The following is a 72,089-nucleotide window of genomic DNA, read 5'->3' as shown; positions in this document are numbered from 1 at the left end:
AGATACATTTAGACATGATCAGTATACACACAATGGCAAAACTTAATAACTTCGCAGATAAAAACGAAAAAAGCTGGAACGCTGAACCAATTCAAAATTTTTGGTGTCCGTGCTTTCGTGTGGAATTGGTTTGGCGTTCCAGCTTTTTTCAGTATACACACAAATTACAAAAGACATGTTTTTACAGTGGTATGCAGCACATCAACAGTTACAGTGGAGAGAACAAACAAAAAAATATTTAAAAATAAAGGTACTTAATAGATTTGTGGTGTACAGCAGAAATTTGGAACATAGGTAGAATACATACATAGTATACAGGTACTATACATTGTAGATTAGCCAGTATTTGTGAGAATAGTTTTCAATCTTAATCAAGTACTCTAGGTTTAGTATGTGTACCTTATCCGCTTTCACTAGCCTGGTATGGTATGATTGCTGATTCAGTCATTGTGCCCACGGATAAAGAAAGTCTCTGCCACCCTGATCTTCAGGGTTCTTCACTACCAGACACACATGTTGAAATATAAGGAGTCACTCCTGTCTCAGTTAAAAGACATGGAAGAAGACATATCAGGCATAACCCTGAAAGTTTCAATGGTTGGATTATGCAGTATTTATTCACAAGTAGTACAGCATTCTATCAAATGTGGTTGTGATACTGTTGGTATATCTTGTAGGGCAGTAGCTTTGGGGTTGGTGATAAGGCATGCCTGGCTGAGGACTACTCCTCATCACCAGACCACATTAAAGCTGAACTCCTCAATGCTCCATTTGAGAAGGATTTGTTTTTTGGACTGTCTGTAGAACAGATGTTAAAAAAGTGTAGTAAAAGGGCAAGACTGTGCAGCCAGTAAAACAACTGTTTCTCTACCATACCCCATGTGTAACAGGAGCTCTTCTACAAAAATTCTGTTCTCTCCCCATAGGCAGGGTAAAGTAAACATCTTAAAATGTGAAGAAACAACTGCAAGTAAAAATGGCAAAACCAAAATGCCCTTAGGGTCAAGATCCTAAGAGAGAAAAGCTGTGACTCAGTAGTGATCTTCCATCTTCAAACCTTGAAAACCCTACTGCAACCCACCATTTCTTTAACCTGTTTGATTCCCCATTAGTCCAAAAGTGGGAGGCCAGCTGAGCTTTTTGTAAAGTGAAAAATCACAAAAAACATCTGGTTGCTGTAAATCCGAGAGTGCTAACTACATTTTATAATGAAACTAAAATTCTCAGGATACTTCAGTGCCCAGAGAGTAAAGACTCTTAATGACTCCATTATTACAAGGCTTCTTGTTGCAAGAGGCCATAGAAGGCATACAAAAGCCAGAGGAAGGTAATGGGTTTTACTCAAGATTTTCCCGCTTTAAAGAAATGACAGTCCTTGAAGGCCATTCATAGAGCTATCAAAGACAAACAAGTTCTTTAGGGATTCGGAGTTCAGAATGTTAACCCTGCAAGCTGTCCTGCCTCCCCTCCTTTTGTAAGTCTTCTTGATCACACTGGATTTGAAGGATGCTTGTCTCCACAAATCCATAGCTAAAGCCAAAGTGGACAGGCAGTATCTCAGGTTTGAACCATGGGGATCCCAGTTCCAATTTACCTCTTTGCCCTTTGGTTTATCTTTTGCAGCCAGGGTATTTGCAGTTTGCATGGCTTCAGTAACTGTCTATTCCAGAACCCAAAGTGATTTTTATCTATCCTTACCTGAACAGCAAGCAGCAACTTTGGAAGTCCTGCAGTGTACCCTTTTATGCTTCAAGTCGCTAGGACTCTGTCTGAACCTTCAAAAATCCCAACTGCTTGCCAGGCCACAGACCTTGTGCCTGAGAGATGTGACTGGACATTGAGTCCGAAAAACTTTTGACCCAGGAAAAAGTGAAAGTTAGTACTTCAGCTACTGCATATAACAGCTAGGCAATTTTAAAAGGCTCTTGAATACATGGCCTCTAGCCAGGCTACATAAGAGGAAGTGCCAGTCTTGACTAAAAAACATGATGTCAGGACTCAGAAGCACATCCTCTGAACACCCTTAACTCCCTTGTACATGCTATCAAAAAAGTCTCTTGATAGACACAAGTGACTAAAACCTGGGAGTTCTTTTTAGATTTGTGATCAAACACTCAGAACTCAGGAACTACAGACTTATCAGACACAGCCCTGGAGGACTGAGGGCAAAGGGAACTTGGGCCATACCTCTTAACTGTACAGATTTTACTAGAATGTCCAGATTTAGGCCCACTTTTTATAAAATTGTGGTTTTCAGGCAAATTAATGATAAATCATTAAAGACTGACGTTAGAAAATATTGATAGACATTTGAGTTTCAGACTTCACATCTTTCAGAAAATTCATGCTAATGCAAAACCTGTTATTCTATCAACTGTCTAAGTTTGTAATAGCAGTATTTAAAAATTGTCCATAATGTGGGCCTTTGTCCCACTTTTATTTATAGCTTTGTCCAGATTTCTTGCTCTTAGAGGCTGAGAGGTATGCGTTTGGTCAGGTTGGAGAGAAAAAAAAAAGACACATGAATGTGATGGGGAAATGATGGATGTAATCCTGGCTATCAAGGCTCAGCAAACATTTGAGAACTTGGAATTTTACATGTGATTCTAGGCAACACCACCATGATGAAGTACATTAGCAAACAAGGGGGATCACATTCTTACCCCCTGTGCACACTAGCTAGGAAAACATGGTTTCTAGCCCAGGGGTAGCCATGATTACTCTCGAGGCATCCTATATCCATTCTGAGAACCACATGCTGCAAATCATCTAAGTAAGGTAAAAGCAGACTTTCACAAATAGATGTTAGACAGAGATGTGTTTCTGTACCTGGCCCATGGGTTGGATGTACCAAAAACATAGCTCTATGCTTCCCTAGAAAACAAACAACTACAAAAGAATTGTGTAATGACACCTCTTCCTGGTGCTTGAGCAGTAGATACCTTCTGCATCAGCTGGGCGTGATCTGTTTCTTTATGACTTTCTCCCAAGTCCCTGTTCTCACCAGGATAGTCAAAGTAGTCAAAGTAAACTTTATTGTCGTACAGATCAACAAAGAGGAAAAAGTGCATATCCCTGCACGAAATTTCGATATTCAGGCTTGTACCATATGAACAGCAGTTTGCAGAAGGTAGATTAAATTAATAAAAAAATTAAATTAAATTTAAATAAAAATAAAAAATAAGATGCAAAAAAGTAAATAAAGTAAAATAAATCTGAAAGTTCTATTTACATCAGAAACACAACAAATACAATAGCAGGAATAGACTCAGTAGAAATATAAAGCTATGCAAAAACAGTACTATAGTAAATAAGATAGGCACACATGTAAATTTACTAACCATATATATATATATATATATATATATATATATATATATATATATATATATATACCATAAACTTACAGTTCACAAGTTTTCCTAGTGCAGAGAGACACATGAAGTGAGCTGTTTAGAGAGTTTATGTAAACAACACAAATGTCACAAGATGGGTTGCCAATTGGCTCACTGACAGAACCCACACTGTAAAAGTTGCAGACTCCAAATCTGACCTCAAAGCAGTGACAAGTGGAGTACCACAGGGTTCCGTCCTGGGACCTCTCCTGTTTGGTATCTACTTCTCTGAAGTACAGGCTAACACAGAAGGCCTCTGGCTAATGAAGTTCGCAGATGACTGCAAACTAGGAGCCATAGTCAAGTCCCCAAATGATGTGGACATCCTACAGAAGGGCCTGACTGAGACAGATGCCTGGTGTCAGAGCCATGGCCTCAAGCTCAATGCCAAAAAGTGCAGTGTCATCCCCTTTGGTAAAAACTCTGTACCCATGAACTACCACATAGGCAACAATCTACTTAACACCGAATGCGTGATAAGAGACCTTGGGACCCAGGTGGACAGTAGTCTCTCCTTTGATAGTCACATCGCCACAGTAGTCAGGAAGTCCTTCTACATGGCACACCTCATCATAAAAGGGATCTCATGCAGGAAAAAAGAGGTCATTGTTCCCCTCTACTCGTCACTCATTAGACCCATTATAGAGTACAACACCCCTTTTGGAATTTACCTCACAAGACATCTGCAGCAGCTGTAAAGGCCACAGAAGTACCTCACAAAGGGGATTACTGGCCTCAAACAAATGCCCTACACTGACCGCCTCAAAAAACTCCAGCTTTACTCCGTAGCATATTGCCTACTCCGAGGTGATCTCTGCCTAACATATAAAGCTATGTCAAACCCAGAGTTGTTCGACATGCTACACCTAAAGAAATCCCAATCCCTCCAAGCTACATGCTCTAGGGACCTAAACCTTGTCACCACAATAAACAGGACACGCTGGAGGGATAGATTCCTGTCCCAGAGACTTTCTATAGTCTGGAGCAAGCTACCCATCTATGTCAAGCAAAGTTCTTCATTAGCACTCTTCAAGAAAAATCTTGATGAGTGGATGGGAAATAGGAAATGCACCTCGGGGATCACTTCTGTCTCTCTGCTGGACAGTGGCACAGGAAAATAACTTTCTTGGGTGGCGTAAGCTATGGAACCTTGCTGGCTAGGCTTACTTAGGCCCTTGGGCCGATAGCCTAGTACCTACCTATGAACAATAACATATTGCACACAAGTGTTTTACCCATGTAGCACTTTAGGCTACGAGTTTGTTATTCAGCAGTCTAATAGTGTGTGGGAAGAAGCTGTTATAGAATCTGGATGCCCTGCATCTAATGCTTCTGTAGAGCTTCCTTGTTGGCAGTAGTTTGAACAGTCCATGAGCCGAATGGTGTGTATCCCTCAATAGTTTTTAGAGTCTGCCATAGCATTTGTTTGAATATATGTCCTGTAGGGATTAAAGGTTGGAGCCAATGATTTTTGTGGCCAGTTTAACAATCTTATCCAGTGCCTTCCGATTAGTTTGAGAGCAATTTCCATACCAGACAATGATGTTGCTTGTCAGTACACTCTCTTTCGTGGCTCTGTAGAAGGTGAGTAGGACCTGTGGAGGGAGGTTAGCTCTACGAAGTCTCCTAAGGAAGTGGAGGCATTGTTTGGCTCTCTTTATAAGGTAGGAAGTGTTACCTAGTAGGGTGGTAATACAAAAGATAACTGAAGGCAGGCCAACAATACTGATAGCTCCATGTTTGGCCGAAGCAGCACTGGTGGACCCTCCTAATAAGTATGGTAAAGGCAGAGCTTTTAGTGCTGCCTCAGCATGTGAACCTCTCGACATAGAACAATGGGTCTCTTATATATCCCAGCCTGAAGGAAGGCTGACCGCACAAATTGGCTCTCATTCCCTTCAGGCGCATGTTTGTGGAGAATGTGGTTTCTGTCTTAATGAAGGGTAGGAAACCTAATACAAGAAAATTATGCCCAGCAAAATATAAAAGATATTTTCCCTTTGGTGCCAAAGGAGGAGTCAGGAACCAACCTGGTTCCCCAATTTCCTTGGTCCCATTTTTTTTTCATAAGGACAGTGTCCCACTTTATCCTTGAGTCAGGCCATTCATCTCCCTGCTTTTATCCTACATCTCAAAAACAAAAGAAAATGAGTTTTGCATTCCCTGGATATGCATAGGAAGATGAAGTGTTATCTCAACAAAACCTAAGGAAAAATGAAAACAACCCAATTTTTTGTGCCTAGGGTGGTAACAAGAGCAGACCTATTTATAAGTAGTTTCTAAATAAATGGCTGATTGCATCTCCTTTTGATGTTCATTCAGTGACAGGATTATCTCTGGGTAAGTGAGGTCACATTTTTCAACAGTCACTGCAGCCCCCTCTACCTTTTTAAAAAGGATCAGCACTCATTCACTTTTGAAAGCAGCTTATACTGTCATCAACTTTTACTTTTTAAAAGCACTACAACTTGGATATTTCTCAAAGTCATTAATGGAGTTTTCTGTGGTGATTTTACAAGGCCTTTTGAAACTTAGTCTTTCTCAGGTCCAACCACAGCAAGGTTTGTAAGCTTTAGGAATCTTCCCAAAAAGTTAAGATACCACAACAGTAAATGATGTGATGCAATGTTGTGTTAGGAACTTACTGTAATTGTGGATGTTTCAGTATGTCTACTGTTGCAGGAATATTTTCCTCCCTCCACCCCTCTTTCCTTTCTTAGGTTCCCTTCTGGGTTGGAGTGATTACACACATTTTAGTCCTTAACCTCTATCTCTTCCTACCTCACAAGACGTCTCCCTCCCCAGGCTAGCATAGCGTCTGGAGAGGTAGCTTAGTAGGTCCATTCTGACTAAACATCCTACTCAAGTGTCCACTTCATTGAAAAAGGAACTTTTTGTGATCTGGTCGCAGACCATACTACTAGTGTGACCAAGAGCAAGATAAAACTAAAGATGGCAAGGCTGGATGCCCATCTTACACAATTGGCATGCTGATGACCAAGTGGGAGGTCATCCACCTGGCCGGGAGGAGGAATGGTGTAAAGCTCTGAAAATCAGACTGGACAGCAGATTCTTCTACAGCACTCACCCCAAAAAGTCATCAGTACTGCAATACTGGACATAACTGAAGATCTAAAATTACACTAGGTTCAAAATCAACCCATACTGTGCTGAAATAGTTAGAATGACTCATTTTCTAGTCAAAGAAGACATTAATTTCATTACCAGCCTTTTGTCTAGGATTCTTCATATATTCTTGTGTTTCAGAACCCTTTATCAAAACAAACAAAAATATTTGTAAGACAGTATGTATAACAGCTGATATACAATAGCTGTTTAAAATCCCTGTACATATTAAACTTAAAAAGGAAGGCTGTACCTTATGTAGTAAAGTGCTAGGTTTGGATGTAACAGCTTTAAAAGTCTATACATATGGACATACTAAAATGTCCTGTAAGAAAAGTTTACTAATTTTTTTAACTTTAATGTTTAAAACTGCGTTTTTGCAAGGGTTTGTGCTGTGCATCTGCTGATGAGGAGGATTTGCCCTGATTTCCGCCACTGCCCCCACCCCCATCCCAGAGAATCATGCACTTGTCCAGTAAACAAATCTAGTATATTGTTCTTCAGTAATTAAGAATACATGATATCTTTACTTCAAGACAGTGAAAGAAGTCTGTTAAACATGATAGGCAATAATGCTTACTCAATTTTTATTTTCTAATAAAAGTATTGTACAGTGTTTCAAGTTGTTTGCTGCTTTTTTTCTTTTTATTTTGTTTGGTTTTACTGTAGCCAGTTTGACAAATTTTTGTTTGTTTTAAATATTAGATGTGTTTGGGACACATCCCTCAAAGCTGGTGTTGCAGTGAGATACAGCCTTGCAAAAAAGTAATAAATAAATATTTTTTTATTGGAATACTTATATAACTTTGAATGTTATGTTGATAGCTGATTCTTGGAAATGAGTAAAACCACATATAGCTAGTCTTTTGCTTATGTATAGGTTCACTTGTTTTGAACTCAGTGAACTTGTAATAGGTGCATATATGTAGATCCTTTATGGCTGTTTGACTCATCTGAGATCACTATTACAAACTAACAATGGTTAAGGTCTTTACTTCACAAATACAAGGTACAGGGTTTGATTCTGACCTTATTATTAACTAGGCTTGTGAAAAGTATCTTAGTGTATGTTAAGAGCTGCATTTTATCTAAACTGAAGACTCTTTCCCCTTTCACTGCCCCCCCCCATTTTTCTCTTCCTACTGTACTCCTAGGTCAGTTACTTAAAACTACTTTCTCTTGGAAAACGTTTACCTATGTACCTGCAGCCCATACTTCAGTTGTTTTTCCTTGTAGAAGTGGTGGTCCTTTTCACCACACTGTACTAGATTAGTAGCATACGATTTGTAGTTATTAGGAAGATACTGCACAACACTGACCTGGAATTGACTTAGTTTGGTTTTCCTGTTTTTTTTTAGCAGCTGGCCTAGTCCAGTTTTTCTGACTCACAACCTTGTATTACTTTGTGTCTACCCCTTCCCCCACCATGAACCTGCACAACTCCCTCCCACTCCTACTTAACTACAGAGGTATCTTCCTTTTACTGTTCTGTCCTGACCAGCCCTATAGATAGGTTCTGCAGTCTCGAGGACTGGTGTAGCCCCACTCTGTTTGCCTCGTTATGCTCGGCTCACTTTGCTCCCCTATCCTGCCCCCATGTTCCACCTGCCCCCAATACCTCTACATTTATTCTAACCCCAGATCACCTGACCACACCCTCCTCCAATCAAAGACCTCTCATACACACCCCTATCAAATTTCTACCTTAAAAAGGTACATAGTATCTACTTGCCATGCATTCACACTTACACCCATACTTAACCCCAAAACCACTAAGACCCAACCACTACTTCCTCATAAAATACCATTGATTTTAGGATTTCTCTTCCTAACCCTCACATACCTAACAAACATCACAACATTATATACAAACACATCACTAGAATATACATCATTCCACATAACACTTTCTCAAACAAATATACACTCACACATTTTCTTTCCTATCTCTTCTACATTATTTAAAGACAACTTAATTTTACACATTCATAAGTCTCACATAACACCATCTTAGGCTAGAAAAACATCATTTAGATCCAATATAGACATAGTGCACACAATTAAACACATACTGTTTATCACTAAACGTCTACTTATATCTGGAGACATACACCCAAACCCTGGACCACAAAACTCTCTACTCTCTGCTAGCCAAATCTCTGACCTATTGATTCTGAATGTCAACATCAGAAGTATCTCTAACAAACTTTCTGACCTACATGCATTTATAAGCTCACTACTCCCATGACATACTTACCATTACCGAGACGTGGCTAAAACCTAGTACCCAAAATGAAGAAATTCTCCCACCAGGATATACTATCCTAAGACTGGATAGAGTGGGCAAAAAGGGAAGTGGAGTTGCTATCCTCTACAAAAATGCAATCACCATCAAACCTCTACAACCCCCACACCTAAATTTCAAAATGCTGAAACTTTAGGTTCAACCCTAAGCATAAATGACACAAAAACTATCATCATTCTCTGCTGTTATATTCCCCCAGGTAATAACTCTGCCATCACTGAAGAAATGTTACAATGGGCCACAGATAATCTCCCTCAAGAAACCATCTTACTAGGTGACCTGAACACTGATTGGTCAGCCTGTACCTCTAACAACCCCACTAACCATATTAATCTTTACAGTTTTACCCAACTTGTCCAAGAACCCACTAGAATCGGCAAAAAAACCCCACAAACAGTCTATTCTAGATTAGACACTAGTTAACTGCCCCAACTATCAGACAGGATGCCTTCCTGATGGTCTTAGTGACCATTTCCCCACCTTCCTCCTGCAGAAACATACCAACATAGCCAAACCCATTGTTTTTAGACAAGTCAGAGACGATCGTAAACTAAATATACAAGAACTAAACAGTATTCTCATGAATATCCTTGATAGACTTGCACCAATTAGGAAAATAAGAGCCAAGTCAAACTGTACACCATGGCTAACTAGGGAAACTAGAGCCCTTCTAAAGTCAAGGGATAAGGCTTGGAGAATTTGGAAGAAATACAATACTAGCCTAGCCAAACAAAGTTACCTACAACTTAGAAATCAAGCCAAGAGACAAACTAAACTCGATAGACAAAGTGACTTCCTCAATATCCAAAACAAACATTCATAAGATCCCCAAACGTTTTGGCATGCCATTAACTCACTCGTAAAACCAGGCAAGACTGCCGCTCCCACTCATAACTCCACAAATGACAACAAGGACATTGCCTCTCAATTCAATCACCACTTCACAGAATCCATCTTAACACTATCCTCCCAAATATCCAAAAACAGCCCTACATATAACCCAACCAAATGCCCTGACAACATCCCATTCTTTACGCTGTCACCCGTTCCCACCTCAACAGTTAAAAAACACCTCCTGTAACTGAAACTTACCACCCTTGCCGCTGACAGTGTACCAGCCAACTTCCTAAAAATAGCTGCTGAATCCTTATCCTACCCTATTTCTATTGTTATCAATCGCTCCATACAAGAAGCATATGTCCCACAGCTATGGAATGTATCATACATTATTCCACTACATAAAGGCGGAAACTATTATGAATACTCAAATTATCGCCCCATTGCCATTCTATCCCCCTTATCTAAAATACTAGAAAAATGTATACATTCTCAGGTAACACAATTCCTAAACTCACACCATCTCATCTCCCCCACACAGCATGGCTTCCGGCAACACCATAGCACAACCACCACTCTGCTCTCTTTCACCAATCTGATCAACCAACATAGAAATAATAATAACTTTGTATCTGCAATATTTCTAGACATCTCCAAAGCATTTGACTGACATCCCTATCCTTTGCCCCTTCCGCTATAGCCTGGTTTAAAAGCTATCTGTCAAATAGGCAACAATCTGTCCAATGGCAAAGTGTACTATCCCCCTTACTCCCAACTACCATAGGTGTACCACAAGGCTCCATATTAGGCCCACTTCTTTTCTCCATATTTACCAATAATCTCCATACCACCACACAGCATGCTTCACTTATACAATACGCTGACGATTCAGCTCTTATCTGTTAGCTCCATCACTTCCCACCCTGTAACAACTCACCCAGGAATCCTTTAGCTCTGTGGAAAGTTGGATCACTCAGATCCAACTTATCCTAAACCCTAATAAAACCAAATTACTACTTCTCACCCCCAACAAAACCATTTCCACCCCTCTATCCTTCACTATCTCCTCCAAAAATGGCACTATTATCTCTCCCTCTGACCATACCAAAGTCCTAGGCCTTGAAATTTATAAAAATCTACACTTCGACGTCCACATTTCACAAACCATCAAAAAAGTCCGTAAAAATGGGAACACTGTATAGGCACAAGAAATCCCTCTCGAAACAAGCGTGGATTACCCTAGCCCAAACTCACTTCTTGTCTACCCTAATGTATGCTGCTTCAGTTCTTGCCCAGCTTAGAAAACATGACCTTCCCAGACTCGAATCATATTATAATAAAATTGCCAAGTTTGCAAACAACTTCACCTTTAGAACCCATCATTGCCAGGCTCTAAGGGAATTGCAATGGCTGGAACTTCCCCAGCTACTAACCTATCACCAATTAGTCATTGCCTACAATGTGGTAACACATCCAGAAAAAAACCCTGCACTAGGCCAGCTTCTCACCCACTATAATACAAATCATCCTCTCTGATCTTCTGACAAAACCCCTCCTCTGTATCTCAAGTGCTAACAATACTGCAGGAAAAGCACTGTTCTCCCACTCAATAGCTAGAACCTGGAATAATCTCCCTCCTGCTTTGATTTCTGCCCCTACCTCTTCTCACTTTAAAAACTCGCTTAGAACACACTTAAAGAATAAGTGGCTATGCCCATGTATTACATAAGTCATCAAATTATTCCACTTATATAGCTCACTTCCTAATATACCTACTGTAGTATATATTACAGTCTAGGTCTTCTCCTAATGCTGATTGAATTTGTATACTTATTCTCTTATTAACCATGTGTAACAATTTTTTTTGTATATATAGGTCTTGTTATGTCTTCTGTATACTGTATTTCACCATATTGTTTGAAAATTCTTTGTATACTGTATTTTAACATATTGTGTAAAATTTTACTTACTGTGGAGCTTTTCTCCCCAGGTCTCCGCTGAAAATGGACCAGTGTCCAGTCGGACCATCCCAGTTAACAAATGTCATTATCTTCTTTCGGCTGTTCCCGTTAGGGGTCGCCACAGCGGATCACCTGTTTCCATTTCTTCCTGTCCTCTGCATCTTGCTCTGTCACACCAACCACCTGCATGTCCTCTCTTCCTTATCTTAGGCCTTCCTCTTTTCCTGTTACCTGGTAGCTTCATCCTTAGCATCTTTTTCCCTATATACTCAGCATCCCTCCTCAGCACATGTCCAAACCAACGTAATCTTGCCTCTCTGGCTTTGTCTCCAAACCTTCCAACCTGGGCTGACCCTCTAATATACTTATTCCTAATCATGTCCAACCTCGTCATACCCTTTGCAAATCTTAACATCTTTAACTCTGCCACATCCAGCTCAAACTCCTACCTTTCTGTCTATGCCACTGTCTCCAACCCATATAACATAGCTGGTCTCACTACCCTCTTGTAGACCTTCCCTTTCACTCTTACAGGTACTCATCTGTCACAAATCACTCCTGACACTCTTCTCCACCCACTCCATCTTGCCTGTACTCTCTTCTTCACCTCTCTTCCACACTCACCATTACTCTGAACTATTGACCCCAAGTATTTAAACTCATCCACCTTCGCCACCTCCACTTCTTGCATCCTCACCATTCCTCTATCCTCCCTCTCATTCACACACATATATTCTGTCTTAGTCCTGCTGACCTTCATTCCTCTTCTCTCTAGAGCATATCTCCATCTCTCCAGGGTCGTCTCCACCTGTTCCCTACTTTCACTACAGATCACAATGTCATCTGCAAACGTCATAGTCCACGGGGACTCCTGTCTAATCTCGTCTGTCAACCTGTCCATCACCATTGCAAATAAGAAAGGGCTCAGAGCTGATCCTTGATGTAACCCCACCTCCACCTTAAACACATCCGTCACTCCTACCGCAGACCTCACCGCTGTCACACTACCCTTGTACATATCCTGTACCACTCTTACATACTTCTCTGACACTCCTGACTTCCTCATACAATACCACAACTCCTCTCTAGGCACCCTGTCATATGCTTTCTCTAAGTCTACAAAAACACAATGCAAATCCATCTGACATTCTCTGTACTTCTCCATCAACACTCTCAGAGCAAACATCGCATCTGTAGTGCTCTTTCCCGGCATGAAACCATACTGCTGATCACTAATCATCACATCCCTTCTTAACCTAGCTTCCACTACTCTTTCCCATAACTTCATGCTGTGACTGATCAGTTTAATCCCTCTGAAGTTACTACAGCTCTGCACATCACCCTTATTCTTAAAAATCGGTACCAAAACACTTTTTCTCCATTCCTCAGGCATCCTCTCACTTTCTAAGATTACATTAAACAATCTGGTTAAAAACTCCACTGCCATTTCACCTAAACACCTCCATGCTTCCACAGGTATGTCATCTGGGCCAACAGCCTTTCCATTCTTCATCCTCTTCATAGCTGACCTTACTTCCTCCTTGCTAATCTGTTTCACTTCCTGATTCACTATCACCACATCATCCAGCCTGCTCTCCCTCTCATTCTCTTCATTCATCAAACCCTCAAAGTACTCTGTCCATCTCCTCAACACACTCTCCTCGCTTGTGAGTATGTTTCCCTCATTATCCTTTATCACCTTTACCTGCTGCACATCTTTCCTAGCTCGGTCCCTCTGTCTAGCCAATCGGTACATGTCCTTTTCTCCCTCCTTAGTGTCCAACCTTTCATACAACTCTTCATATGCCTTATCCTTAGCCTTCGCCACCTCTCTCTTTGCCATGCACCTCATCTCCTTATACTCCTGTCTACTTTCTTCATCTCTCTGACAATCCCACTTCTTTGCCAACCTCTTTGCCTGTATACTCTCTTGTACTTCCTCATTCCACCACCATGTCTCCTTGTCATCCTTCCTCTGTCCCGATGTGATACCAAGCACCTTTCTAGCCGTCTCCCTTACTAGCTCTGCTGTAGTTACCCAGCTATTTGGTAACTCTTCACTGCCACCCAGTGCCTGTCTTAACTCATCCCTGAACTCCACCTCGCAATTACCCTTTTTCAATTTCCACCATTTGATCCTTGGTGCTGCCCTCACTCTCCTCCTCCTCTTCTTGATCACCAGCGTCATCCTACAAACCACCATCCTATGCTGCCTAACTACACTTTCTATGGTCACCACTTTACAGTCTCCAATCTCCTTCAGACTGGCCCTTCTACATAAGATATAATCCACCTGTGTGCATCTTCCTCCACTCTTGTATGTCACCCTATGCTCCTCCCTCTTGTTAAAATACTTATTCAAATGTAAAATAATAAATAAATAAACAATTTTCAGGGAATTACTTCATCAGAAACCCCCCATAGGGGGTCACTAACATCCAGCTTACTTTATTAGTCTCACTGCAGACAGTTTCTCTTCATCTTGGAGAAAGAGTAATCATTGACTGGTAGATTAAAACCTTTTTCAATCTTTCTTCACAGTCTCTGAGATTGGGCTATCCACTAAACAATAGCATATTATCACTACACTCTTGCTGATATGTAAATTCAGCAGTTGTGACTCAGGCAACAGACAACTCAAGCTGTGAAGCTTAATCAAATGTGATATGAATTTGGGTGGTCTTCTGAGCATCTGACTGAAAGTGTAAATGTATATATATATATATATATATATATATATATATATATAGTGTGTATAGATATGCGTATGTGTGTATAGATATATCTATATCTATCTGTATATATATATATATATATATATCCATATAACTATCTTGTGTGTATGTATGTATGTATGTGTATATATATATATATATATATATATATATATATATATATATATAGAGAGAGAGAGAGAGAGAAAGATATCTATATATATACGTGCATGTATGTGTGTGTGTGTCTATATGTATATATATATATATATATATATATATATATATATATATATATATATATATATATATATATACACATATATATGGTTCCACTTGAAAACATTGAAAACCCATAACATCTAAAACCCAAAACATCTAAAACTCATAACATCGAATCTCAAAACATTGAAAACTACAAAGCAACTGTAAATAGCATCCCACAGAGATTTTACTCTGTTTATGCAGGGGGGCAAGTCCCCTGCACCCCCCTATGTGGGGGCTCCACCCCCCCTAAATTAAATATACCAACTCCGAGGTCACACTACAGTGAGGGGAAAAGTTAATTTCCTAACCCCACTGTAGTGCGACCTCAGATTTGGTACATTTAATTTACGGGGGGGTTGGGAGGCGGAGCATAAACGTAGTAAACAGTGTGTGGGATGTTATTTATAGTTGCTTTTTAGTTTTCAATGTTTTGAGATTCGATGTTATGAGTTTTAGATGTTTTGGATTTTCGATCATTTGGTCTCGCTGTTTTGAATTTAGATGTTACGAGCTTTCGATCATATGAAGTGGAACCATATATGTGTGTGTGTGTGTGTGTGTGTATGTGTGTATCCAAATAGGACATTGAGGGCCAGGCATTTATAAGCTATCTCTGTCCATAAGGGATCGGTACCAGGCCCTGTGTAAATTTCCTGTTCCCCATCCACTGGTCTAGGTTGTACTTAAACTGGGTAATAGACAAACTCGGCTTCACATGGATGGGAAGCCTGATCCATAGGAGGGTGCAGCCTTTGGGACGTGTGTATATATACACATGTATTCCTTATGTGTGTATACAGATGTAGTTATAGAAGTTGTAAGTGTATACGCAGACACATTCATAAAAGATGTATAAAAATATATACAATATATACATACACACTTTTATATATAGTGCATATACAATTATATTTTCATAAGTGTGAATCTACATAATCCTTAAGCAGATTCAGAGATCTGTGTATTTTGTATATGTATAGTGTGTCTTTGATGTGTGTATTTATGTATGTTTATGAGTAAACGTGTGTGTGTATTATGTGTTATATGTGCAGATACACAGAGATAGAGGTGTTTGCACATAATGCATGACTGTGATTGCAGTCTGCAGTATGTGATAGAACGATTCTAATACTGATGTACATATAGGTACACATGTTCACAAACATGTTCTTACTAGCACATGATTTTGAAACAGTCTGAATTACTGATTTACCCTGATTATTAATTACATTTAGGTGGCACAGTGGCACTTAAGATGTTCTTCGTATTTCAGTATTGCAGTCATCACACTTGGGTTATCTGCCTGCATGTAGCCCTCAGTCGGCCCGAATACCAGAGACTTAGTATTTCTGTATCGGTTGCTGTCGCTCCAGGACTGACGTCAGGTCATCAGGAGTATAAAAACAGGCAGCCGATGCCATTACGTCAGTCTTTCTTACCGAGGAGCCCGAAGCAGAAGCAGGTTGCACGAGTGCCGGTCGGCCACTACCTGAGTTTTCGTTTCCGAATTGAATTATCCTGAAGTCTTCTAAAGCTAAGTACCCCATTGAGGATCCTTTTTTCTTGCTCTAACCGATGTCAGGAAAAGTTAACAATTGCCTTGCTTGTGGAAAGCAAATACCACACCGAGATTTCCATTCATACTGCGTCACCTGTTTAGGCCCAGACCACGACATTCCTCACTGTCAGTTTTCTGCTTTGTTCAACGCCCAAACTATTCGTCGTCGGCCCTTATTGTTGCTAAATACTTTCGCTCTCGATCTCCGTATTCTGAAATGGCTTTGGTAAACCATCCAACTACCGATCTTCCGAAAAAACATAAGGATAAAGACAGAGACAGACTGCACATGTCCAAAACTGCCGACAACGGTTCCGTTAAGCTAGTCACCAGTTCGCTGGTACTCAGTGAGGCGCTTTCACAGCCCCTGATGTCTGCTTTGATGGATTTGCAGGCCGCTACTGAGACCGGTTTGGAGTCCGGTATGCCGCAAGACTGTTCTTTGACTATGGAACCTGTGGATGTCTCTACCTTGGATGGGTCCGAAGCCGCAGTGCAGGCACCAGCTTCAGAGGACGTTCTTCGCATTACCGATACTCGACACAAACCAATGACTTCTTTCACGTCTTCAGTTTTGTCTAAAACTACCGAGTTTCTAAGGCCAAGAGTATGAGCTACACCTACAAAATCGACGACCCAATCTCAAGTACCTGCTACCTTGCCACAATCTCAAATGCTTAAAATGGCAGAAGACCTGATCATGCTGATTAGGGGTAGCCAGTCTTCCCCTGCTAAGAGAAAAAGAGACCTAAAGAGACCTATCCACAGCAGCTTTAACTGACCAAGAGTCCGACTCTGAAGTTTCCGAATATGAAGACATGCCTTTATCTGCTTATGAGTATTCAGATGCAGAGCAATCCATTCCCTATACTTCCCCTCCAGAGGAGTTTTCTTTTGGTGAAACCCTTCATACTTTAAGAGAGCATTTCCACTGGGAATGCCAGGATTATCCTCAGTCCAAAAAGAGACTCATAGAATTTTTAGATTTGCCACAGCATAGACCTTTAGCTATCCCTCCTGTTCTGGATGTTGTGGATGATGTCTTTATGGAATCCAGTCTGACTCCTGATACTTTATCCCCTGCTCGAAGGAAACCAGACAGGTACTACAGAGTCCCTGACACTCACAAATTTCTTTTCAAAAATCCTACTGCTAACCCAGAGGTCATTTCCCAAGGACCTAAAGGTATAAAAGCAACTACAGCTAAGAATCTCACCCCTTCGGACAGGGATCCCAAGCTTTAGACAGATGGGGTAAGAAAGTATACACATCTGCAACTCTAGCTATTAGGGCATTGAATTGCCAGTTTCACATGCTGAAATACCAGCAACATATTATGGAACTTATTAAGCAAAAATTATCTACCTTTACAGACTGTGCAGAAAATAAAGAAGTACAGGAGCTTATGCATTCTGCAAGCCAAATCAGCAAGCGTACCTTGCAATGTGGGTTTGACACCCTAGAAGCATCATGCAGGGCGGCAGTCACTGGTTCTGTACTGAGAAGGCATGCTTGACTTAAGGAACAGACCTTGCCAGACCATGTCAAATCAAAATTACTAGACGCTCCTTTGAATAAGGACAATTTGTTTGGCACCAAAGCAGAAGAGGTTCTAAAAAAGATGGAAGAAAAAGCTAAGTCTATGCAGACAGTCAAAGATTTTTTGCAGGTGCAGCCTCCAAGATTCAGTAGGCATTGCCCCTCGAAACATTGGTCTTTTCCAGCCCCCTCAAGGCCATCTCAGACTAGACCCAGGGGAAATAGACCCCCCCCCAGATTACAGTCTCAGGGTATGCAGAGATCTAAGCAATGGAGTACCTCCACTTCTAAAACAGGGAGTGCTAAGCCACCCCCTTATGGAAAGAATTCACAATGACTTCTCAACTCCACTCCTCACATCTGCCCAATTGCTGTTGCCCCTAGGAAGAAAACTTGCCCACCATACAAAAAACTGGACTTACATCACCAAAGACCGATAGGTCCTCAACATTGTATCCCAGGGGTACAAATTTTACTTTCACACACTGCCAACCCCGAAAGGGTTCCCAGACCTTCCCCCAAACCAGTGCTCTCCATAAGGGCAATTCAGCCTATTCCTGCAGAACAAATAGGTCAAGGGTTTTATTCCAGACTTTTCCTGGTACCCAGAAAAAAGGGCACTTGGCACCCAATCCTAGATTTTTCCATTGTAAATACCTTCTTCCTGGTACCAAAATTCAAAATGCTCACCCTTCAGCAACTTCTTCCAATGCTGTCCAAAGAGGCCTGGTTAGCCACCCTAGACCTAAAAGAAGCCTATCTGCACATCCCTATCAGGGAATATCTACATTTCAGGGCAGGATATGCATTATCAGTTCTCAGCACCTCCTTTTGGCTTATCCACTGCTGCCAGAGTCTTCACAAAATGCCTGGCTCCAGCCATCGCCTATTGCAGACAGAGAAAGATTCAAATATAACCTTACTTGGATGATTGCCTAATTCAGGCAGACAGTCCGGAAAAGCTGTTGCAGCACCTGACATTTGTAAAGAACCTTCTAACCTCCCTGAGGTTCACTATCAACGAAAATAAATTAAATCTAGTCCCCAGTCAAAAGATTGTATTTCTGGGAGCAAGCTTGGACACTGCATACCAGATGGCATTTCTTACTCCAGAAAAAAAAGCCTGTCTAATAGGGTACTTCACTCAAATGGCCACCAGAACCCAGCTATCCGTAAGGAAAACCTGCAGGCTCTAGGTTTCATGGCATCTTACATTCTACTAATTCCATATGCCAAACTGCATATGGGGAAACTTCAGTGGTACTTAAAAAGTCTTTGGTGCCATTATTCTCAGGACCTGGAAACCATCATACCTATCATACCTTGTTTAAGGACAGAGTTTCTTTGGTGGGCAGCAGCATGCAACCAGAACAAGGGGCTTCCCTTTACACAACCCCACGCCACCCAGACCCTAACCACAGACTGGAGCCTAAGTCAAATTCATCTGTACGTCAACCAAAAAGAGATGCTAGCTGTTCAGATCCCTACTCTCACCAGGACCCCTGCTAATAAAAACAGACAACACCACAGTTATGTGGTACATCAACAAGCAGGGGGAACCCACTCTTATCCACTCTGCGGGCTAGCCATGACACTGTGGAACACTGCCTTGGACATGCATATTCATCTGCAAGCTCAATTCCTGCCAGGCAAACAAAATTTTCTGGCAGACGACTTAAGCAGAAATCTCCTAGACCCACACAAGTGGCAATTAGACCCCAGCACTTTCAGCCTGCTAACCCAGAAATGGGGGATCCCAGAGGTGGACCTTTTTGCCGCCCCCTACAATCACCAGATCAGCCAATTCTGCACCAGGACACCTCACAGCAGGCCTGGAAATTGGATGCCCTATCCTTCCAGTGGGAAAACCTCTCAATCTATGTTTTTCCCCCATGCCTCTTCTTACAAGAGTATTACTCAAGATAAGACAGGATAGACCAAGGGCAATCCTGATTGCCCCAGACTGGCCACACCAGCACTGGTACTCACTACTGTGCAGCCTGTCACTGGTGCCACCATGGCACCTACCTCAGATCCCAACCCTCCTCACTCAGCAGGAGGGACAGATTTTGCATCCGCAACTGCAAACCCTGAACCTTGCAGCCTGGCTTATTCCTTGAATTCTCCCCCAGTGACCAGCCTAAGCAAGCAGGTACTGGATGTCATTCTTGAAGCCAGAAGACCCAGTACAAGGAAGTCATACGCTGATAAGTGGAAAAGGTATTGTTCCTGGATTCAATCTAAAGGAGCAGACACAGCACTGCTCTCCTTATCTCTAATCCTGGATTACCTAGCAGATCTACTCCACAGAGACCTTTCCTTCTCTTCCATTAAGATCCATGCCTCTGCCATCTCGACTCATTACAACACTGAGCCACCTCTCTTCTCTCACCCTCTCATCAAACAGTTCCTGAGAGGGGCCAGCAACTTAAGGACACCAAGGAGAGCACCCACCCCTGCTTGGGACCTTAACTTTTTACTGGAAAAACTCATGCTCCCACCCCCTTTGAGCCTGCAGCGTCAGCAGAGTTTAAATTCCTCTCTTGGAAAACAGCCTTGCTTCTAGCCATCACTTCAGCTAGAAGAGTGTGTGAGCTACAAGCAGTTATGGCTGTAGAACCCTTCATTATTTTTCATGCTGACAGGGTCTCCCTCAGAACAAACCCTACTTTTATGCCTAAAGTAGTGTCCAGTGTAGCTCTCAACCAATCTATCCATTTGTCAACCTTCTTTCCTAATCCTCAAAATAAAGGGGAAAGGATCCTGCACTCTTTAGACTAGTCAGACAGCTCAGATTCTACCTTGACAGGACTAAGCCATTCAGGAAATCTGGCCAGTTACTAGTCAGCTTTGCACCAGGGGCATAGGGAAAGGCCATATCTAAACAAACTATTTCCAAATGGATAGCACACTGTATCCTTTTCTGTTACAAACACCATGGGAAACTAACCCCTCAGGGGGTCAGAACGCATTCCACTAGGGCAACTTCTACCTCTACAGCATTCCTCAGGGGAGTCCCTACCAGGGACATTCTGGAAGCTGCTACCTGGAGTTCTGTTCATACCTTCACCAAGCATTACCACCTGCCTATCTTTTCCAAAGCCAGGGTGGGTTTTGGAACAGCAGTCCTGCAGGGCATACTAGCCAGCCCCAACCCTTCTTGACTGCCTCCACCCATTCCTCAGCTTTGTGAATCAACCCGAGTGTGATGACTGCAACAGTGAAACACGAACATAGTACAGTTGTGTACACATCGTAAATGTAGATGTTCAAGTGTATTCACTTTTGCAGTCCTGGTTTTCCACCCTCCAGCCCCCTTGTAGGGCTATTGATGTTTACTTTTTACTAGGTGGTGGTGGGTTTTTTTTCCACCATAACTTAGCTCCCTGTCTGGGGTGCCCCTGACATTTGGGGCAAGAAAAACTGATGTAATGGCGTCGGCTGCATGTTTTATACCCCTGATGACCTGACATCATGGATGAAGCAACAGCATCCGATGCAGAAATCACAAGACTCTGGTATTCAGCTGACTGAGGGCTACCTGCAGGCAGATAACCCAAGTGTGATGACTGCAACAGTGAATAGACTTGAACATCTACATTTATGACAAGTGTACACAACTGTACTTTAGCTCTGGTGGTTTCTCACAGTAATTGGTTCTGTAATTAGTTCTCTCTTGGGGTGACCGCTGTTCAGAGTCTGCATTTCGCCCCTGTGTCCATGTAGATATTCACAGGCCATCCCACTTTCCTGTCACAATCCAAAGACATGCCTGGCATAAATGAATTGATGATCCTCCATACTGTCAGTAGTTGTACATTGTGTGTGTGTGTGTGTGTGTGTGTGCGTTCGTGCGTGCATGCATGCGTGTGTATGTCTATGCAGATCCAACAGTAGAGTGGCATCATATCAAAAGTGATTCTCCTGCCTTGCTTCCCTTGATTGCTGGAATAGGCTTCCCCTCGTCCCTGGGTTGGATAAAGCAGTTAATTAGAAGATGAATTAGTTGATTAGTTAGATTATTATTGAAAGTTGTAATATCTGCATGCTGATCTAGCTGAGGACCAACAAATATTGCATTTCTTTAAGAAGGTATGTTGGATAGCTATTAGGCCAAACATTTTTAAACAGGTATTCTCTGTACAAAAGTTTTACTTTATGATATTAAACTTTAACTAGATGCTTTCTGGCAGTTTTATAGATATGCGGAAATGATTTTGTTTATTTGTATACTGCAGTTTGATCCTGTATTTCTTAGTGTATATAATGAATCAGTTTAGTATTTACTATATTTGTTCTTCCTTTTTTGTTTCTGTTTAAGAAAGGTGCAAGGAGGTGGAATTTAAGTAAGGTAGAAACATTTCATCTGAAGTAGGCAGACTTCATTTGTCTGCAACCTGTGGGTATCGGATCCGACCTCGGATCCGAGCCGGCATTTCAAAAGCTTCGGCTCCGAGCTCCTAGCTCCTCCCTCTACCCATAACCCCTTGCCAATCCCTGACTGACCTCAGATTTCGTTTGCCGCTTTCAAGTTGCGACGGATTCCTAGAGCTCCTAGTACAGATAAGTTTTCTGACAGGAACATTTTTCAAAAACTTTAACTTTTTTAATTTAATTAGTTAGAGGTGTTTGTGTTAGGCTTTCCTCTCTCTATTCTCTTAATTTTTTCTCGGGTTTTGCGTAGTTTGTGTGTGTGTGTGTATTTTAGGCCTGTTAGGGCTTATCATGTCTGAAGCCCATAAGGCAGTATTCTCTAAATGTACCGAGTGTGGCCATAAGCTGTCCCCAGCGGATGGCCACACTCGGTGCGTTAAATGCTTGGGGGTTGAACACCTGTCTTCTGGTTGTACCATTTGTGCAGGGTTCAACCCCCGAGCTTTGAGGGAGCGGAGGTCGAAGCTGGTTCTGGCGGGACTTCTCCTCCAGATACCGCCGCTTCTGCCCCTTCTACACAGCAAACATTTGCTGTGGGCTCTCCTCCACCGGCTGGGACTCAACCTCCCTCTAAGATGCCGGAGGAGAGAGAGTCTTCTAGGGAGCGAGAGAAGAAGGAGAGGCACAGGGAAAGGCACCACAAACGGAGAGCTGAAACTTCTAGTTCGGCTCCTCCATCCAAGCGGGCCTCTCCTGTGCCTTCTAGCTTTCCTCCTCCTCGGCTCCACTCCCCTCGGTTCTCTCCTGGGCCCGAGGAGGAGGAGGCTAGCCCTTCAGCGAGGTCCCCAAGGCGGCTCTCTAGATCCGCTTCGGTGGCCTCGACTAGATCCACCTTTTCTATGAGTGAAGCAGATATGGACCGGATGATGAGGAAATTCATCCAGGCCCAAATGCAAATGGGAGTGCTCCTAGTCCCCATCCGGGAGGGGCTTGACCTTTTTTCGCCCCTTTGGCTCCTTCTCCGACCCACACCATGGGTTCGGAGCTGTCGGCGCCGGGCAGAGTTGGATCCGGGGGTGGGTCGGATCCGATAGGTCGGCGCACCTCGGATCCGTCCCATCCCTTGAGTGCTTGGTGCCGGACCCGACCTCTCGGAGCCGAGGACCGAGCCTCGGATCCGAGGGAGCTGGTGTGTCTTCGGCTCCGTCTAGGTCGGAGCACACCGGTCTCTCGGATCCGACGGTCTCGGCTCTGGCTCCGATCCGTGCGTCGGATCCGAGTGGGGGTCGGCTCTCGGGGTTTAGAGAAGCTGGCTCCCCCTCGGCCTTCGACATAGTGGAAAGGGCACTGTTGAGGACTACCGGACCCCTGTGCCCTGCCACGGCTCCATCCCGCGCTCCCTTGCAGTTGGGCCAGGCCCCCACCAGCTGGTCCCAGGGACAGCCCGCCTCGATGTCCCAAGTAGTTCCCTTGGAACATCCAGCTGCGGAAGAGTACTCCTCGGACAGCCCCGAAGAAGTACCTCGGAAGCGTAAGTGCAAAAGGAGGCACATGGACTCCCGAGTCCGCATCAAGACACAGACTTGGATGAAGGGGAGGGCTCCCCAAGGTCACCCCCTGAAGACGTCTCATTTGGAGACATTATGGAAATATTGAGGATCGGGGGGGGGTCTGCCCCCAAGGCCTCCTCAGACGAGTCTGTGTTCTTGGAGGCATTCGAGGCGGGCCCATCTACCTCTTGGGTGTCCCCTCCTGCCGACCCTCTGGTGGACCTTATATCCATCAGAGCGTGGAAGGATCCGGACACCGTTGAGCCTGTACCCAAGCGTCCTGACCGTATCCTTTCCCCTCCGGCGGACCGCACTCACTGGAGCAAAGGCCCCCCAGTAGATGCCATGATGATGGCTGCAGCCACTAAGAGGGAATTGGCCCAGGAGAGTCCCTCTATGCATCCTCCGGGCAAGGAGTCCCGCTCGATGGATCGCATTGGGAAGCGAGTTTTCAGTTCAGCAACCTTCTCTTTGAGAGCGCTGAACTACATGGCACACGTCATCAGCATGCAGCTGGATCTGATTAAAGAATACGCTGCATCTCCCCCAGAGTCCATGTCGAGTGAGGATAAGCAGGTATACTCCACCCGAATGGCCACTCTTAGATCAGTTTCGAATACATCTATGCGGCTGCTTTCTCATGCTACTGAGGGAGCCGCTAGAGCCAGCGGAGCAGGCCTAGTCATGAGGCGACAGGCCTGGCTCCGCCACTGTGATTTCGCAGAGCCCTTCAAGGCGACCTTCGCAAATGCCCCCTTCGATGGTTCTGCCTTGTTTGGCAAAACTGTTCGCGAAACATTAGTCCAGAGCGAGAAGGACGTGAAGACGCTGTCTGCCGTCGGAGTCCGCTTCTCAGCTCCCCAGAGGTCCTTCTCGAAGAACCAAAAGGGACAGAAGAAGATGTGGTTCCGGAAATCGCAGCAGTCCCAACCTGCTCCGGATAACCAGTCCTTCCGTGGCAGAGGAGGATGGGGAGGTCGCTGCCTAGAGGCAGGGGGCTCCTAGCAACTTTGGGTCCAGAGAACCTTTCTCTGATAGACCCACGCAGCAGCCCTGAAGGGTTGCCCGGCTGTCCGTCTCTGGAGGCAGTCGGGGCGTTTCGAGGCACCTAACTTCTTGGGAGTCCATCACAACAGACCGTTGGGTGCTTCGTGTGATATCCAGAGGTTATACAATTCCCCTATACAAAGTTCCCAGATCTCGCAGCCTCCCAGATGTTCCACCCGACCAAAGGGAGGCAGCAGCTATCGAAATCGAACAGCTGCTAGAAAAAAGAGCTATCCAGTGCGTCCCCCCAGATCAAACCGGGTCAGAGTTTTACTCCAGGTTCTTTTTAGTGCCAAAGAAAATGGGGGACTTAAGACCGATCTTAGATCTTTCCCTGCTGAACCTGTCAGTAACCAAGCAAAAGTTCCAGATGGTCACCCTTCAATCTATACTCCCCCTCTTGAGGGAGAACGACTGGATGTGCTCCATCGACCTCAAGGACGCGTACTACCACATTCGCATGGACAGACGGTCCAGGAGGTTTCTTCGCTTCCGGCTGGGAGCCAGTCATTATCAGTTCAGGGTCCTTCCCTTTGGTCTCACCTCAGCCCCCAGGGTGTTCACCAAGGTTTTAGCTGTTGTAGCGGCCCACCTGAGGCTCCAGGGATTACAGGTCTTTCCGTACCTGGACGACTGGCTCCTAACGGCATCATCAAGGCATCTTCTGTGCCCAGCCAGGGACTACTTCCTTCGTATAGCCCCAAGGCTGGGCATCACTGTCAACTGGGAGAAATCTTTACTGCACCCCACTCAAGTTATAGATTTCATAGGAGGAAGACTAAACACCAGGTCAATGCGAGCCTTCCTCACCCCAGACAGAATTTCCAACCTGAAGCGTCATGTCGCAGCGGTCCTGCAACCATTTCCGACAGCAGCCTCGGTCCTGAGGGCCCTAGGTTCGATGGCGGCAGCTATCCCGCTTCTTATTCATGCGCGCCTACACATGAGGGTTCTTCAATGGACCCTTCAAGTTCAGTGGTCCCCTCTCTGTTCCTCTCTCAACACTCCGATAGCGGTCAGCAAAGCATGCAAGGATTCCCTTCTTTGGTGGCTTCGATCTCCGGAGCCTCTGACAGGGAGACCTTTTTGTGCAGCATTCCCCCGAGCCACAGTGACCACGGACGCTTCTTGCCTCGGGTGGGGGGGGCATTCTGCGGGGAAGGTTGTCCAAGGCACGTGGAACTCCACAGAGACTTCATTGCATATAAACGTCCTGGAAATGAGGGCGGTGCTCCTAGCGTTGCAAGCACTTCACCACGTTCTTCCTTCAGGGACTATTGCGATTCAGACAGACAACATGTCGGTAGTCTGGTACATCAACAAACAGGGAGGAACCAGGTCCTATCCCTTTGTCGAGAGGCCATGAGAGTCTGGGAATGGGCAATTTCCACCAAACGCTTTCTTGTAGCAACGCACATTCCGGGAAAATCCAACATCCTTGCGGACAAACTCAGTCGCACCATTCTTTCCCCTCACGAGTGGTCTCTCAATCCTCAGGTAGTGAAGAAGATTTTTGCCGTTTGGGGGCAACCCTGTTGCGATCTTTTTGCCTCTCCCTCAAACGCCAAATGCGACAATTTCTTCGCTCTGCTTCCCCCACCAGGGGAATTCCCGAGATGCGCTGGTGCATGCTTGGCCTCCCGGTCTCCTTTATGCCTACCCTCCACTCCCTCTAATGCAGAGGCTTCTGCAGAAAGCCAACAGTTTGGGGAGCAGAATGATTTTCATTGCCCCGTTCTGGCCTCGTCAACCCTGGTTCCCCTTTGTATGGTCTCACAAAGTGAATCCACCCTGGATTCTGGATCTCATCTCCCATCCTCTGGGAATTTCGGTCCCCAATCTACGCACCCTGAAATTGACAGCTTGGCTGCTCCAGTTCCATCCTTGATTAGGACTCCCAGTATCTCGTCACCGGTCAAGGCCATTCTAGTGGCAGCTCATAAACCTTCCACTAGGCAGGTTTATCGGAGTAAATGGAAGAGATTCTCTATTTGGGCGGTCCAGAAAAGTTTGGATCCTTTTTCAGCACCTATGTCGGCAGTGCTGGATTTTTTAACAGACCTCTTTCATCAAGGGGCAAGTTCTTCCACGATTAAGGTACAATTGGCAGCCATCTCTCATTATCACATTGGTCATGAGACAGCTCCCCTCATGACGGCGAAATTGTGCAAAACCTTTCTTAAAGGTATTTTTTTGTTGAGGCCTCCAGTCAAAGACATTGTACCACCTTGGGACCTATCTTTAGTTTTGCAAGCTCTTACTGCTCCTCCCTTCGAGCCTGCAGCATCTACAGACCTGAAGTACCTTTCCTGGAAGACTGCCTTCTTAGTAGCTATCACTTCAGCCAGAAGAGTGTCTGAACTTCAGGCTCTATGCTTCAAGCCGCCTTACCTTTCTTTCTTTCCAGATAGGGTGTGCCTCAGGACCAATCCATCTTTTCTTCCAAAGGTCTCTTCAGAATCTAATATCAACCAATCAATCAACTTACCTGTGTTTTTTCCCAAGTACTCAAACAAAGGAGAATACAAACTGCATTCCTTGGATGTTCATAGACAATTACGATTTTATATTCACAGAACAGCTGGTCACAGGCAATTAGATCAGCTGTTCGCCTCCTTTGCTAAATTTGCTTTGGGTAAAGCAGTTTCTAAAGTCACACTATCGAGGTGGATTGCTAATTGTATTCTGCAGGCTTATGACACTTCAGGTAGACCTGCTCCTCAGAGGGTTACGGCTCATTCTACTAGGGCAGTCTCCACGTCAGCCGCCTTTAAGTCCCGTGTGTCATTGGATGATATCTGCGCGGCAGCCACTTGGGCCTCACCTCATACCTTTATTTCTCATTATAAGGTGGATGTTGTTTCCAGAGGAAGAGTATCCTTTGGCTCAGCGTTGCTCCGAAACATCCTTCCATGACGGCCGCCCAAGATTCAGGTAGCTGGGGACTCTGTCCCACAGGTTGCAGACAAATGAAGTCTGCCTACTTCAGATTTAGAAGTTATGTACTCACCATAACGTTCCATCTGAGTAGGTGACTTCATTTGGATGCAACCGTCCCCCCCTCCATCCCCCTGACCTTTATACAGCGAGTATTTTTATGCTTTGTTCAGGTACTGTTGTCAGTATTATATAGGCAAACTCAATCTGAGGTCAGTCAGGGATTGGCAAGGGGTTATGGGTAGAGGGAGGAGCTAGGAGCTCAGAGCCTAAGCTTTTGAAATGCCGGCTCGGATCCGAGGTCGGATCCGATACCCACAGGTTGCATCCAAATGAAGTCACCTACTCAGATGGAACGTTATGGTGAGTACATAACTTCTAATTCCATGGAATTTAATTGCCACATATTTCTTTCTTTTGTTTTTTACTACTCAGTAGTTCATCTTTTATTTGGTAAAATGTTCAGACCTAACTTCAGAATGATGTATTTCATGAAAAATGTGTTCTTGCATTGTAGTCCCATTGTAGTAATCAGATAGTAAGAAACTGGATCTTTTTATCCATTAATATTCTAACTGTAAAGAGAGACTACTGTGCACCTACATTTGTCAGTGGGTGCAAAACAACTGTAATTGCAACATGTTCATTTAAAGCATCCGTATTTGTTACCCTCAGACTTTTTATATATGTCTATCATAGTTTATTTAGGAATACATCAGTTCCTCCAGGTATTTTATTTGGATTTTTTTTCAGTACTTTTTAAATGCCCTGTTTAATAGTAAAAAATGTATGTGTATATCTACATTTATGTCTGTATAAATTTGTGTGTGCGCGTGCGTGTGTGTGTGTGTGTGTAGGGTCTACTTCACCCTGTCAAAGGCTGACAATATCGAAGCTGATATTGTCAGCACCAAAATGTCGAAAGCGAAAGTCATCGCGCGTGTAAACGGAAATCTCCGTAAAGGGAGATTTCCATTTACTGCATGCAATGTAGTGCGATCTCGGAGTTGGTATATTTAAGTCGCTGGGGGTGTGGGGGTGCAGGGGGGGCTTGCCCCCCTGCATAGAGCAGTTTGTGTTGTGTTTGGGTGTTTTTTTTTTTTTTTGTGTGTTCGATTTTCGGGGGTTTCGACGTTTTCATGTCGATTATTACGCTGTCGACAGTTTGAGTTTTCGACAGCATAATATAGACGCGCGTGTGTGTGTGTATATATATAGGTTCATAGGTTCATACTAGGCTATCTGCCCTGGGGCAATTATAAGCCTAGCCCGATTCTGTATGGCTTACGCCACCCCTTGATTTGAGTATACTGTGCCCTTTTTAAGGTTTAGTTTACTGTGCCTCTGTCTAATAGTGAGACAGGAGTAATCCCTGGGACAAACCTACGATCCCCCCATCCACTTATCGAGATTCTTCTTGAAGAGATTCAGTGAGGTGTTCTGCCTCACATGAACTAGAATTCTATTCCAGAGCGAAGGGAGCCTCTGGGTTATGAACCTGTCCCTCCAGCAAGTTCTATTTATTTCTGTGCTGAGGTTCAAGTGTCTCGAGCGTGTGGCTCTAAGGGATTTAAATTTACTGAGGTGGAGCATGTCCATTAATTCTGGATTTGACATAGCTTTGTATGTCAGGCATAGATCGCCTCGAAGTAGGCGGTATGCAACTGAGTAGAGCTGGAGTTTTTTTAACCGAGCAGCATATGGCATCTGTTTGAGACCCTTGATCCTCTTGGTGAGATACTTTTGGGGTCTTTCTAATTGCTGCAGGTGTCGGGTAAGGTACATCCCAAAAGGGGCATTGTATTCTATGATGGACCTGATGAGGGATGAATAAAGGGGCACGATTACCTCTCTTGATCTAGATGTGAAACCCTTCGTGATGAGGTGGGCTATGTAGAAGGTCTTTCTAACCACTTTGGCAATGTGGTTTTCAAAGGAGAGATTGCTATCAACTTGGGTCCCCAGGTCCCTAATAACTTTCTCTGTACTTAATGGGTTTCGCCTATGTGGTAATTTGTGGGCACATTGCTCTTGCCAAAGGGTATGACTATACATATTTTGGCATTTAGCTTTAAACCATGGCGCTGGCACCAGTTATCTGTCTCTGTGAGACCTTTTTGAAGGATGTTTGTGTCGGCTGGAGAGTTGATTATGGCGCCCAGTTTGCAGTCGTCTGCGAACTTGGTGAGCCATAGTCCTCCCACGTTTGCCTGTACCTCGGAAAAGTATATACCGAACAAGAGTGGTCCCAGGACAGAACCCTGTGGGACGCCACTTGTGACCGGTTTCGAGTATGACATGGCTCCAGCAACTCTCACTCTGTGGGTTCTGTCTTTGAGCCAGTTTGCAACCCATCTTGTGACATAGGGGTTTATATTTATATATATGTATATGTATATATATATATATATATATATATATATATGTGTGTGTGTGTGTGTGTGTGTGTGTGTGTGTGTGTGTGTGTGTGTGTGTGTGTTTGTGTCTATACACACACATAGCCGGCTTTAGGCATCAGCAAACCTTGCGGTCGCTGGGGGCCCCTCTTCCTGGGGGGACCACAACCACAGTAAGTTATCTTATCTCGATATTTTGTAACATCTGTCAAACAAATAAAAGCTAATATAGCAACCATGTATACTTAATAAACCAGATGGCAGTAACTCTTATTTATATTGCCTTTAAAATTCAAAGATATCTCTGGTTATATTAACAGTGCTTTATCAAGTAACAGGCTTCACATTTCCATTAAATATTTTACCACTGACAATGCCCCTAGCTTAGTTAAATCCTGCTGGTGGACGTTCTCTCCACTAACTACCATAGCCATCTTTATGTACTATGGTACCTGCCATACCTTTGGCTGCCGGGGGGGCCCAATCATCATTGACTGTGTGGGGACCCCCACAAAATCTGTAGCTGGTTGGGGAAAAATGAGGCGGGAAAAAATGTATTTCCTGATTATACTCTTTAACCTGAACAGGGCTGTGATATGGCCATAATAGGATAAAGCTAACAATGAACATGAGCAAGGTAAGCGTTGGAGAGATCAACAGCCCAGAGTGACTGATCTCAGTGCAAACCTTGGATTTTAAGAAGAGCTGATGCTTCCAATTTTTAGGGGTGGTTTTCCTCTTTCTGGAAGTTTTATAAATACTGGCAGAACACCAGATACTATAACTCTCAAACTTCTTTGCTGAAGAATTCAGCCAGTGCCATAAATAATAGCAGAATAAAGGCTCCAAATCAGAAACACGTCTTAAATATTACTCTAATTCACTTAAAAAGTTAATAGAATAATACCTTTTGCATCAACATGCATTTTTGGACATTAAGTATATACTCTGTCTGGATTTATTGACCATCTAATAATCCTGAATGATTTATCAGCAAATCAAACTTATTATGATGGACAGAGTAAAATTATGAGCAAAATATGTGAAATCAGGGAGGGTGACAGGTATGCATTACTCCTCAGTGAGGTAAATAAAAGTGACTTATCCCCGCTGTTGTTTAATGACTGCTAAACAGCAGTCACTGATCTGGTGTAGCAGTACCAGTATTACAGTGTACTGCTATTTGCTGAAATAAGTACAAAACTGGTATTGTTATGGCTTATGCTTGTGTGTGTGTCTAAAAAAATATCACTGATTTTTATCTGTGCACACATCTAAAGCAATGCCAGGGCATATACATTATTATTCTAGGTATCAATAAAAAAATGCAGATAACAGGTAATTTTATTTCATTTCAATGGTATGGCATAAATTATCTTACAGAACATTCGGACACTTAGATCTTCTAGGAGTCCAGTGGTCCCTGCTCCCCAGACTGTATAAATGGATTCACGGGGCTCCCTTAATCATCCTTGACTGTGTGGGGGCCCCAAAAAAGACATTTCTGATTTGAGAAAAATGTATTAATTGTCTTATTGTACTATTTAACCTGAACAGGGCTGTGATATGACCCTGTTAAGATAAAGCTGATAATGACCTCTGCTCTCAACCACACCCATTCTAAAACCAGCCTTGCTCAGATATATGTGTTTACAGAAAGCTGCTATAGGTTATATGGGGGTGGGGGGCTGGAGATTGTGTGGTCATTACTTCTTTAATTTTCATCACAGTCAAACCTTAGAGATGTGCACAGGATATATAGCTTGTATTGGGGCTGAGGACAGTGTGGTCATTGTTTCTTTTACTTTTCTCACAGACCTCAGAGGTGTACAAAGCTTATTATACCTTGTGTAGGGGCAATATACTGTCTAGGAGCAACAAAGTAAAATACATTACTGTAATCATTTTTTTTCACTCGCTTTCCTGACCTTAATCCTAATTTCTGTTCAAGCCATCATTGATGAAAAAGTTGTGTAAAAAGAAAATAAGCTTTAAAATGCAGTTCAGAGCATATAGAAAGTTACGGCTTACTGAAAAAGTTCAAGAGTAAAATAAAATGCGAGAGAAGGAAGAAAAAAGTAATGTGCATGGTGTGGGGAACCCAAGATGGGAGGAAACATAGGGGAAGAGTGGAGTGTGTGTGTGTGTGTGTGGGGGGGGGGGCTGAAACAGTAGGTCTAGGGCTCCATTTTACCCAAGTCCAGACCTGTACATAGAGTTGTAATGTATCACTGTTGCAACTAAATGCTAGTAACTGTAAATGCCTCTTTGTGAGATAGGCCAACATAGTGTTGTACACAGACGTATTGTAATGTAAGAGCACAGTAGCTACAGATCAGTCTCTGCATACTATTCCTAAAAGTTTGCAGTGTGAACTAAAAGGTTGCTTAGAAGGGTGACAGGGTGATACTTAAAAAGGAAGTGTCTAGGGCCCCCCAACTTGACATTTGCTGGGGGCCCTCAAAATGCTAACACCGGCCCTGGACACACACACATAAAATAATGGTTAGGTTTGTTCATTTTTATTGATTTTTATATTTTTGTTTGATGTTTTTATGTTTAAAATTTTATGTCTTATGTCTATAAAATGTTAGTCTTGAAAGACCGCCATTTGCCAACCAAATCAGCCAGCTGCTAGTCTTATCCTATCTCATTTCCTTTAGAATTCAGCTTGACATACTTGACAGCTACCCAGAGATATTGACTATAAAGTAAATTGTATTTATTGGAATTGAGTACATTTTAAGTTAATTGGATTGTCTAATCCAGTTGCATGTTAGCATCCTTTTTCTAGTAACTGTTAAGTATTTTAATTGTCTTGGGGTGTAAAATCAAAAGTAAAGCATGGTAGCAGCACCACTTGGCCCCCTCCACACTATATTTTGTTATATTTACTTGTAGTGCAGCAATATTTCTGCATAAATAATTTCCAAAAATCATGAAACCCAGGTAGTGTTCCAAAGCAGCAAGCCTTTATTCATCACAGACGAGCGATCCTCAGTAACAACAAAAATTAGAAATATTTTAACAATGTTAAATGTATCAACTTTTATATACTTAGAAGTAGGTGTGGAAAATGTACATATTGTTTAATTTTAAATCGGCCTATTCATAGCAGACTATATAGACAGGGCTGTAAACATGCATTTTAGAACATCAAGTGCCCATCTCCACACACTACTCTTAATTAGATCAAACTAAATCCTAGTTATGGAAAACGCTACCTATTAATTTGCAACCCAAAAGCGTAACATGCATAAAAAGACTTTTAACTAAAATTGCTTTCGGCTGACTAATGCAGTAAAGCCTTCATCAGGTCTGTGACACAAACTAAAATCAAGAAAACCGCATAGCTATCTAACCATAAATATAATCAAACTAAAACACTGTAAATATAAAAATACATCTGTCAAATAATATCTAGACAGTATCCATCCATATGTATTAGTGTGCATAAAAAACTAACTTATTAACAGCTCAGAAAAAATATCAGGGCTTTGCAAAAAAAAACTGTCATGACAGTTTTCATGTTTACAGCCCCAGAAAGATGTTTATACAATGAAAACTAGTAGAAAAAACAAAATAATACAGAAAACAGTGGAAGAAGTAAACTAGTAATGTATAAAAGTGTGCAGGTGTGTGTATGAGTCTCAACCAGTATGGTAAATGGGGGAATTATATCAATAAACGAAGAAAAAGTGACTGTAAAGGTGAATCAATAAAGCCCAATGGACGACTGAAATCCACTCCAAACCAGCTTAATAAGCACACCAATGCAAAACATTAACTCCAAACGAGAACGTTTTCGTTTAGAAAACTTCATCAGTTGTGGGATGATGGTTAAACTAGCAGCTTAAATACCTCCCCTAATTAAAAAAGTATGCTTTCCATTAAGTAATTAAAATTTCCTTTAAAAAACTTAAAAAAAATTCTTTGTATGTAGAAATGACAAGGAATGTTCAAACAGATTCAACGTGCATTTTGTAAATAAAAATAAAATATTCAAACTTTTGTCCCCTAATTCCCAATGTAAATACAGGTATAAATACATTTATAAATTAAAAACCATGTTAAATACAGAGAAAACTGTGAAATGTATAAGACACTAGCTCCCTCTTGTGGTCATTCATATAAAATATCTTATAAAATCATAACAAAATGTGTATAAGAAGACCTAAAAATATCTTAACGTGCAATCTCCATTGAACTTTATACAAAGAATGTTCATCAATAAGTTAAAATAACTGATAAATATGGTAAAAATTACTTAGAGTGTAAATGAAGAAGAAAGCAGGGAAAAAACAACCTAAAACCTCACTTGAATGTACCTAACTTTACAATTTAGTTGATTTAAGTTCATTAATGCCCTTGCTTAAACTTAGATCAGCTAAATTGTAAAGTTAGGTACATTCAAGTGAGGTTTTAGGTTGTTTTTTCCCTGCTTTCTTCTTCATTTACACTAAGTAAGTTTTACCATATTTATCAGTTTTTTTTAACTTATTGATGAACATTCTTTGTACAAAGTTCAGTGGAGATTGCATATTAAGATATTTTTAGGTGGTCTTGTACACATTTTGTTATGAATTTATAAAATATTTTATATGAATGGCCACAAGAGGGAGCTAGTGTCTTATACATTTCACAGTTTTCTCTGTATTTAACATGTTTTTTAATTTATAAATGTATTTATACGTGTATTTACATCAGGAATTAGGGGACAAAAGTTTTAGTCAATGTTATTGTGTAAAATATTTTATTTTTTATTTACATCCCTACTAGACAGAGGCAAGTGTCCCTACTAGACAGAGGCACAGTAAACTAACCTTAAAAGGGCTATCTTCTGTGACCTACTATACAAAGGCACAGTGAACTAATCTAAAAGGGTGGCGAAAGCCAAACACACTCTGGCTAGGCTTATAAATGCCCTAGGGCAGATAGCCTAGTATGAACCTATGAACAAAATGCACGTTGAATCTGTTTTGAACATTCCTTGTCATTTCTACATATAAGGAATGTTTTTAAAGTCTTTTAAAGGAAATTTTAATTAGTTAATGGAAAGCATACTTCTTTAATTAGAGGAGGTATTTAAGCTGCTAGTTTAACCATCATCCCACATCTGATGAAGTTTTCTAAACAAAAACATACTTGTTTGGCGTTAATGTTTTGTATTGGTGTGCTTATTAAACTAGTTTGGAGTGGATTTCAGTCGTCCATTGGGCTTTATTGATTCGCCTTTACAGTCGCTTTTTCTTCATTTACTGGTGTTGTTTGGTGATTACGTGGATTGTTTTCTTTCTTTTTTTAATTGGAATTATATCAATACTACATGGTAATAGTGGCATGAAAAATTGTGTTTTGAATTTACTGTTTAAATCTCTGGTGTGATGCAATAAATCTAATCATAGCAGAATTGAGATTGAAGTAACTAAACCTCTCTATCTATATATCATATATATATATATATATATATATATATATATATATATATATATATATATATATATATATATATATATATATAGTTTTACACATTCTACACATCATTTTTATTATTTACAATATTCTATTACATTAAATATTCCTCAAAAAAATTCCCTAAAAAATGTTACTGATTGTGTGGTAGCTGATGTAAATTCAACACACTCTCAATAGATCAATGGTAGTTAAGTCCTGATTTTCTGAATGAGTTTATTTTCAACTGCCAGCATAATTATTTTTTCTCCAAAACACCACTGACGTCCCCTTCAAGCTCATCACCTCCTTCCTGAAATTTACCACTTCCTTCAGCTTGAGTTAGCGCAGTTCCTTGATATGGCTGTCAGTATTGATAAAGACAGAGGAAAATTAATTAGTAACTTATACAGCAAACCAACACGAGTGAACTACTTACTTCACAGAGATAGTATGCATCCAGTAAAAGCTAAGCACAACATAATAAAATCACAAATTTAACACATATTTGGCCCCTTTTCTCAAAACTATGAATGATCTTGAAAATGATTTCTTAACGAGAGGGTATTACGTATGATCCTAGATCCCATTAGAGATTCTAAAATTAACAATGATCCCCCATGTGGAATAGGTCTTTTGGTAGAATTATGCAACAAGGACACCCTAACCCAAAAGAAGAGACAAGTAAGGACATTTGCATTCTAACTTACATCTGGGATTTCGGTGCAAATAAAGCCATTATTAAGGAGAACTGAGCCATCCTCGCTGACAAGTCAGCAGCTTGTAAGGATTTTAGGAGACCACCGTACATTGGTATATAAAAAGAGCAGAATTGTACGTAGCTATGTGGAAAAGAAAAATAAGGAATACCAGGATGACATGAGCACTAAAATCTGTGGGCAACCTAACTGCACCTTCTGTAAATACTTGATGAAGTGCGACTCATTTGAGTGCCCCTGTCTTAAAAAAGATGGTGAAATCTTCAGCAGGTGGTAACTGTAATACTGAAAAAGTTGTATAGAGGGCCATGTGTAATGACCACCCTGCATTTTATGTGGGTAAGACTATGAATAAACTGAAAAGGAGCATTTCAGATCATTTTTCTGACATTGTACTTAAATGCCAGAGGAACTACTTATCCAAACACTTATTAGAACACCCCAGATGCTCTGGATTTAAATTTATCATTCTGGACGGTGTGGAAATGGATGGGCTTGAAGGGAAGGTCAGTTGTGTGTTGGAGATAAAATAATTATGCTGGCAGTTGAAATTAAATGCATTCAGAAAATGAGGAATTAACTACTATTGCTCTATTAAGAGTTTGTTGAATTTACGTAAGCTGACTCTCAATCTGTAAAGATTTTTTAGGGACTTTTTTGAGGAATATTTTATGTACTAAAAATATACTAAATAATTATGTATAGAATGTGTGTGTGTGTGTGTGTGTGTGTGTGTGTGTGTATATATATATATATATATATATATATATATATATATATATATATATATATATATATATACTTTAAACTCAATTTTGCTTTGATTAGATTTATTGCATCACAGCAGGGGCTTAAACGGTAAATTCAAAACACACATTTTTTCATGCCACTATTACCATACTGGTGGATGCTCATGCATATACCTGCACACTTTTCTACATTACTAATTTACTTCATCCACTTTTTTCTGTATTTTATGTGTGGTTGTTCTACTAGTTTTCATTGTATAAACATATTTTTGGGGCTGTAAACATGAAAACTGTCATAAGTTTTTTTTTTTTTTTTTGTAAAGCACTGACTTTTTTTCTGAGCTGTTCATAACATAGTTTTTTATGTACACTAATACACATGGATGGATATTTGCTAGATATTATTTGATAGATGTATTTTTATATTTTATAGTGTTTAGTTTGATTTTGTTCATGGTTAGATAGCTATGTGTTTTTTCTTGATTTTAGTTCTTGTCACAGACCTGATGAAGGCTTTATTGCATTAGTTAGCCAAAAGTGATTTTAGTTAAGTCTTTTCATGTATATTTTATGCTTTTCTTAATACCTGATCTTGAAATGTGGGTTGCAAATAGGTAGTGTTTTCCTTAACTAGGGTTTAGTTTCATCTAATCAGTAGCAGTGTGTGGGGGTGGGTACTAGCTGTACTAAAATACACTTTTACAGCTGTGTTTATGTTGTTTGCTATGAATAGGCTGGATTAAAATTAAACAATATGTATATTTTCCACAACTACTTTTAAGTATATAAAAGCTGATATGTTTAACATTGTTAAAATATTTCTGATTTTTTGTTACTGAGGATTGCTTGTCTGTGACAAATAAAAGCTTGTTACTTTGGAACACTACCTGGGTTTCATGATTTTTGCAAATTATTGTGACTGTGCTTATCAGTGAAGTTTTAAGACCGGTAGTTTCTTTGTTTTTTATTTTTCCTGAATACTTGTGGTGGTGTGGTTGGAACTAGACAGATTCCTGTGCTTGTTCAGTTTTTATTTCTGCATAAAGAGATGCAATCAACACCATAAATAGACTCATTAAACCTAAGTACACAGGCTGCTTTTAAACTTCACGGTATTTAAAAGGGTGACTGGAGAAAAAGTACATTTCCCGTTTTTGTTGTACTGAATAATAAAGTAATACACTGATTCAAAACCTGTAATTATAGAAAACAGTACCCTGAGCTGTTTTGTATGTCTCATTGTTAGCTCCAGGTTTTTCTGCCACTGTGGTACGGCAGTAGCGTTGTTAACTCGCAGCAAGAGGTTCTCCCGTTCGATTCTCGGCTTGGCTTGGGAGTGCCTTCTGTGTGGAGTCTGCATGTCCTCCCCGCGGTTGGGTAGTGTTCGAAAGACATGCGTGCGTAAATGGGCATGCCTTTGTTGAAGGTTGGGCGACAAGCTGGCACCTCGGCATTTCGTAAAAATCTACTGCCAATCATTAGCGGACCGGAGTTCCACTGTGGTGACCCCTTACTGGGAAAAAGCCGAAAGACAAACAACATACCTTTCCTGGCAAATGGCTGAAATGCTTCCTGTGTTTACGTGATACCCTTTAATAGATCTGAAGCCCAGAGTATCAGCTGACTGACTGCAGGATTAAAAAAAATCAACTTCTCTCTGTCCAAAGTTATCTCTTTTCTTACTTCATAGGTTCATAGGTTCATTTTACTTTTGTCTTTTTGTTTTGTTTGAGTTTTCAACATCCTGTCTCTTAGTTTTTCTTTTTGTGTTACTTTGTCCAGTCTTTTGTAAGTTGTCTGCTCTGGATCTCTCTGTTGTAATTTTCATTAAGGCTGCTTAAAATTCTGATCCAGTATTTCACAGGACTTGTTAAATAACACTTGATCTGTCTATCTTATGCGTATATTACTAAGTTTGCTATTTTTTATTTTATTTTTTTTGTGAGTACTTCACAAGTTATATCAAAGTAGTGATCCTTACTTGACACTGACATTATGTCTAGAAGAGGGTTGTAAACAAATAGAAACAGAATGTTTAAGTGCCAGAGCATATATCCCCTGTGGAACACAAACATCTTGCATAATTGTTTTCTTTCTGTCATGCTACTTCATTTAATTTTTTATATCTCAGTAAGCCATGTTCAAATTTAGCATTATACTTTTTGGAAAAATGTGTTTCTTGTTGGGCATATGGTTTCAGTCTCATTTCTTTCCATGTACTGCAGTTAATCTTAAAATAATGCCACTGTTACCATTAACAGTATCAGAGTAGATTGAGTGTATAGGAACTGAAAGAAAGTGCCAGCTGTGTGACATTGGAGATTTTATTAATTTATTTATTTTTGTCACTGCAGAAAGACAGCAAACACATTCATTCATTCTCCTCCTTTTAACTGTGGGGTTATTGTAGGCTACAGACTGATCGGGTAAGCAAGTTGTTTGTCATCTAGATAATAAATGCAGCATGCTTTCTGTCTGTGCAGTTAACTTGTCCTTCATTCTTCATTGCTGTGGTCCCAGTCCTGTTGTCTGGTCTCTTTAATGAGCTGTTTATTGCCAGTTCTTTAGCCATATATCCTGTTGAGACAGTCTAGCCCTCAGAGGTCTGTAGATGCATTTAATGGTGAAGGGGAGAGGGCAGTTGACAATGTATCTCCTCTGGGCATCACATTTTTTGTGTGTGTGTGTGTACACGCTGAGAATTTTTATTATCTTAACGAAAAGAGAAAAATTATGGTATTTCGATAAAAAGTTCCTTTTTCTTCAGAAGCAGGGTTAGAACTTTAAACAAAAAGGAACAGTTATAAGTCCGTTGACCAAATTTCAAGGAGGCTGAAATCAAAGATAGAACTCCCTTCAGAACATATCAAGACCATTATTTTACAACAGTTCTTGCAAATTACTGTTACCTTCCCCCTCTCCTCCTTTTCAGGTTCACCCCCCACACACACACACACAGGATGAATGCTGGCCACGTTTTCCAGGTATTGAGTAAATGTTAGATGGACAAATGAGTAAGCACGTAGTTTATTTAGTTATATGGTAGAATTTGCATTAAAGTACCTACAAATTTAATTTCTCTGCACCATACACTTTTGATATTTCACTGTGTTTATCAGTTACTGGACAGAAAACTCATTCAAGGGTTTCCATATAAGAGGAAGAAAAACAATAATCTAAGTTCTTACTGGTCTCCTCCCACCCTACCCAAAAATGTGGTGTGTGGAGACAGTCTGTACAAAGAAATTGGGAATATTAAATTTACGTTTTTTTCCTTTTGTATGTTCAGGAACCTGGATGAGTATGCTGCATATGGAAGATTTGTATTTATATGTCTTAGCCTGGAAATAACACACAATGTACCTTAGATTTGTAGTAGTCATTCAGTACCTCTAGTTTGAATACATTCCATCTGACCAGTCAGATGTTTCCATAGTCCTTACTAGATGACTTGCAACACCTAGCGTTTACCCATTTCTGAACCATGGGCATTGTTGTTTATCTTTATCTGGATGACTGCCTCATTCATGCAGATTTTTTTCCCTTCTTCAGAGAACTAGCACCAAAACTTTGCAAACATTCAGTAGTTTATGTTTAAATGTCATTCTAGACTAGTCCAATTTACTTACTAGATTAAAAAAAAAATTTCTGGGTAGTCCAGTTTACTTACCAACTTAAAAAAAAGTTTTTGGGTTATCACTCTAAATCCTGATTTACAAAAAACATTTTTTTGCAGAGAACAATGTGGTGGTCTGCCTTTTTTGTTAGCAAGAATGTTGCCTGTTATTTTAATGGTCCCAAATGTTGGACATCACGCAAGAAAAACACACTGTGTATCTTTGGGATCTGGGCTTAGATCCTCTACATTACACTCTACCTTTTAGTACATTTTGCTCAAGGATTAAAAATAGTATGTTTTTCCAAGTCATTTAATCCTAAGCAAAGTAATTTTCAAGAGTCAGTGATGACTCATTTTCTCTCTCTAGAGGTGTCCCCAGTCTGTTTTTGATGAGCTGAATTGCAATACTTTAAAATAAATGGGGTTATGGCCCTTTCTCAGGTGAAGCTGAGCATTAGCAGAAAAGAAATGGGCACTCTTTTAGCCGGAGTTATTTCAGCTTCGTCTTGTCCAATTCATCACAGACAACACCATAGTTAAATGGCACCTAAATAAACAGGGAAATATTTGATCCTGTCTGATTTGAAAATAGGTTCTTCCCACAAAATGTGCTTTCAAGCATTGTGGTATCTCCATGTGTGGGCATATACTTGTATGTTCTTTTCATATGAATGTGGCGAGCTCCACTATTAACTTTCAGATTCACTCCTCACAAGAGGAAGCCTTACATTTAAATATATTTTTCTAAATCGTTTAAAGGTGACGCTATTAAAAATAAGTTGCTGTTGTCTTATCACAATTACCAGCTTCTTCTGTTTTGCACTCTGCATCCTCACATTGGAGCAGTAGTTACAGGTACAGACTTTAGATTGTAGTCAACATCACTGTATACAATTCCCTATTTTTTCTCATCCAGAAAGTCTTGTTCAAAGAAAAAAAAAAGTGTCCCGAGAGCCAGAACAATCCTGGTTCTTCCATTTACGGTAACTGTCTAGCAGTCATCTTGCCCTTAGCACTAATTCATAATTTTTTGACACAGCAGCAGCAGGGGAGAGAATTACACCCCAACATAAAATCAGTCATATCCATAGCTGTATGAATGCAAAGTTAATTCTTAACTAGCAGCTCATTTAATGAGGAGGTTTTGTCTCTCTCGTAAGAGTCAATACAATAGTACTATTTTGGGAAAATGGTACTTATTTGAGTAAGTCTAGTGATCTGGAATCTTTTTCCCTGTCACTTTCCGCAGCTATTCCATGTTTATTTACTCAGTTTAGTAGTGGTATTTACTATTTCTTTAAGATTCACTTTTGTGCAGGTGTACTTTCATGACAGTTATTCTTCTTATTATATTACTTATTGCAACTAAAAGTTTATCAGAAGCACTTTTTTGTCTTACTCAAATGCCTAAAGTGTGCACTTTAAAGTTAAAAAAAAAAAGTTAATTTGTTACCTTTTACTCCTGGTTCTACTGCTGTTTTGAAATATGTGTCATGCAAAATGGAAAATGAGCAAAATAATGAAAGACGTTGTTTTGGTAGCTTTTATATCAGCTCTACTTCTCAGTTGCTTGCAATGTTTTGTAAAGAACCATATGTTGAATTTTGTAAAAACAGAGCTTGCCCTTTCATGCCTTATGTGGATTCATGCTGCATGTCTTAATCATGCCATTCAATTTCCAGTACTTTTTTAAGTAGCAAAATCCATTTAATTTGTACTTGGAAGACTAAAGACACAAAACAAATTGACTGTCATTTTGTGCCCCTTGATAAAAGGCAGTCGCAGAAGACCATTCAATAAGTAAGCACTTTCTAAGTTATTGGAAAACTGTTATGCTACTTTGGACATGACTGATATAATGATTCTTTGAATGAGGTGGTCAGATTTTGTTGTTCTAGAACAGCTGTTACTTCTGCAGCTTTTTTTCAGAAATGTTTCAAATCACATCTGTGAAGCTTTCTTTCATCTGAGTCTTTCTACACATAAAATGGTCTGTCATTTGAGAGCTAAGGTAGTCTTTGCTATGTGTGTTCAGTATGACATACCCTCCAGCCTTCCTTTTGTGGATTTGTTAAGGGATACTGCTTTATTGTCTTTGAAGTAAAGCTGTGCTAGCCAGCAGTATGAATATACCACAAAGAGGATAATATAATTTTACAAGGTATTAACAATAGTAGTACATTTAATATTAAAGACCCTCCTTGTTGGGTCCCTTTGGTGGATTAATTTTATGGACCAATCAGCATATGGCATCTTTTGTTCACCCCCTAGTTAGCACATTCATGACTTTATGAATCAACTACATAACCACAATCATTCCAAACTTTTACTAGTTCTTTTTTTGCCAAGTACATGGTTCCTGTTTCTGTAGTTGCAAGCACTAATGAAAAGTTCCTGCATTCTCATGCTTATTGTTTTTCCTTTTGTGAAAATTTACAATTCAAGCAAAATGTTAGAGAAGGCTCCTTGTGGGAGCAATAGGAAGGTTCATTGCAGTGTGCACTGGATGGGCTAGAGTTTTCCCTGAGATTGTGCTTGGAAGATTGATTGGGACCAATGTGACCTAGAGGTTGGTATGTTTGGTCTCCAGTCTCTCTCTTATCCAAGGACCAGAGATCTTCCCTGAGTAGTATGAGAGGAGTACTACCCTGATCCACCATTTCTCTATGGGGTTGAGGCTGAACCCCAGCTCTCACCCTGAATGAGTGCATCCTGGGGTGTTCACACCCCTTTTCCTGTCCCCCATTAGGCTTAATTCATTGTTTGCACAGCCTTACTAATGGAAAAAGCTTCTTTAGTCATTCAGTCATAGATTAGGGGTACTCAGAGCTGATGTTTCTTCTCTTAGAGCCACTCCTTTTGCCTATGTAGACTTATTGACCCATTATAAGGATGGACTGTCATGATGAGCCCATACCAGGATCTGTGGCCTAGCACAGGAGAATGGATGGTTATTATTTGATTCTTACAAGAAGAGTTGCTCATGCAGGATTTCATCTATAGAGATTACAATATGCTACCATTACCTTGTCAGGTTGAAGCCAGTACCTGGCCCATTCAAAAAAAAAAAAGGAAAAGTCCTCTTTGGCTTGCTTCCAAGGTCTGTCCAGCCCAACTGCTTTGACCTTCGATTGTTCGGTTGCACTCTAGTGAGTGCTTACTTGATTGAGAAGACATGAGTCGGAGACTCAAAACTTCTTCTCGGGTAACTTCCCTATGACAGATGCGGTGTTCTTCATTTATGAAACAGATGCTTTGGAGTCATTGGCCTCACCCAGCTCCTACGGAGATGAAGCCTCCTTTAAGGAGATTATGTGGCTCTTTTGAGTAGTTACCTGGAACAGGATTGGAGGACATCTTTAGCACTATGATCATCTCTCCTGTGGAGCTATGCTTTGTTGATGTTTTAATTCAAGCTTGGAAGCAACTTTACACTAGTGTCACCAGGATCACCAGACTGGAAAGAGAATTATTTTCTTCGTACCCTAAAGCTGACCTCTTTGGTCACAGGAGTATACCACCCATACCTTGTGCAACTGGTGGTCAGGTTGATCCAAGTGAGGATAATAATAGTAATACCCATTTGTAAACCAGGTAGACCCACTGGACATGCAGTCCCTTTCCAAGGGTGACCTGGCAGCAATATCTGGATGAGTGATTTGCTCAAGGTCACAACGTAGGCAATTGCAGGCTAAAGGAATGAAACTCTATACCACTGGAACTACAGCTCACAGACTTGACCTTCTGTGCAAGCTGACAGATTCGAGCTAGAAGGATGGTAGTGTCCTCATTAATACTGAAGCGTGGGATCACAGGTGTGTGTTTCACATGTAAAGTTTCTGGGGTATCCTGATGGAAGGAGTTTGAGTTTAGAATCATGAAAAATCTCACCCTCACCCTGAAAATTGTCATGGTAGTACAACGCCAAGTGCATAATGAAATGTTATCTCCCACTTGACTGAGTATCAGCCATGTGGGACTATATAGTTAGTTTACTATAAAGTCAAGTAAGTAAGTAGACTAACTCAAACCTGTAGAATATAACAAACTAACATAATTTACATATCAAAGGACAACAGATGCTACCAGTTGTTTTACATTAAGAAGGTTTGTGGTCTGCACTGTAGTGGCAGGACAGGTAGCTTACATCCTTCTAAGTTGGGAACTGCTGATTGAGGGCTCAGTGTCTGTTATTCTAAAAGTGTATTAATTCTGGTTTAAGCACTTGGGCTTCAGGCCAGTTATTTTACATTAAGAGGGTTCGTGGTCTGCACTCTTGTGGGAGGAGAGGCTGGACTCTGCCCTTCTGAGCTGGGAATTTCTGGTTAAAGGCTTATAGTGCCTGCATATTTGAACTGCTTCTTACTGAAATTGGTACACCTTGTTTGCTGTAGCATAGACTAGATCCAGGCCTGCTGAATCTAGCTTTGTTTGTATAACTTGAGCACTAATCCAGGCATTCTTTAAAGTATTCAGTTGTATTTATTACTGCTTGGTAGTAACTTGATTAAAGTGTAGCTATCATTCTAAGTCTTTTGGATTAAGCACTTGGGCTTCAGACCAGTTGTTTTACATTAGGAAGGTTTGTGGCCTGCACTGTGGTGGCAGGACAGGTAGCTTACATCCTTCTAAGTTGGGATCTGCCGATTGAGTGCTCAGTGTCTGTTATTCTAAAAGTGCATTAGTTCTGGTTTAAGCACTTGGGCTTCAGGCCAGTTATTTTACATTAAGAAGGTTCGTGGTCTGCACTCTTGTGGGAGGAGAGGCTGGACTCTGCCCTTCTGAGCTGGGAATTTCTGGTTAAAGGCTTATAGTGCCTACATATTTGAACTGTTTCTTACTGAAATTGGTACACCTTGTTTGCTGTAGCAGAGACTAGATCCAGGCCTGCTGAATCTAGCTTTGTTTGTATGCTTGTTGTTTGTTTGCTTGTTATTTCCCTGAAACGCTAATTCCACCTAAAACGCGGCTTTTCAGTACTTCTGTGGATCCCTAGTGATATCTGCATTGCTTACTGTACTTATTTCCTTGTTTCACTTGAATGAAAGTTACTGTTTATCGTTTTTGCATTTAAGTTACCTGTAGCACATTGCATTTAAGTTACCTGGCACTTGCTCACTAAAGCAATTATATAAGTCAGCACTAAAAAATTAAAAGCACTACACCCTCACAAACTCCCATTGAGTACCTTGTTCCCCATTGGCCCTTTTTTTTCAATTATAAAGGAATTCTCAATACTATTCTAGCATGTCCAAAGGTCAGTTGTCAATCTCCTCTCCGGTCCAGCTGGTGAATCTGGGAATCTTGAGGCAATGTTACAACTGCCTCATGTACACAGACAACCCTCTCCTCCTCCCAACAAATTCCAACACATGTGAGAGATGCAACCATATAGCCAAACTGGAGGCTAAGCTCTCTCAACTCAGTACTGGCGTAACCAGTCAGGAGGAAAAGGAAACCACACTCACTACAATTCCAGTCTCACATAGACCTACCACAACAGCAAACCAAACACATAAACACACAAAAACTTACTCGGAGGCTCTAAATAAAAATCTGCCTAAGCAGCAGAGACCTCCAAAGCAGACACCCAAGCAACCGCTACCCCAAAACAAAATACGTGCAACACATAGCTCACAAAGCCAGTGTGCCGAACAGTCACAGCCCTTAAGGCTAAACAACACACCTGATACACTTGTAATAGGTGACTCTATCGTCAGGCACAATGACGTCCCGCTCACCAGGCTGAACAAGGAGAAGGTCATGGTGAGCTGCCTGTCAGGCGCTAGGATCCGACACATAACACAAGCACTCATGTCGCTCCAAGGCAAGTACAAATATGACTCAGTCATTGTCCATGCTGGTGTGAATGACCTGAGACGTACCTCCCTGGACTACATGAAAAGAGACATAGAGGAGCTCTCTGAGCATGTAGCCCAGGCCGGTATGACCCTGACCTTGAGTAGCATCTTACCCTCACCAAGAATGATGCCACAATATGAAGACAAGATGATCAATTTCAACAACTGGCTTAAGTATTGGTGTCATTCAAAGGGGATCCAATGCCCGTCAGCCTGGGATGACATGCTCGACAAGCCACGATGCTTCACTAGGGACGGCTTGCACCTATCACCCCTGGGCTTTCGGATATTGGCAAAGGCTCTTGCTACCCCCATAGTGCCTTTTTTAGGCAAGGCTCAAAAGACAAACCCACCTCCATAGGTATCACAAGGGATAAGAAACTAAGAGTAGTGCTACTCAACGCCAGAAGTCTAAACCTCAAGATGCATGCACTCGAAACTCTCCTTAGCATGGAGAACATCGATATCTGTGCAGTAACAGAAACCTGGTTCAAGGCTCCCGAGAGCACCCCAGCACAACCAGGTTATACCTCATACCATGCTTTTTGGCCCCAAAACTTGGACCGAACCACAAAAGGAAGGAGAGTATCAATATTCGTCAAAGATACCCACACCTCCAGGTTGGTGGCACAGCACGAAGCATCAGAGACTATCCATGTGCAACTAACAGTGGGTAAAACTGCCTTCCAGTTTATAGCCTGCTACAGACCACCCTCCCAAACCCAGGAACTCCACTCGGCCTTCCTGAGAACACTGGAAAATATGAAGGTCTCTCCAAACACCATTATATTGGGCGACTTCAACTACCCAAACATAGACTGGGAGCATTACTCTAGCTCCAACACCCTAGCCCAAAGGTTCCTAGAATTTATAAACTCAAATGCTATGGAACAACTTGTTACCACTCCCACAAGAGGGGGAAACATACTGGACCTAATCATCACCAACATGGGGACTCTATGCTCCAGACCAGAAGTGTATCCCTCACTGGTAAGATCAGACCATAAACTAATCTCACTGGATATTCACATCCCAACCCCACCCCCTGCCCAGAAAACCACAGTGAAAAACTTCTCTAAAGCAAATTTCACACTCCTCAAAACCGAGGTGGAATCCTTCAAAGCCCCCGGGCCTGTGGAAAATACGGCCCAGACTGCAGAATCCTTTATAAACGCATTCTATGAACACCTTCAGGAATGCATGGATCATGCAATCCCAAATAAAACCAAGACCCAATCCTCCAAAGGCAGACGTCCTGTCTGGTGGACCCCAGTCATAAACAAACTATACAATAGAAGGAGGAAGCTACTACATGACAGAGCAAAATCCCAAAAATGGAAGGCATCTCTGATCAGTATTAGCAAAAACCTATGGGCGCTCATAAAATCGTCTAAGGCCAGCTTCGAGAGAAAAATTGCACAGGACACTAAGGATAATCACAAGGCTTTCTTTAGTTATGTTAGGAACCTGGGTGGGAATTCCCAGATATGCTCAGAATTAGTCCAAAATGACAAAAAATACACCGAACCCACAGACATTGCCAACATCCTAGCTGACAGGTTCAGCGCAAACTTCTCACCCCCCCCACCAAAAGGGCAAATATCTATCCCAGCAGAGTGCTGCCCCCCTGACATCTCAGATGCTCAGGTAAGAGCCGCCCTCTCCAAAGCAAAAACACAGCATCAATGGGACCAGACGGTGTCCTACATGAACTCCAAGAAGAGCTAAACCCAAACCTAAAATTACTGTTCAATCTCAGCCATACTACAGGATATGTACCCAAAGAGTGGCGTACAGCAACGGTGGTCCCTCTCCACAAAGGTGGTGCCTCAACGGATCCTGGAAACTATCGCCCCATAAGCCTGACTAGCTTGGTCTGCAAAGCTATGGAAAGGATCATCATGGACCTTATAAATAAAGATATTGGGGACCTACAGACACTGGATCCTACCCAGTTCGGCTTTGTTAAGGGCAGATCCTGCCTCTTAAACCTGGTCGATTTCTTTGAAACAGTCACCAAGGCCATTGACGAGGGGAAGGTGGTCCACACAGCCTACCTGGACCTCGCAAAAGCCTTCGATACAGTACCCCACTCGGGCATTATAGATAAGCTCAGCAGCTTAAATATAAACCCCTATGTCACTAGATGGGTTGCAAACTTGCTCAAGGACAGAACCCACATGGTTAGAATTGCTGGAGCCATGTCAGACTCCAAACCAGTTACAAGTGGCGTCCCACAAGGCTCAGTCCTGGGACCTCTCTTGTTCGGTATATATTTCTCAGAGGTACAGGCCAACACGGAAGGACTGTGGCTGACCAAGTTCGCAGATGACTGCAAACTGGGCGCTATAATCGATTCTCCAGCCAAAACAAGCATCCTCCAAAAGGGCCTCATAGAAACAGACAACTGGTGCCAGAGCCATGGCCTCAAGCTAAACGCCAAAAAGTGTATAGTCATCCCCTTTGGCAAAAACAAAGTGCCCACAAATTACCACATAAGTGGTAATCCATTAAGTACGGAAGAAGTAATTAGGGACCTGGGGACCCAAGTTGATAGCAATCTCTCATTTGACAACCACGTGGCCAAAGTGGTTAGAAAAAGATTTTATATAGCCCACCTAATCATGAAGGGATTCACATCTAGATCAGGGGAGGTCATCGTGCCTCTTTACTCATCCCTCATTAGGCCCATAATTGAGTACAATGCCCCTTTTGGGATGTACCTTATCAGACACCTGCAGCAACTGGAAAGACCCCAAAAGTACCTCACCAAGAGGATCAAAGGGCTCAAACAGATGCCATATGCTGCCCGGTTAAAGAAACTCCAGATCTACTCAGTGGCATACCGCCTGCTCAGAGGCGATCTGTGCCTGACGTATAAAGCCATGTCCAACCCGGAATTAATGGACATGTTGCACCTCAGAAAATCCAAATCCCATCGATCTACGCGCTCGAGAGACTTGAACCTCAGCACTGAAATAAATAGGACATGCTGGAGGGACAGATTCATAACCTAGAGGCTCCCTTCACTCTGGAATAAAATCCCAGTCCAGGTTAGGCAGAGTCCCTCACTGACTCGCTTCAAGAGGAATCTTGATGAGTGGATGGGGGATTGTAGGTTTACCCCGGATATCACTTCTGTGTCACTGTTAGACAGAGGCACAGTATATTAACCTTGAAAAAGGGCATAACAAAATTAATTTAAAATGGGTGGCGAAAGCCAAACACACTCTGGCTAGGCTTATAAATGCACTAGGGCAGATAGCCTAGTATGAACCTATAAACCTATATAAAGCAAATACATTTTAAGTACTATAAAGTTAATTTAAAACTGGTGATTTTATAGGGAATTACCACACACACACACACACACACACACACACACACACACACACAGAGTATGATGCATTGATGGCACACTTGAATAAAAATGGATGTAAAAATAGAAATTCTTTTCTTACTGATTTTAAACCCATTGTTTTTGCAGAAGGTTGTACCCCCTCAGTTTGGGGTCTGTGTCACCATTTCCCCATTTGCTTACTTGTGCTAACTCAGAGCTTGCATGACCTTACAGGTAAAGAGAGAGTTGGTTTTAACTGAAAATTAAGCATTCCCTCATCTCTAATGTAGTCTTAAAAGTAGTTTTATGTTGTGTTCGTATCCATTCTAGGGTGCCATAGTACATTGTACTGCCAATATCTTCTTATTTATGGTTGTGAGCTTTGACTGTTGTAACTATGGCAGCCTGTAATGGTACAATATATACTCTGTTATCTTGATAAAATAAATAATTTGTAGCCTTACAATCTGAACTGAAAAATGATTAGGTAGAAGTGCCTTCTTTATCACATTATTAACTTTTGTTTTTTCTATATGTAATGTATCTATGCTACTTTGTCATTTATATGAGTTGCCTGCACACTGACCATTTATGAATGAAGCCTTATGAATATTCTGTTGCTAGCCTTAAAGAATGTATTCTTTCTATTGAGCAAATATATGATGTTCTTCATGTTTCACTGTTGCAGTCATCAAATTTGGGTTATCTGCCTGCAGGTAGCCCTCAACCGGTCTGAATACCAGAGTCTTGGGATTTCTGCATTGGATGCTGTCACTTCTTCCATGGCTTCAGGTCATCAGGGGTATAAAACATGCAGCCGACACCATTACATCAGTCTTTCTTGCCGTGCGGTGCCTGAAGCAGAAGCAGTTCGCAATCAAGTGCCGGTCGGCCGACTCCTGAAATTTTCTTTTTTCGAGTTTCAGACCTGAAGTCTTCTAAAAGATAAGTACCCCGTTGGGGATCCTTTTTTCTTGCTCTAACTGATGTCAGAAAAAATTAATAATTGTCTTGCCAGTGGGAAGCAAATACCTCACAGAGATTTTCATTCTTACTGCATCACCTGTTTAGGCCCAGACCACAACGTCCCTCGCTGTCGGTTTTGTGCCTTGTTCAACTTCCGAACTATTTGTCGTCTGGCTATTTTTGTAGCTAAATTCTTTCGCTCTTGATCTCCATACTCTGAAATGTCTTCGGTAAGCTATCCGACTACCTATCTTCCGAAAAAATGAAAGGATAAAGACAGAGACAGACCGCATAGGTCCAAGGTTGCCGACAACGCTACCATTAAGCTAGTCACCAGTCTGCCGGTACTCAGTGAGGTGCTTTCGCAGCCCCTGATACCCGCTTCTACAGATTCACAGGCCTCTACTGAGACCCATTCGGAGTCCAGTATGCCACGAGATGTGTCTTCGACTATGGAACCTGCGGATGTCTGTACTTTGGATGAGTCCGGAGCCGCTGTGCAGGCACCGGCTTCTGAGGGTGTTTTCAGGCCTTCTGATTTTCATATTAAACCAACAACTTCCTTTCAAACCAAAAATACCGAATTTCTCAGGCCTAAAGTTCGCACTACGCCTAGGAAACTAATGACCAAAGCGCATTCTAAGGCTCACATGCCACAAAAACAAATGATTAAAATGGCTGAGGACCTCATTACTTTAACTAGGGAAAGTCAGCCTCCCCCCTCAAAAAGACCCAGAACTGATTTTCCTTCTGATTCTTCTGATCAAGAATCTGATTACGCTGATCCTTCTGATTTCCAAGATATACCCTTCTCTACCTATGAGGATTCTGATGTGGAGGATTTCATTCCCTCTGCTTCCCCTCCAGAGGATTTTTCCTTTGGTGAAACCCTGCACACCCTTAGAGAACATTTCCGCTGGGAGAGGCAGGGCTACTCACTGTCCAAAAAGAGACTCAGGGAATTTTTAAGCTTGCCTCAGCACAGGCCTCTAGCTATCCCTCCTGTTCTGGAAATTGTAGATGATGTCTTCCTGGAATCCAGCCTTACCCCTGATGCCTTGCCTCCAGCTCCCAGGAAACCTGACCGGTACTATAGAGTGCCTGACTCCCACAAATTCCTTTTTAGGAATCCTACTGTGGATCCAGAGACCATTTCCCAGGGACCTAAAGGCATTAAGGCTACAACTGTCAAAAATCCTACTACTTCAGACAGGAATTCCAGGGCATTAGATAGATGGGGAAAAAAGGTATACACCTCTGCTACACTTGCCATTAGGGCTTTAAATTGCCAGTTTCATATGTTAAAGTATCAGCAGCATATTATGGAGCTAATTAAACTAAAAATGTTGTTGATTCCTGATTGTGCAGAACATAAAGATTTGCAAGAGTTAATGCATTCTGCTAACCAAGTTGGTAACCATACTTTGCAATGTGGGTTTGATGCTTTAGAAACATCTTGCAGGGCTGCTGTCATTGGGTCTGTCCTTAGAAGACATGCTTGGCATTAGGAACAAAACTTGCCAGATCATGTCAAAGCAAAATTACTGGCTGCACCATTAAATCAAGAGCGTCTATTTGGTAATACAGAAGAAGTCCTCAAAAGAATGGAGGAGAAAGCTAAAACTATGCAAACTGTTAAGGATTTCTTACAAGTACAGCCACCTAGATTCAGTAGGCATTGGCCTTCAAAAAACTGGTCTTCTCCAGTCCCTTCCAGGCCTTCTCAGTCCAAACCCAAGGGCAGCGGACCACCAAGACGTCAGTCTCAGGCTATGCACAGATCTAAGCAATGGAGTGCTCCCATGTCTAAAACAGGGAGTAATAAGCCTCCATCCTTTGGTAAGATTACACAATGACTTATCCTTAACTCTTCCAAGCCTTGCCCAAGTGCTTGCAACTTTAGGAGGAAAAACCTGCACTGCATGCTAAAAATTGGCAATACATTACCCAAGACAAATGGGTCTTAAACATTGTTTCCCAGTGATACAGATTCCAATTCCACTCACTGCCATCCGTAAGCGGATGGCCAGAACTACCACCAAACCAGTGGGCAAAAAGCAAGTACTTTATCTTCTCAGTATCAAGGCTATTCAACCTGTCCCAGCAAAACAAAGGGGACAAGGTTTTTACCCCAGACTGTTTCTGGTCCCCAGAAAAGAAAACGCTTGGCGTCCTATCCTGGAGCTGTCTATTCTAAACACCTTTTTGGTGGTTCCAAAATTCAGAATGTTAACTTTCCAACAGCTGCTTCCTATGCTAGCCAATGACTGCTGACTAGCAACCCTAGACTTAAAAGACGTTTATCTGCACATTCCCATAAGGGAATCTTGCAGAAAATACCAACGCTTCAGAGCAGGCTTGTATGCAATATCAGTTCTCTGCACTTCTCTTTAGCTTATCTATTGCACCCAGGGTATTCACAAAGTGCCTAGCTCCAGCCATTGCATATTGCAGGCAGAGAGGAATTCAAATTTACCCATACTTGGATGATTGCCTGATTCAGGTGGACAGTCAGGAATTGCTACTTCAGCACCTGGCATTTGTAAAGAGACTTCTCACTTCACTGGGGTACACCATCAACAAAAAGAAATCACAACTGGTACCCAGCCAACAGATTGTATTCCTGGGAGCAAGCCTGAACACAACTTCCCAGATGGCATTCCTCACTCCAGAGAAACAAATTTATTTGACAAACTATTTCAATCTACTGGCCACCAAAACCCAGCTATCTGCAAGAAAAATACTGCAAGCCCTAGGGTTCATGGCCTCTTGCATTCTACTAATTCCATATGCAAGACTGCATATGAGGAAACTTCAGTGGTACCTAAAAAGTCTCTGGTGTCAACATTCTCAGGACCTGGAAACAATGATTCATATCATTCCTTCCCTAAGGACAGAGTTCCTTTGGTGGGCAGAGGCCTGCAACCACAACAAGGGACTCCCTTTCATTCTATCCTCTGCCGCCCATACCCTAACAACAGATGCATCAGACTATGCATGAGGGGCTCACATGGCAGGGCAGTGCATTCAGGGAAAATGGAACCCAAAGTAAATGCACCTGCATATCAATCAAAAAGAAATGATAGCTGTGTAGAATGCTCTGACAGCCTTCAAGAGCCTTATTCTTCCAGGACAACTATTGGTAAAGACAGACAACACCACAGTTATGTGGTACATAAACAAGCAGGGGGGAACCCATTCCTACCCACTCTGCAGACTAGCCATGGCTCTGTGGAACACAGCCTTGAGCAACCAAGTGCACTTACAAGCTCAATTCCTGCCAGGCAAACTAAATTCACTGGCAGACGACTTAAGCAGAAATCTCATGGATCCACACAAGTGGAAACTGGAATCCAAAATATTCAAGCTTTTGAGGAACAGGTGGGGGGCACCAGAGGTGGACCTTTTTGCTTTCCCTCAGAACTATCAATTGAGCAAATATTGCACCAGAACTCCCCACAGCCAAGCTTGGAAAGTGGATGCCCTGTCCTTCACCTGGGAAAGCCTCTCAGTCTATGCCTTTCCCCCTCTGCTACTCCTCTTGAAGGTTCTACTAAAAATCAAACAGGACAAATCAAGGACAATCCTGATTGCGCCAGACTGGTCACGCCAGCACTGGTACCCTCTTTTGTGCAGTATGACAGTGCTACAACCATGGCACCTGCCTCAGGCTCCTTCCCTGCTGTCCCAGCAGGCAGGCCAGATTCTGCACCCTCAACTACAGACCCTGAACCTTGCAGCCTGGCTAATCCCCTGAATTCAACACCAGCAAACCTCAGTAAGCAGGTGCTGGATGTCATTCTTGAGGCAAGGAGGCCTAGTACTAGAAAATCCTAGTCGGAAAAATGGAAAAGATACTCTTCCTGGAGCCATTCTCAGGGAATGGGCACAACTGTGCCCAGCTTACCTCATATACTAGGTTACTTAACATAAATGCTCCTCAGAGGCCTAGCCTTCTCTTCAGTTAAGATCCATGCGTCTGCCATCTCAGCTCATTATAATACTGAGCCACCCCTCTTCTCTCATCCTCTGGTAAAACAGTTCCTGAGAGGAGCCAAAAATTTAAGACCTCCCAGGAGAGCTCCCACTCCAGCCTGGAACCTTAACTTTGTTTTAGAAAAGCTCACACTTCCGCCCTTTGAACCTGCGGCCACAGCAGAGTTAAAATTCCTCTCATGGAAAACAGCTTTACTTCTAGCCATCACTTCAGCAAGAAGAGTGTCTTAAGTTGCAGGCCCTTATGGCAGTGGAACCCTTCATTATCTTCCATTCAGACAGGGTTTCCCTCAGGACTAACCTATCCTTTATGCCCAAGGTGGTGTCTAGTGTGGCTTTAAACCAGTCCATTCATTTGCCAACCTTTTTTCCTAATCCTCAGAATAAAGGGAAAAGGATCCTGCATTCCCTGGACATGCACAGGCAGCTTAGGTTCTATCTGGCCAGGACTAAACCTCTCAGAAAAGCTGACCAGCTGCTAATCAGCTTTGCTGCAGGGGCAGAGAGCAAGGCCATTTCTAAGCAAACCATTTCTAAATGGATAGCACACTGCATCCATTTCTGCTACAAGCACCATGGGAAACCCACCCCACAGGGGATCAGAACTCATTCCACTAGGGCTGCATCTACCTGTACAGCATTTCTCAGGGGAGTCCCTACCAGGGACATCCTGGAAGCTGCAACCTGGAGCTCTGTACACACACTACCACTTGCCTATATTTTCTAAATTCAGAGCTGGATTTGCCACAGCAATCTTACAGGGCCTGATTGCCAGCCCTACCTCCTAACTAGCTCCACCCTTCCTTAGCTTTGGGAATCAACCCAAATGTAATGTCTGCAACAGTGAAATATGAAGAACGTAGTACAGTTGTGTACACCTACCATAAATGTAGATGTTCGAGTGTATTCACTGTTGCAGTCCTGGTTACCCTCCCTCCAGCCCCCTGACTTCTCTTGAATTCTTTCCTATCCTTTTTGGCTGGCATATCTTATATCATTGGTATTTGTTTTTTGCTGGGGGTATTGCATACCATGTAATTGCTTCCTGTTTTGGGGGCACCTGACATCTGGGGCAAGAAAAACTGATGTAATGGCATTGGCTGCATGTTTTATACCCCTGACCTGACGTCATGGAAGAAGCGACAGCATCCAAAGCAGAAATCCCAAGACTCTGGTATTCAGGCCGGCTGAGGGCTACCTGCAGGCAGATAACCCAAATGTGATGACTGCAACAGTGAATACACTCGAACATCTAAATTTTTGGTAAGTGTACACAGCTGTACTTTTCATAGAGTATGAAGTAAGCATTACACAGTCACTGTTTTCGTGTTGATTTTCCATGTAGTCACATTTTTCAGCTGTCAGCTTTTACAGTTCAGTTATAGAGAGCCAGCAAAGTGTGAAACAGTATTTCAAAGTGTATCCTGCAGTTCCTCCTTTCTGTGTGTTATATTGTCATCAGAAGGTGCCCTTTGCTGATGGTCTGGCTGCATTCATCTCCCTCGGGGAGTGACTTGGATAGCTTGCTGTTAGAGTCTCCCTGTAACAGGAGTGTCCCCTTTTGGCAGGGGACTTTGATATCAGAGAAAGGCCCTGTTCCTCACTGGCTGACCTCTTGTTTATTTAAGAATATGATGAGACCCTTTAGGCACTCTAGACTCTAGACACATGGTCAAATGCCCTTTGCTGGTCCTTGCTTTTGGGTTGGTGGATTTGTTGTGTACTCCTGGTCTAATTTCCTCCCTTAGAAGAATGAATGGCTCTCTGGGGTTGAAGGAGACCTGTTTCCTGTAATGATTTATAGGAGAGTTGTCTTCTTTAGGCTATCTGCTGCTATAGTGTGTCATTTATCCTGCTCAAGGTCACACCATAGGCAGTTGCGGGCTGAGGGAATAAAAGCCTATACCATTGGAACTACAGCTCACAGACTTGACCTTCTGTGCCAACTGACAGATTAGAGCTGGAAGGAAGGTAGTGTCCTCATTAACATCAAAGGTTAGGGTCACGGTTGCCAATGAGAACTGGGTGATGGACCGGGCTCCAGCACCCACTATGGGAAGGCACTATTACTTCTCCTCTCCCACTTTTAGTACAGAGCCTTTTCACTAGTCTCATTTACCCAGAGGTCCAGTCCTTTGGCAAGCTGTGGAAGGATTGCTGTACTTTAGCTTTCAGGTCATAGTTTTGCATTCTGGCCTCTGTAAGCTAGGGAAGCTTGACTGGGGTGCCATCATCCTTTGATTTCTTTCAACCCACTATGACTGAGACATAGCAGTGATGTGGAGAGGTTTATTTCTTTCCTCTCCCCTTGTACAGACCCCTTTTTTTAAATGCAGATGAAATGCCTACATTTAAAGGGGCTATCGAAAAACTGAAGGATAAATCACAGAAGATCATAAGACTGAATCTAAACTCCTAAAAGCTCCAAAACACTAAAACCTGAAATCCTGAAATAATACATGAAAGTAATTACAGAATGTGAACCTAACATACCAAATGCAAATAAAACATGTTTTTTTTTTCTTTCTTTCCGTTTTGAGGGGAATCATCAAAAACCAACTAAATGTAGTATAACACATGCACACTAAATGCAAGTTTGAACATTCTGGGGACAGAGAAAACACTAGCTTCATTCAGTAAGAAGCTATTGTTTATTTTTATTTTGATTGTCTTGTTTTCCTCTCTTTTTTCAGTTCTCTGCCCCAAGGATATTCATAAAATGCCTAGCTGCTGTGATTGCCTTCTTCAGGCTCAAAGGCATTCAGATTTTTCCTTATACCGGTGGTCTGTTGCAGGATCTGCAGTTCACCATCTCTCTTCTTCAAAGTCTGGGGTTTACTGTCAATTTCCAAAAGTCTGTCCTAACTCCCTGTCAGGATCATATGCATCTGGGTTGCAGGATTCAGATGGTGCCAATGCTGGCCTCTCTTCCGCCTCCGAAGGTGTTGTCATTGACAGTCTTATTTCATTCTCTTCTTTCCCTGACTGCTATGTCAGCCAGGGAGTTTCTTTGTGCCTAGGATTCATGGCTTCTTCTATTCCAATTCTTCTTTTTGCCAGACTACATATACAGAAGCTGCACTGGTTAACTCAAGTTGATTTGGCTGCAGCATCGTCACTGTCTGACTTTCAGTGTACTGCTCCTTCCTTGTCCCAAGAAGGAATTTGAGTGGTAGATTCAACAGTTTGCTCTCAACTCAGGCCGTCCCTTTCAGCCTCCAGTCCCTTCTCAAGAGTTGCTTATTGATGCCTCAGACATGGGGTGGGGGTCAGGGTCATCTCTTTGTCACCTGAAAGTTCAGGGTCTCTGGCCTCCCCATCAAAAATCAGACCATGTCAACATCAAAGAAATGAGGACTCTGATTCTGGCCCTTCAGTCTTTTCAGCCCATGTTCTCTCTGGCCTCTTGAAGGTGTAGACAGACAACACTTTAGTGATGTGGTATGTCAATAAGCAGGGGGACACAAAGTCTTACCTTCTGTGCAGGATGGCACTTCAGGCTTGGGAAGTGGCTCTCAGTTATCAGTTAATCCTTCAGGAAGTATATATTTCTTCAGAGCACAACGTTGTGGCAGACTCTTTGAGCAGGTCCAAAACACAGGCTCACAAACGGATGCTTCACAGTGACGTGTTTCTGGACATTGTCCAACAGTAGGGTATTCCTCAGGTAGAGCTTTTTGCCTCCCCTCTGAACAAACAGCTTCCTGTCTTCTGTTCCAGAGTCCCATGCCATCTGGTCTGGGAAATGGATGCCCTTTCCTTTCCATGTAAGGGAAGGTATCTTTATGCTTTCCCTCCTCTTCCTCTGCTTCCAAGAGTCCTACAGAAGATTCAGCTGGACTCCCCAAAATCTTGCTAGTGATTCCCTTTTGGCCACATCACCACTGGTTTCCCCCTCTTAATGCATCTGCCCAGGTGCAGTTAACACATGTTACCTCACTGATTGGATCTCCTCACACAGGACAAGGGGTCTCTCATCCATCCCCACTTGTCCACTCTGCAACTGACATTGTGGGTGATAGGGTTTTGATTCCTTTCTGGCACCTCTTTTCTGAGGGCATGCTCAGGGTTTTACAGGAGGCAAGGAAACCCTCAACCAGAAAATCATATATGTTTAAATGGAAGAGATTTTCGGTCTGGTGCCATGCTCGTCAGTGGGGGTCCCTCTGGTCATCTCTGATTTGTGTGAGATGCTCCAGTCTGGCTTGGCCTAGTCTTCTGTGAAGGGCCATTTATCAACCAGTTCCTCTTGTCAGTCCTTGACTCCTCCTTTGACTTCTTATTTTGAGGTCAAACAATTTCTTACAGGAGTCCTGCATATTAGGCCTCCAAGAAAACCTATTCCTCCTCCTTGGGACCTTAATTTTGTTTTGGAAAAATTGACCTGGCCTCTTTTGAACCTGCAGATTCTGCTTCTTTGCAACATTGTACCCGGAAATCTGTTTTGTTGCTGGCTCTTACTTCTGCTCTAAAGGTTTCTGACCTCCAGACCCTTATGGCCATTCCTTCTTTTTTGGTTTTTCACAGAGATAGGGTGTCCCTTCATACTAATTTTTCTTTTATGCCCAAGGTGGTAAATGAATTGTCCTTAAATCAGTTGGTAGAACTCCCTTTTTTCCTTTTTCCTTAGTCTGCTACTGAGATGGTCCTGCATACATTGGATTTGCACAGGCAGCTCAGCCATTATTTGGATAAAACTAGGACTGTTTGTAAGTCCAGTGAGCTTTTTGTTTCCTTTTTATCCCAGGTCTTTGGGTTTGGCTGTATCTAAGCAGTCCATCTCCTCCTGGATATCTAAGGCAATGTATTTTTGTTATTCTTTTCATGGCAAGTCTCCAACTGCCTGTGTTAGAGCTCATTCTACTAGGGATGTTGCCTCTTCTTGTGCCTTCTTCAAGAAGTTGGGCACCAATTCCATCCTTGAAGCTGCTACTTGATCTTCAGTGCATTCCTTTACTATGCATTATAAGTTGGATATGGTTTCTAAGGCCCAAGCATGATGTCCTTCAAGGATGCATCTGCAGTCCTAACAAATGGGTTGTCCTGTCGTCAGGCAGCCCTTCGGTCGGCCGGATTCCAAAGTCTGGGTCTGGCCTCGGCTGGTGTCGCACTTCACCCGACGTCATCTCTGCTGGTCTTCGGGTATAAAGGCATCAGCCGACGCCATTTTCCTCAGTCTTTCTTGCCGCGTGGCACCCGAAGCAGAAGCTGTTCGCAAGTGCCGGTCGGTCAGATCCAGAGATTACTACTACCGAATACTACTTCAAGACTTCTAAAAGCTAAGTACCCGTTGGGGCTCTTCCTTGCCTCAGCCGATGTCAGAAAAAGTAAATAACTGTTTAACTTGTGGGAAACAAATACCTCATAAAGATTTCCACTCTTACTGCTTACCTTGTTTAGGCCCAGACCACGGCGTTGCAGCCTGTTTAGCCTGTGCTTCCTTCAACCGGCGACGCTTAGGCGTCGGTCGGAGTTTGCTGAAAAGTTTTTCGGCTCAGATTTTGCGTACATTATGCCGTCGGATCCTCCGACTTCTCAAATTGTTAAAACGCAAAGAAAAAGACCGACACTCGCGGTCCGCGGTTTCGGCCGAAACCACGGTTAAGCAAACCGCGGGTGTCTCGGCTTCGGCAGAAACCGAGCAAACTGGTCAATCTTCAGCCGAATCCATGACTACTACCGAGGCTCCTGCTACCCTAGTTGAATCGGCCTCTGAAGTTTTGCCTACTAATGTGGTTCCTATAGAATTATCAGACACCATCCCTTTGGATGTCTCTACCCCAGCACGTGGTGCTGCTAGGCCTCCTGCAGCCATGTCTATTAAGGCCTTTGCCAGGGCTAAAGCAGCCAAAACTGCTAAATCAGTGCCTGTTAAGCCCCCTTCACACAGGCCCAGTTCCAGTTCTCAAATGCTTACTCTGGCAGAGGATCTCATCTCTTTAATTAGGGGATCCCAATCTCACCCAGACAGGGCCTCTCAGCCTCCAGAAAAGACACCTAGAGCAGAGCCCCCAGAGCCAGTGTCCTTAGATGATTCTTCTGATGACTCAGACATTACAGACCATCCAGAGGCTCCTTTTTCTACTTATGAAGATTCCGATGCTGAAGAATCTATTCCATCTGCCTCTCCACCAGAGGAATTTTCCTTTGGGGAAACCTTACATGCCATGAGAGAGCAATTCCAATGGCAGGGACAAGATTTCTCAGATTCAAGAAAAAGGCTTAGGACCTTTCTACACTTACCGCAACATAGGCCCTTAGCTATACCTCCAGTTCTGCCTGTTGTGGATGATGCATTTAATGATGTTTGCACTGCTCCTGATACTTTACCTCCAGCCCCTGCCAAACCAGATAGGTTTTACAGGGTACCGGACACTCATCACCACCTATACAAGGCCCCACTTGCAGATCCTGAGACTATCTCCCAGGGGCCTAAGGCAGTAGCTTCGACCTCAGCAAAGAACCCTCTCCCTTCTGAAAGGGAATCCAGGTCCTTAGAGAGATGGGGTAAAAAAGTTTACACCTCGGCTACTCTCTCAGCTAGAGCTTTGAACTGTCAGTTTCATATGATCCAATACCAAGAGTTTATGCTTGATCAGTTAACTAAGAAACTGTCCTCTGATGACTCCTTAGACAAGAAATATGTTTTAGAAATGGTGAATAGCATTCAGCAGGTTAGTAACCATTCTTTAAAATGTGGCTATGATGCACTGGAGGCTTCATTTAGATCAGCCATCACTGGCACAGTTATAAGAAGGCATGCATGGTTGAAAGAACAGGTCTTGCCGGATCATGTTAAAGCAAAGCTGTTAGATGCTCCTATGGATAAGGCCAGTCTATTTGGTTCTCCTGCTCAGCAAGTAATGAAGAAAATGGAAGAGAAGGCAAAATCTGTACAAACAGTTAAGGATTTCTTACAGGTTCAGCCCCAAGGTTTAGCAGGAACTGGCCTTCCAAAATTGGTCCTTTCCAGACTCCTCTAAATCTCAGAGAGGCAGGAATAGACGTTCCAGAGGCAGAAATCAATCCAGAGGAGGTGCCTACAGAGGACGCCAGTGGCAAGGCAATAACCAGCGAGGCACAGACACAACCACTGCCACTGCAACAGGACAATCACAGTGACTTGGCTCTGACACCGCCTACCAGGGAACAAATAGCAGCACCCTTAGGCGGAAAGTTAGCCTTATTTTCAAAAAATTGGCACTATATCACAAAAGACAAGTGGATTTTGCAGACCATAGACTAAGGCTACAGGTTTCACTTCCACACCTTACCAGTAAAAAGAGGAATGCCAAACCTACCTCCAAATCATAAAACAGAAGCTCTAAAGCAGATAGCTCAATTAGCAAAGATGAGAGCTGTGGAAAGAGTACCACCAACAGAACAGGGCAAAGGATTCTACTCCAGACTCTTCCTAGTACCAAGAAAAGAGAAAAGTTGGAGACCTATTCTCGACCTGTCCGCCTTAAACACATTCATCATTGTCCCAAAATTCAAAATGCTGACCCTACAGCAACTTCTTCCCATGCTGGGCAAGGAGTGTTGGCTGGTAACTCTAGATCTCAAGGAGGCATACCTGCACGTCCCCATACGACCAAATTGCAGAAGATACCTCAGATTTCTTGCAGGATCAGAGCATTATCAATTCTCAGCATTGCCCTTTGGCTTATCTACTGTGCCCAGAGTATTCACAAAATGCCTGGCATCAGTAATCGCTCATTGCAGGCTACAGGGAATCCAAATGTATCCATACCTGGACGACTGCCTGATACAAGCGGACAACAAAAGCAAGCTGACAAAAGACTTACAAAGAGTCATTTGCTTACTACAAGCCCTGGGATACACAGTCAATTTAAAAAAGTCAAGACTGATACCATCCCAAACAAGAACATTCTTGGGTGCGGAATTGGACACAGTAAAACAGATGGCATTCCTAACTGCAGAAAAACAAGAACAACTCCCTCTTTACTTCTTGGCATTAACAAAGCAGAACAAACTAACAGCAAGGAAAGTACTGCAGGCCTTGGGTTTCATGGCATCATGCATAATCCTGGTCCCCCATGCCAGACTGCATATGAGAAAGCTACAGTGGTACCTAAAGAATTTATGGTCTCAATACAGGCACAGCTTAGAAACCGAAATCCCACTAATCCCATGCCTGAAACAAGAGTTCCTATGGTGGGCTCAAGCATGCCAGTCAAACCCAGGCTTGCCCTTCCACAACTTTCAAGCAAGCCAAACCATCATAACGGACGCCTCAGACCTAGGTTGGGGGGCACACATGCTGGACAAATGCATACAAGGATTATGGACTCCAGACCAGCTGCACCTGCACATAAATCAAAAAGAAATGCTGGCAGTAAAACTAGCAATCCAGAATTTCAGACCATTCCTCAAAGAAGGCCATTTAATGATAAGGACAGACAACACCACAGTCATGTGGTACATCAACAAACAGGGAGGCACTCATTCATACCCCTATGCAGAATGACTCTGGACCTTTGGAATATGGCTCTGAGCTACAACATCCAGTTACAGGCAATATTTGTACCGGGAAAAGAAAACATCCTAGCAGACATGTTAAGCAGAACTACCTCGGATGCTCACGAATGGATGCTACACCCGGACATCTTCAAGGCCATCACAAAGAAATGGGGAATGCCACAAATAGACCTATTCGCATCCCCACTCAATCACCAGCTCAAGAAATTCTGCACAAGGACATACCACCCACTTGCATGGAAGGTGGACTCTCTATCTTTCAGTTGGAAAGGCCTGACAGCATATGCATTTCCACCTCTTCCTTTGATGCACAAGGTACTACTGAAAATCAAAGAGGAACGTCCAAGGATAATTCTGATAGCTCCAAATTGGCCAAGACAACACTGGTATCCATTGCTGAGGAGAATGTCTTGGGGGAGAACGTGGACACTACCCCTGATGCCTTTGATGTTAACTCAGAACGACTACAACATCATGCATCCAAACCTAAAAACTCTGCAACTGACTGCCTGGAATATCACATAACAGCAACTAACCCAGATTTATCCCAAAGGGTTAAAGACATTATCCTTGAGGCCCGCAGACCTTCAACAAGAAGGAACTATGCAGGAAAATGGAAAAGGTTTGTCATTTGGAGTACTGAAAGAGGAAAAGATGTGTCAAAGATAGATATTGCTAACATCCTGGAGTACTTGGCAGAGCTTCTCCATACAGGCCTGTCCTATTCCTCCATCAGGATACATGCATCAGCTATTTCTGCAGAATACAGCTTCGATCCCCCTGTCTTCTCACATCCTCTACTCAGGCAGTTCCTCAGAGGAATCAAGAATGTAAAACCTCCTAGGAAACCACCATTACCAGCATGGGACTTGAACTTTGTGCTAGAAAAATTGACACTCCCTCCATTTGAACCAGCAGCAACAGCAGATCTTCAACACCTATCATGGAAAACTGCTTTCCTACTGGCAATTACTTCAGCAAGAAGGGTTTCGGAACTACAGGCCTTAATGGCAGTACAACCCTTCCTAATCTTCCATCAAGATAGAGTGTCCATGAGAACTAATTCTACATTTATGCCTAAGGTGGTATCCAGAGTGTCTCTAAATCAGGCAATCCACCTACCTACCTTCTTTCCCAATCCACAGAACAGGGGGGAAAGACTGCTGCATACCTTGGATGCACATAGACAGTTGCGCTACTACCTGGACAGAACCAAGGGCAATAGAAAAACTGACCAGCTTTTAGTAGCTTATGCAACAGGAAGGGAAGGAAAAGCAATTTCCAAACAGACAATCTCCAAGTGGATAGGAAATTGCATAAGATTCTGTTACTCCTACCATGGAAAGCAAATTCCACAGAACATAAGACCTCACTCTACAAGGGCTACAGCCACTACCACAGCTTTCTTACGAGGAGTGGCTACCAAGGACATTATTGAGGCGGCTACTTGGACCTCCGTGCATACATTTGCCAAGCATTACAACTTACCTCTATACTCTAGATCCCGAGCAGGGTTTGCCACTGCTGTATTGCAAGGGATCCTAACTACACCATAATTCTTCTTCCTCCTCCCTAGTTTGGCTATGGTATTCTACCCATTTGTTAGGACTGCAGATGCATCCTTGAAGGACATAGTACAGTTTTGTACCTACCATAAATGTAGATGTCCGAACAGGATAGCATCTGCAGTCAGGATTACCCACCCTCCTTCCCCTCTGTGGTACTCCTAGGCTATTTACCCTCCTAATAGCTAGCTAGAGGGGATCTCTTATGGTGTATTTGTTTGTATATATGTACATACATGCTTATTTTTTGTGTTTGCCTACTATTTTTTGGAAACATTGGCATTTATCCAAAATTTAGTTTTCCAAGAGGGCAACTGGCATCTGGGGCAAGAAACACTGAGGAAAATGGCGTCGGCTGATGCCTTTATACCCGAAGACCAGCAGAGATGACGTCGGGTGAAGTGCGACACCAGCCGAGGCCAGACCCAGACTTTGGAATCCGGCCGACCGAAGGGCTGCCTGACGACAGGACAACCCATTTGTTAGGACTGCAGATGCTATCCTGTTCGGACATCTACATTTATGGTAGGTACAAAACTGTACTTTTTGCTGAAAACATTTTATGTGGGTTTGTTGATGGCTCTTCTCAGCCTTCCACCTCTCATTCTGTTTTTTGAGCTTTTGTACTCTCCCTTTTTTCAGGAATACTGCAACAGTGATATAAAAGGAGATAGTACAGTTGTGCAGAATCTTACTATAACAGTAGATGTCCTTTTCTTCACTGTTGCAATATTCACTCCCTCCCTCCAACCCCCTTTTTTATTCTACATTTTTTTCCTTCTGGATGTGCGTGGACTTCTTTGTCCTATGACAGTTGTTTTCTTCTGGGGCAATTCAGTTCTGGGCAGTTGCTTACATATGTCTCTTTCATGCCGTACGTTCTGTACAGGGATCATAAATGTGATGTATGGAGCAAACAAGATCTTTTTCAGGCTTTTCCATACTGGTTGAACAATGGGCTGCCCGGAACAGGACATCCTTTCTTTCACGAATACTGCAACAGTGAAGAGAAAGACATCTACTGTTATGATAAGATTTTATACAACTGTACTCTCTCATTAAACCAAAGTAGGATATTGACGTTTGAGACAAGTCATTTACACAGGTAGAAACTAATAGCAGACTTAAATGACAAACTGAGGAATAATAGGGTTTATAAAAGAAAGCGCATCAACAGCTTTATTGGCTTTACAAACTATTTCATGTGTTAGTGGAGCTGTCAAGCCAGAAGCCCAAACACACTAACCATTTTTTTCTTTTGTTGTATGTAACTGTGTACAAAAATCTGAGATATTTATAAAGGATTAAGCATCTATGTGAACTACCTTACTTGTGAAATTAAGCATGCCTGTGGTACTACTAACCCTTTCTCTGAAATCAGCATGGGCATTAAGGAATATGACAGCTGGCTGTGCAGACTTTGTATATTCTTTTCTGACGGTTTTGTTCATAGCATTGTTTATCACTGGGAAGACATTTGAAATTACTGTGAAAGTGTCTGTATTGCGTCTCTACATAGCTCATGATTTTACCTTAATGTTTTCCTCTGTGCCTCTAAAATCAGAATTTTTGAGAAAAGTTGCTTGACTGTAGTTTGCAAACAATAACATTCATTGCAGTTAAAGACTTCCTTCAGAAAATGCTTGCTAATTAGTTTCCTCTTCTTTCAGCTTTATAAAGTCAGTGGTGCCTATATTTAAAAAGTGTCTCTAATCTCTGCCCTTTTTCTCTGATTGTCCTTGGTTTTACCTCTAATTTTGGAGGTAAGAGGTTGAGAGATATCCGTATTATGAATGAGCAAATCTCATAAAAGGTTTACAAAAGATCAATAATTGCATAAAGAAAATGTATTTTGCAAGAGTTTAACAGTGCAATAACAATATGATGCTAGTAGGTTATAACATAACCGGAATCACAGATCTCTCCTGGATTTGGCGGACTTGGACCAATTTGTGGTTTACAGAATGTTACGGTTGATAACATTGTATTTGCCTTTCACTTTCTGTGGAAGGATGATGATTTCGCACCATGACGTTGCCTGACGCATACTGTCACATCTTAATTCATTGGAGATTGCTCAGAATCTATGTAGGAAGACCTTTTGGGTTGTCCTGTTTGCCATGTGCCTTTACCAAGGGCTTAAAGGGTCATAAAAATAGCTAATAGCTGTGCCTATGGCTAAGCTTTGCTTGAGACCAGTTTAGTGGATTTTTGGAGATGCAGGGGAGTCAGTACCTAGATAATTTGGACAATTATTACTGAGTTTCCTCATTTTGAAGAGGGAGGATTGAAGTGGTGGCTGGACAAACCAATCTGCACAGAATATATTTCTTCCCAAATGTCTGAGGTGAAGTTATTGACCATGGATATCTCCATTGTTGTGTAAGAATTCCATTGTATGGCCGCTCAGATAAGGAATTGTATTCAGATTGTATGAATTGGTACCCTTCTAAATGTCTTGAAGCTCCAAGCATTTGTCGGAGCTCTTCCTACCTTTGCTTCTGGCCAGATCTGTGCTGTAGTCATGTTCTCTATCAGCAAACAGATGCATTCTGATGTTACTTATCTTTCAAAAGAATATTTGAATTTGGGAATAGGTAATAAACACTGTCTGATCCTGGTATCTATGTCTGTCCGGTGTACAGAACTCCTTAGTAGTTCCTGACAGCAGTTCCAAGTGAAAAATTCTAAATGGTATGCTAATACAGGTCTTAGAGGCTTTGGGCAATTCACAATCAATGTCATTGCAAGATCAGCATTGCAGAATGGCCAAAGATTTACACATTAACATGTGATTCTGGGGTTTTCTTATCAGATGCCTTCTTTGTTTCAAATTATGGAAAGTGTTGTGGGTTCCTTGTTGAAAATGTGAGACCTATATACACAAATTCCACAAGTCTGAACTATTATGATCAGTTTCACTTAAATACACGAAGATGTTGAATTTGGTGTAAGAGATTTAAAGTGATTTTGCAGGGATTTGCTCCTGCACCCCTTATGCGGGGGAGGAGGCTGCACCATTGTACTCCTGCTGCTTTCATGTACTAACTCACAGATCGCTTGGAGTAAGAGAAATATACCAAGATACCGGAGTTTTGGAGTCAGTATATATGCTCTCAGTAATCACACTTAATGTTTTCACTGTTCAGCGAATGTCTAGTACAGTACTCACAGTATCAACAGGCATACAAGATCTTTACAGAATCTTTGCATTTCTACTTTTCCAGAATGTACATCTCAAGTTTCTTTATTTAATAGAGACTTAGAATGATTGTGATAGTAATACCCCCCCACGCAAACACACACACACACACACACAACTGATACATTCAGATTTGTGTGATGTCCTTCCATATCACTGTGCAGTACTTCTAACATAAGGAATCTGCCAAGGATAATCCTACATCCGGCCAGTATACCAAAGCCTTTAGTATCTACAAGCATCATATGTCATATGTATGCTCCCTGCACAGTGCGTAGTTCATGTAGGTGACATACAAAGCACACAGGTTAGAACTTTGCCACCAGTCCAAACACCATCATTTAACATTGGTCTGAACATCTTCCTTTTGTGCTGGTCTCAGAGCTATTTTTCACGTAAGTGCTTCATTGGCGTTCTTCCTTGTTTTCTCTTTTTTTTTAGTCTTGTTGGTTTCATGTCATCCAGAAAGGGAAAATGTTAGTGTGGGAGGCAAATTCCCCACAAAGATCATCACAACCAGTGTATCTTTTGTCCGGGTGCTTCTTAAGGCCATGCAAAGTGTTGCATCTGCCAAATGTTTGCCCCCAAGACCCTGTGTAGACATCTGTCCTCTCTGTCTGTTTAACTTGAAAGCCAATATCTTAAGCTGTTGACTCGGTGTGCACTATGGTGGAGTCTTCCTGTCCCGCAGGTCAACCGTCAGCAAAGAAAAGGGACAAAATTTCAGGTCTAATATGGCCGCTGCCTCTTTCAAGGCTAGTGAAAGCCCGAAGGATTGTTCATTTGTTGCTTCAGATTCCTCTGCTGCAACCCTGTCAGAGGCTGTCATAGATCCGATTTCTCACATGTCCTCTGAGGCTTTCCAAATGCTTGCTCCAGACATTGAGGGGGAACCTCGGCTGATTATATCCAAGGGTTTGAGGGGGATTCCACAGATCTTAGTGAGGGAGGAAAACACTACTATGCTTACTGAATGTTGACTAGGGTCTGACCCTCCCAGGATTTTTCATACCGATGTCCTGCAAAAAAAGAAACAGAAAACCAAGCATATTTCCCCTGCAGTTAAGGATCCCAACAAGAATGGCAGGATTTTTCTCAGGCATTGTTTAGCATTTTAATGGCTTTAAAGCCTCCTCAAGGTTTTTTTATGCCTGTCACTCCCTCATCTTCCACTCATGTTAAATGGCCTAGGGAGCAGGAGTCCTCTGGTGAGTATCAGGATTTGGGGTAAGAGTCGTTAGCTTACTCTTTTCAGATCCTTTTCCTCTTGGACAGTGTTTCAGAGGAAGAGGATTCTGTTAGTCCAGATTCCCCTTTAGAGGAGCTCTCCTTTGGGGACACTAGCCTGACAAGCCTGGTCTGCAAGGCCATGGAACGTATCATTGTGGAACTCATAAACAAAGACATTGGTAATCTCCAAACTCTGGACCCTACCCAGTTTGGATTTGTAAAAGGCAGATCATGTCTCCTAAACCTGATTGACTTCTTTGAAGCAGTCACCAAAGCCATAGATGAGGGTAAAATGGTTCACACAGCTTATCTAGATCTCGCCAAGGCTTTCAACACCATCCCCCACTCTGGAATTATAGATAAGCTCACGAAACTAGGTATAAATCCCTATGTCACAAGATGGGTTGCCAACTGGCTCACGGACAGAACCCACACTGTGAAAGTAGCGGATTCCAAATCCGACATCAGACCAGTGACAAGTGGAGTACCACAGGGTTCAGTCATGGGTCCTCTCCTGTTTGGTATCAACTTCTCTGAAGTGCAGGCCAACACAGAAGGTCTTTGGCTAACAAAGTTTGCAGATGACTGCAAACTAGGAGCCATAATCAAAACTCCTAACGATGTGGACAAACTACAAAAGGGCCTCACTGAGACAGATACCTGGTGTCAAAGCCATGGCCTGAAGCTCAATGCCAAAAAGTGTATTGTCATCCTCTTTTGTAAAAATTCTGTACCCATGAACTACCACATAGCTGGTAGTCTACTTAATGCCGAAAATGTGATGAGACATTGGGACACAGGTTGACAGTAGTCTCTCCTTTGATAATCACATCGCCACAGTGGTCAGGAAATCCTACTATGTGGCTCATCTCATCACAAAAGGATTCTCATCCAGAAAAACAGAGGTCATTGTTCCCCTCTACTCATCATTCATTAGACCCATTACAGAGTACAACGCCCCTTTTGGTATGTACCTCACAAGACATCTACAACAACTGCAAAGACCACAGAAATACCTCACAAAGAGGATTACTGGCCTCAAACAGATGCCCTATGCAGACCGTCTCAAAAAACTACAGCTTTACTCCATCACATATCGCCTGCTCAGGGGCGATCTCTGCCTAACATACAAAGCTATGTCAAACCCAGAGCTGTTGGACATGCTCCACTTAAAGAAATCCCAATCCCTCCGAGCTACACGCTCTAGGGACCTAACCCTTGTCACCACAATAAACAGAACATGCTGGAGGGATAGATTCCTGTCCCAGAGACTTCCCATACTCTTGAGCAGACTACCTATCTATGTCAAACAGAGCTCCTCATTAGCACTCTTCAAGAAAAATCTTGATGATTGGATCACTTCTGTGGCTCTGCTCGACAGGGGCACAGGAAAATAATTTTCTTGGGTGGCGAAAGCCAGGGTACATTTTTTGGCTAGGCTTGTATGGGCCCTAGGGCCGATAGCCTAGTACCTGTCTATGAACCTATGAACTATTTCCAGTATGATGGAATTCTTTAAGTGGGATTGTTTTCAGGTTTCTGATGTCCTTAGGAGGTATGAGCTCCTCCAGGTGGAATTTCCAAAGCCTTCTGCTGTTACTCCAGTTCTGGATGTCTTCATGGATACCTTTACAGCAGCCATCATGTCTTTTAGGGCTTGTTAACTGCCAGACTCATATGACCAGGTATATTTTAGCCCTCCTTTCTCAAGTTTCTCAGGTTATTTCTGATCTTCCTGATTCTGAAGGGAAGGCATCATCCCTTTCTTTGTTGGGTTCTACCTCGCAGGTTGCCCACCCTCTATTAAATGTAGTTATGATGCAGCTGATGCTTCTTCCAGGACTGCTGTATGTGGTTCTGTTATGAGGCATTATTCTTGGCTTCATCTTCAGGCTTTACCTGATGACATTAAGGTCAAATTATTGGATGCTTCTTTGGATAATAAAAATCTTTTTGGTACTACTGTTGCTGCTGAACATTTTAAATCTATCCAGGAAAATGGCAAAGCCTTGCAGGAGTTGAAACATGTTTTATTTCTCCTATTCCAAAGTTTCAGAGGAATTACCATTCCCAATCTGCTGTTGTTCAAAGACTATTTCACCCTCCGTCCAAGGGTAAAAAGTTCTAGATGTATACCTCCTGCTAAATCTGTACAGATCCCTATTTCCCGGAAACCTCCTTTTCAGGAAAAGCAAGTTCCATTTGACAATTTGCTTCCCTTTTCCCTCAACCTGGTTCCCTTGTCCGTTCGACTTTCCCTGTCTGTTTCAGATTGTTTAAGGATCACAACTAATTCTTGGATTCTGTCCATGCTCCGCCAGGGGTATTTCATAGTTTGGAATTCTCTCCCTCTCTTTCTAGGCATTCCACAACCTCCTTGAGAACAGCTTCCTTTCCTTCCAGAGATGCTTTATTCTGTCTTGACCCAGGGCACCATTCAAGCTATGTTCCTTGCCCAGAAGGGAAGTTTTTTTTTTTTAATTCCAGAATGTTTCTGGTTCCCAGGAAGGAGGGCACTGGGAGACCAATTCTGGATCTTTTTCATCTCAACACCTTTCTCAGGGTCCCCTCCTTTCAGATGTTGTCTCTTCAAACTATTTCCTCTTCTTCCCTATGCCTTTCTGGTCTCTCTGGATCTCAAGGATGCCTACCTTCATATCCCCATCCATCCCCTTTTCAGGACATTTTTGCATTTCTCTATTTCGTCCTTGACTTTTCAGTTCTCTGCTTTGTCCTTTCACCTCTGTGCTGCCCCAAGGGTATTCAGCAAATACCTTGCTCCTATTATTGCTTTTCGCAGGATGAGCGAGGTTCAGATCTTTCTTTATCTGGATGATCTGCTAATTCAAGCTTTGTCCCCTGAGGCTGTGCTTTAGGATCTCC

Source organism: Protopterus annectens, chromosome 1.part2 (genome assembly GCF_019279795.1).
Source record: "Protopterus annectens isolate FY-2018-M chromosome 1.part2, PAN1.0, whole genome shotgun sequence".
Lineage (NCBI taxonomy): Eukaryota > Metazoa > Chordata > Ceratodontiformes > Protopteridae > Protopterus > Protopterus annectens.
Note: the sequence above shows the minus strand (reverse complement) of the source record.